This window comes from Lampetra fluviatilis, chromosome 29 (assembly GCF_964198595.1).
Source record: "Lampetra fluviatilis chromosome 29, kcLamFluv1.1, whole genome shotgun sequence".
NCBI lineage: Eukaryota > Metazoa > Chordata > Hyperoartia > Petromyzontiformes > Petromyzontidae > Lampetra > Lampetra fluviatilis.
Window position 1 is genome coordinate 2,050,449 of NC_136303.1, and position 71,780 is coordinate 2,122,228.

Sequence of the window (71,780 nt, forward strand, 5' to 3'; positions counted from 1 at the left end):
AAGACAATAAAAACAATTGTTAAGTCTCAGCCACACGGTGTTCGACAAGAACACTTCTCTGTCTGCATCTTCCCTTGCACTGTTCCACTGTGGAATTGCTTTCTATCGTCGTCTCTTTAACCCAAGTGCTTTATAACCTTGTTCAATTCAAGAAAGTGTCAACTACATTATTTGTTGATTCCAATCGCCAATAATATCTGGCAATCCAGCAGCATTCGTGAAACAAGCCATTGCTCGAAACGTCGAACATTTTATATTTTTCCTTCAAGGTAGTGAATTGTGCTCTGTGTAACCGCTGTCCAAGCAGCAACATCACCACGACCACCAACTACTACAGCACTGTGAAAAACACAGATTATATTCTTGGTTCTTTCGGTAAAGTCACGTAGAAGGGAGATAATAAAATAATATAAAAATAAAACAATAAAAATTCTCACGACGTTTCGACCTGATGATGATTGCTTGTGTTGGGAATAGGAATAATATTTACGGTATTTTGGGAATAAGAAAAAGAATCGATATTCATCGAATATTCGTTGCGTCGGAATATTTTATTGCGGGTGCGTTGGGCAGCAGAAACCGCAGGTGGAGCCACACCCCCCATCGAGCTCATTATCATATCCAGCAGCATCAGCTGCAGCTGCCACCCCACCTTCTACACCCATCATCATCATCTCGCTCTCTCTCGCAGCACGCCACCTTTAAAGGGGATACAGTACCCGGCACCCACAGCACACACAATCCCACAGCACACAGCACAGACAAGCACACACACATCTGACACACGCTACACGCAGACGCGCGTCTATTTTTAATGCCCCCCGCGTGATTTAATATCAGGACCCAACCAGACACTCACGAATACGCGTGGCTGTGAAAAGGAGAAGGCAGAAGGACACCAATACAGACACATGACACAGGATATTGGGGCAAAGTGCTGCTCGGCTTGAACACACACACACACGTACACACACACACACGTACACACACACACGTACACACACACACCTATCGCAGGTGTTAGAACCGAGGCGCTTGAACAGAGCTGCTGGGCTCGTGCGGGATTCCTCATCCTGCTGCTGCTGCTCATTCTCGCCAGCGCCATGGCTGCTTGCTGCAGCGGAGGAGGAGGACTGATTGTTGCTCTCGCCTTGTGCCTTGTAGCCGGTACGTGTGGGTTCTACATCATCAGCATCATTGCACCCTCTTTGACATCATCCCATGTCACATCGTCGTCATTAGCATCTTCATCATGGGCAAAACCAATGATCATCATCATCCCATATCACGTCACGATCATCACGACCAAACCATTGAGACCACTGATTATTTTTCATGATCTGCATTGAACTCTCTTTGATATCATCATCATCCAATTTCACATCGTTGTCATCATCATTATCCTCATCATGAACAAACCAATGAGAACCATCCTACATCACGTCATGGTTAACATTATCATCGCGACTAAACCAATGATATTCATTTTCATGATATTATCATCACCAAATTAATCATTAATGTTATGATCGTCATTGTCAAACCCTCGGTGACGTCACCCTTTTCCACGTAATATAATTATTACCAACGTTGTTGCCCGCATCATTATCATGCAAGTTTACAAACCATAATCATGAATGACTCTTTATTAAGGCAGTGATGTCGTGGTTATCATGAGCCCGTTTCGTTTAAATATCACGATCGCCACAGGACATTATCATAGTTCCCATCAACATTCTCATCATCATCATAACATTTCCCATCATCATCGTCTATCTGTTTTCCTAAACACGACCATTCCTGTAACAGAAAGTCGGGACAAGTGCTGTTAGCGAGCTTCTATGAAGGCCGCCAAGGCACACGAGGTGGTCATCCGCACTCGCGGCCGCCTTTGTCTCCCCAGTGCTGATGTTTACACAACCACACCGAGTACTCGCTGTAAGGCTGAGTCTACCTAGGGGAGGCTTAGGACCGGTCCATATATCGGTCGTGAGCGGGAATCGAACTGGGGTCGTCGAGTGGGAATCGAACTGGGGTCGTCGAGTTAGAAGCGCATTGCGCTCACCACTCCACTACCGCTCCCCAATTTAACAACACGAATGCACATCCCCCATCACCACCACCACCACCTCATCACAGCCACCATGTTACACACACGAGGCCAATCACCACCATCACGTGTCAATGTGTCACACTCGCACCACCGACTTCGCTATCGCGGCAGCTCGGGATGCAGGGAGATTGTTGGAGGCCACGGGGACATTTGCGCAGGAAGGGGTCGGGCTGCATTCTGCCGTGGGGCAGAAGGAGGGTCACGCCTTGCCTGCCTGCTGCCTTCATGCCAGCCAGGGGCTTTTGTGCGTGTGTGCGTTGTAGATGTGTGTGTTGTTGTTGTTGACGATGCGGTTGCAGTTGTTGTTCGAGGTCGTTGATGATGAATGCTTATTCCAAGATACTGAGCCGTGTGATCACACAGAGAGAGAGAGAGAAGTCGTGTGAGATCTGGGATGAGCCGGGGCGTCTCTGCAGTGGAAGATTCGAGACGGGCGCAGCTGCCACTGATGATGTCTCTGATGCGCTTCCCCGATGCTGCTCGCTTGTGGTTATGTTTGTGATGTTTCTGCTGCTGTCCACTGCTGGCGTTGTTGTTGTTATTGATTTTGTTGATACTGATACTGTACCGCATTGATTCTGACGCTGCTTCTGCTACTGCTGCTGCCCTTTCTGATATTGCTTCTGCTGCTGTTTCCCACCACGCTGTTCCCCCTGCAGTATCTGTTTCTGCTGTTTCATTTGCTGCTGTTGCTGCTGTTGATTTTGAGGTGGCTTCTGTTGCTGATGTTTCTGATGCTACTGCTGCTGTTGTTGCTGTTTCTACTGATAATGCTTTTGATTATGCTACTGCTGGTGTTGATGGATATGTTTCCACTAATTCTGCTCAAGTTACAAATGCTGTATCTGGCGCTGCTGTTGATAATGATGTTTTTGATGCCCTTTCTGATGCCGCAGCCAACTACTGTACTGCTGATGATTATGTGCCCGGGGCAGTTGATGCCACCGCTGCCGTTGAGATGCGATGTGAGAGATGGTGGGAACGACGGTCACGCATTTTCTGAAGGCGAACGGATACTCGCCATGACATGTGATGGATGCTGGGGTGAGAGGTGTCCACCAGATGACAGTACAGCAAGTGGGATCATGAGCCTAGATGTGCGGTGGGTCTTCTCCGGATACGTAGGTTCCCTCCCGTACACATGGAGCAAAGTGCTCATTGTTTATCTCAAAAGGAATTAACCAAACATCCCAGTGTATCAGGGACCTCCTGAAAAAGAGTATTGAGACTCAGTGAGGCCTTGATGGAGGAGTAATGACACCTGGGTTACTCATTTTATCCACCCTGGGGGGGATGATTATGAGCGGACTATGGTAACTCGGTGAACCCATTGATATAAATGTTTAGTATAGCCAGTTACCACGTACGGTCTTCCTCAGTGCACTGCAGTCTCTATTAGCGTTACTAAGTTAGAAAAACTGCGTCTTCATGCATCCTCGTCAAATCCATCTCGTCTTAGTCGCGCTTTGGTCTCTGGCGGGCATTCATCGCCGCCACCTTCGCGCTTGATGATGTTCGTCCACTCATAGTCATCGTTAACTATAAATGCACATTTTTGACTGTTTCCGTCGGTCATTTCGTTAACAAATCCAACAGCGGTGTCAGGACGGGCGGGATAACGTGGGCGGTGGGAGGATCAGGATGAGGAATTGACTCTATAATCGCCAGAGAATTTGCCAAATTGGCCATAGGAAAAGCTAGTGATACGATAAAGCTGCTGCTGGGATTATCCGCATCCGTGAAAATTAGCAATCAGAATCGACCCGAGTTCGATGATCGCTCACAATCAACAGCAGCTGTGAATATTTTAACCGGTACTGGGCCTCCCCTAGGTCGACTCAGCCTTAAACGAGTACCTGCCGCAGTGCGTAAACATCGGCACTGGGACGACGAGAGCGGCCGGGCGTGGTGTTGGCCACCTACTCCCCTCGCGTGCCGTGTCGGTGTTTGTCGGTGCTCGCTGACAGCCCTCGCGCCCTCGGCATTCTGCGTAAGCTACAAGAGGATTGGGGGGGGGGGGCTCTTTCTTGTCTCTGCTTGACGCAGCAAGCCCAGCGGAGGCCGTGTGCGTGGAGGTGGACTCCGTCGACAAGGTGATGGAGAACGACACGATCAAGCTGACGTGCATCTCGTGTCGCAAGCGGCAGGAGCAGGACGCCTTTGTGGACGTCACGTGGACGTTCCAGCCCGACGGGGAGAACACGACGTCCGTCAACGTGAGTCACGCCTCCTCATTCCCCTCTCTCTCCTTACTCTCCTGTCTCTCCTTTCCCGCGTCGCTCTCCTTGCTCCTCGTATCGCCGTCGGGCATCGCGGGCGACGCTGCGCCACGGTGGCTAGGAGCTGTTAGCTACCGCGCCAGGTATTGCAGGATGTCGTGGGTTCTATTACGACCCCTGATGATGCCTGTTGTCTGTGTGGAGTTTGAGTGTGTCTCTCCCTAAAGGGTCATCCAATTTTTCTGTCCACCTTTAGAATCAACATACGTTCGGATTATTTGGCTGCTATAATTGTCCACGTGATAAGCCACTTAGGTGAGCAATCATTTGTAGCCAGGTCACTTCTGTAAAAAAAGCTTAGAGCTCAGTGGGCTCTATTTTGGGAATAAAATATTTTAATTTAGCTGTGCATGTGACCCATTTGTGATGGCGATTGCTTGGGGAGGTCGTCATCTAGCAGTGGATAGAATGCGTTCTAGTTAACAGCACACCTGTCAACCCATACGTTTCACCCGTATTGTTGTACAGGGAAATTGAGTGTTCAGGTCCATACGGCGTACAGCCGTTTAAACACGGGCAGACAAACGTGTTTTTGTTGTTGTCTATTTGTTTGTGTTTCTCCCTTGTGATGGGACGTTGTAGGATGAACGTTGAGATTAATAAGGGGCACGGGGGTGACCAATAAGGCCTGAATTGGTCTAATAAGGTAGGGCACTGATTAGGGGTTGACAGGTTTGTGACAGTCATGTAGTGATGATTATGACGATGATAAATACAAACATCTTCCATACACTACGAGTAGAAGCAGTAGTTTTTTCACGTGCAGAAGTGTGGCATGGTGTTGAGTGGCGCACTGGAATGGTGTAGTCGTGTACAGAAGTGGTGTAGCGGTGCAGTGTTTGCATGTAGTGGTGTGGCGTAAGGGTGTAGTGTGGTCGTACAAAACCTTGACCTGTCCTAGGTGCGTGCGGATGTGGTGAGTCTTTCACCAGTTGACCTCGTGAGCGTGCGCCAATGACGAGGCCGGTGGCTGTGGAGACTGTCAGTGGTGGGCGAAGTCTGCCGTGTTGCAGGAGAGTCGTGTGTCCGGGGTTCGTCGGCGGTCGTGTCTGGCGAGTGTCTACCGGGTGGGTAGGTGTCGGGCGTGTTTGGCGAGGGTCGTGTGGATGACTGGTGAGTGGTGACGTGGGAGTGGCCGAGGTGTCTGGTGAGTATCTGGCGACGGTGCGAGGTGGCGAGTCGTGTCGGGTGTCCCAGTGAGTGTTGAGAATGGCGAACAGGGAAGTGGTGGGGCCAGTGGTGGAGAAACCGGTGAGGAGAGAATAGTTGGGAGAAGGGGAGTGAGCCGATGTGGAAGATAACCTCGTCTGTAGGATGGGCTGCCATTTAGTTGTTATTAGTCATTGTTCGGAGTTAAAATATAGCAGCTCATGTAAGATTGTTTTGCCAAGCAGATTAAGAAAATCATTGTTAAATATGTGAGAAACTGTGAAATTGGCAGCCTTACCTGATATCATCATTGGGTACCCCCTTCAATGTTTGTCTGTCATTGTAATCCCAAACACACGCCACTCTACGCCTCTTTTCACACTTTTCAACGTCACATTTTCTTTTGTCGATGTCCACCATGTGTTTTTCTTCACCACTGCACCGTTTTTCATTTTGTTTTGCAAAAAAGCACTTTTTTTCATAACCATCAAAAAACACAAAGCAAAGCGAAAAAACATCTCACCACCTGAGTGCAGATCCTGGTGATGAAACGAAATGGCGACGACGTTGAATTCACGAACCTGCAGTTTGGCAGCAGTCGTATGCAGTTCGTCTACAGCGAGGACTACCAGGTAGGTATGATACAAGTTCCGTGATAATCATAACCTCCGTAAGGTAAACAATATCATATCATGTCGGGTGTTGTTAGTGCATGCCTGTAATCCAGTACTGTGGAGGTAAGGGTTGTTGGATCGCACAAATGTTGCGAAACTCCTTTTCTGTAGGCGTTGAGGAGGGACCATACGTTGGCTCACCAGGAGAAGGAGGTCCAGCAAAGTGCGGACTAATTTCCATCTTTCTCTTCTGTATGGGATAGAGGGTTGTCCCCCCGTATTGGCTGAAAACATCTTAAGATGTAGAGGATTGCAGAGCTCGGGTAATTGTCGGCCCCGGCTCACCATCTGGTGGCTTGCCTTCCAGCTGTTGTGGTGACTGAGCGATTATGAAATTGAATTTGCTCGAATGAAGGTTCTATAATACAACACAAAACAGTGTTAAAGAATATTTTCTATCTACAAAATAATAAACACTGATTAAAGTTCTAGATAAATGCTGAAAATAAATTAGTACTTTTAATAATTCTCGGTGTAATTGTCCACATGGGTTTTGTACGATGTCATTATTTTCATGGTTTATTTCACGATTTAACGTATAACTGAGAGCATGTGCGTTGTAAGCGTTGTAGTTGGTAAAATGTGCTGTGATGTACAAACTGAAGGCCGATAACACTTTAATACTGTATATAGAGGACGACAGAGCTTGGGGTGAAAGATTGGCGCTGGCGTGCCACCTGGCCACCCTTCCCGCTCGTCTCTGGTTCCTCCTCGCACCTCCGAGTCGTTGTCTCTCTTCGAGAGCGAGCGGAAACTGTGCGGCGGGTTACAAAGTAGAAATTATTATTGCTAAAAAATAAAAATTATGGCTGGCTCATGAATAATAATAATATCTCGGCGAGTTTGGTGATTATTTCAGAGGCTGGCGGTGTAAGCCCGGCGAAACCCACGGTTAATCTTGCAGGGATATTAACCATCAAGATACACAATTTTCTTTAAAGATCCTGTCATGTTATTCAAAAGACAGTCGCCCATCTGTGCTGGCGTCACAGTCCAAGTGTTCCATTTTTGATAACATTTTTTCACAAATTGATTTTTAATTGGGAAGCCACGCAGAATTATGGCTTCGTCTTGCCCAACTAATGCCCACTCGCTGGCCCGGGCTGCGTTCACCACCCAGTGCTGCATAGTGACAGCTGCCAAAGGGGGTGCCCTACAGCAGGGCGCCCCGAGTTGGCCTGCGTGGCAGGCGTACATACTAAGTCACGACGATGGTAACGATGATGCTCCCCACTAACAGGAGGTGTCCCTCGAGATCAACGACACCAAATTAGCGGACAAGGGGACCTACCGTTGCCATATCCGCCGCGTCCCCGTAATTCCCTCCGTCCGCAACCCCCCTGAGTTCTTTGTGACGAAGACCATCCATCTCGAGGTGGTCCCCGAACGTGAGAAGCTGCCACACCACTCACCACTCCGTCTTTGCACATAGCGGCCGGATTAAGGCCTCGGGCTTTAGCGGGGCTGCAGCGCAAGGCATGGGACTTTGATGGTCTCCACAAAAAATAGAAGCAATTTTGAAGACACTTAATGAATTAGAATCTTTGCAACCGTGTGGATAGGAACAACGTGTTGGATTACCAAGCCGTGGTGAAGAAAGAGCGAACCATCTTGCCATGTCGTGTGGTCTGCGATGCAGGCACGTGATGGTTTAATCAGTTGAGCAGCGGTGCGAACGTGGTGCAGTTTAGAACCTGTACATGTTTTAATGATTTATCCTAAGTAAAATACATAGTTTTTTTTTATATTGGCTGCAATGCAATGCTTCAGAGATAATATCCTACAGATACATTGGTTATTCAAGTCATAGCATCGTTATGCATATTACTGCCAGTTACGTGCTGAAAATTTAAATAGTTTAGTTCATTTTTGACTTTGGTGTCCCTTTACAATTCGTATGTCACATTTAAAAACCAGAACTGAAATAATCAAGGCGAGCAACTTCTGAGTATTGGGCTTCATGCATGGGTGGTGGGTAAGCAGCCGAGGATTTTTTTTGTTTTTAGGCCAAGCGGGGCTCCCAAAATAATCACTCCGATACTGCTGACAAACTCAAACAATAGAGGGGAAAACATTCGCACACGTGCTACGCTTTCTAACGTGGGTTTGTTCTGAGAAGTTTTGACTGAGAACTACGGAAGGCGATGGGGTAGCTGTCAGGGCAAGATGTGCATATTTATAAACGCAGCCCTTTTTAAATCCTTTATATTAAGTTCGCTTGCTTGCGTGCTTGCTTGCGTGCTTGCTTACGACCGTGCAAATCTTTCGGTCGTTTTTTAACCCACTTACCGTGATCCAATCGAGCTGACATTTTCCACACAGACTCGTTGTGCGAGACAATTAATGTTCGTGAAAAAAAATTCCCAAAATGTTACACTTTTTAGGCAAAAAAAAATGATTTTACATATATTCAAATAGAACTCATTCACAGTATAAGAGCCCAAAGCATAACCCCTCCACAGGCCGTGGCGGAGTAGCGCAGTTGGTAGCGCCCTCGCTTCCCATGCCAAAGGTCGTGGGATCGATCCCCGCGTCCTCCACAGGCGAATATATTTTTAAATCCTTTATATTAAGTTCGCTTGCTTGCTTAGGACCGTGCAAATCTTTCGCTCGTTTTTTAACCCACTTCCCGTGATCCAATTGAGCTGACATTTTCCACACAGACTCGTTGTGTGTCACAATTAGTTTTCGTGAAAAAATGTTTCCAAAATTTTACACTGTTTAGGGAAAACAAATTAAATATTTAATTATCAATTGTTTAATACTGGCAGACAATCATCTGACTCATAGGTGGCAGCCATCTCAAGCCAGAGGACGAGAAGACACTAGCCGCCACGCATATAAAGGATTTATAGTGAAAAACTTTGTTTTTACGGGTTTACTTGTTACACTTGTTTTCATCTCTAAGTGTTGGCCAACGCTTTGATCACTTTGGCCCGTTTAAACTCAACTTTATTGTAAAATTTCCTTCATTTTGGATCTCCTTTACGAGCGTTATCTGCACCAGAAATCCCCCATCACATTAAATTTGGTTCCACACTTAATTTTGCTAAATGCCAGCTCTAAGAATTCAATATGCAATTGGCATAACACCGGGGGGGGGGGGGGGAAATGAAAACAACAGCAACAAGAGAGAGAGAGACCGTGTTTTTTATTCCCTGTTCGCTGTTGCGCAGCCTTCACGAACATAACGGCAAAGGTGTCGGAGGTGATGATGTACTTCATGATCGTCGCTAGCACCGTGCTGCTCATCTTCACGCTCATCACGTGCTACATGAAAGTGAAGCAGGCTGACAAAGACAAGCACAACAAAGTGTGAGTGTCACACCCAGTTTTAGCGACAAGCTGCACACTGTGCACGTTATGCATTCAGAAAATGTGGCGAGGTGTTAACTCTCTCGCCTTGTATGCAGGAGGTCGTGGGTTCGATCCCGAAACCGACGCCTGTTTATTTGGTAGTTTGCGTGTCTCTCTCCCCACGGTTGTGTTGATTTTTGTCCGGGTCCACCTGTTTTTCCCTCCACATTCAGAAATATGCGTTTAGAGTTTTTGTTTGCTAGAAATTTCCACGTGTTAAGCCACTTTGTTGAGCTATCATTTGTGGCCAGGTCGCTTCTGAAAAGAGCTATATAGCTCAGTGGGCCTTACCTGATAAAAAATAGAAAGTTGTTTTAGTTTAGTTTTAGATTGATAATGATGAGGTCCACACAGACAGGCTCGTTCGTGCTATTGATGAAGGTTGGTGAACGTTTTACCTGCACGGCTTGAGTTCACGTGCTGGAATAAAACTGGGAGCATGTCCGTTATGACACGCCACAACAACGAGGGCAGTGTCGCAAACCCCATCGTAGTACGATCCCTCTCACTCTCCCGCCTGCGCTCCCCACCCTCGCCAATCCGCTCTGACCAGCGTGCACTGGAGTACGGTCAAATACCCGCTCCCCCCGGCGAGGCGTTGGAGACGGGGCCTGTCGATGTTGTACGCGCACGCGTGAGCATTCGCTCCTCCTTTTCCCCTCTCCCGCCGCGCCGCAGCACGGACCTGTTGGTCTTCGCCCCGGTGAACAAGGAGAACTGCGCTGCGGAGCAGGCGGAGGAAGAGCTCAAGGGCAGCTCCTGAGCCGCTCGTGCAGCCGCCAGGAGCTGGGACGCCGTGAGCGCCGCTCTCTCACGGCACGGCCCAGCGGGGTGGGCGCCGCCGGCATCGCCATTCTTCGGCTTTCCAATGTTTTTATTTTTCATTTTTTTCCTTCTTCCCTCCCCCCACTCACACCCCCTCCCCCTCCCCACACTCACACCCCCTCCCCACACTCACACCCCCTCCCCCCCCCACGTATGAGATGGAACGCATCAGAAAGGATGTCCACCGAGGTAGATGGAGCGATGAGATCACGTCGTGTGCAGGCGCTGGGTGATTTACTGTATCGCATGATCGTGAGAGATGACGACGACCCGGCCTTAATCCAGCAGTGGATTAAAAATGGTTGATGATAATGAAGCACTATATATTCTATACAAAAATGTTACTTGGAAATAGTTAGAATGCGTATTCAGATGCCCTTCCAAGAAATGTATCCTAGTGACCTGGATATAAAGGTATTTCTGTTAAATATGAACGCATTTAGGGCATGGTGAATAGGAAGTATAAATAATCTCAATGTGACGAATTCCATCCAATCACAGGCAGCGCATATCAGGTTGCTGTGAAAACGGTGCGTAAATTGCAGAACATGTCACAGATTCGATCCAGTAACAGACATCTCTAATCAGAAAGCACCTGTGGGGAAAAAACTAACGATTCAAAGTACACCAACACTAGTAAACCCTTCATAAGTCAATTCTATAGTGGAAAGGAAGAAACTTACTCAACTCAAAGATATAAAAACAAAGGTGATTTAGATTTTAATCAAACGTTGATTTCTCCTGCTTATCAGAAACTCGGTGAATGTGATCGTTTTTAGTAATTTTTATTTCTATTTTGTATCCTCACATAATTTGATCTTGTATTGATTTCATAAAAGGGGTGGAATTGCTTTGCCTCTCCAAACTTGTGGTTATCTGTAACGTATACACATCAGGGGCTGGTTGATCATGCAGAGATGTGTGAAACTCGCTGGGCCTACGACGCAGTGGCCACGAAATGACAGTACGGCAAATGGGTTTGTAACCCCATCCATGTAGGCCTTTGAATGTTCGTACTCAAGATTCTTCCGATGTGCAAAACAGATTGCAGCCAAACGTCCCAATGCTGCAGGATCTTCGTTACAAAGTCTTGAGACTCGACAATGCTTGATTTATAACTGGCATTATACCATTTGTGAGTACAGGAGTGGATTGGATGGTTCACATTCACTGGGGGTAGATGGCCTTAACTCGTACAACAATCGCTGACACTATTAAGTTTGGTGTTGTGTTCTACGCCATGCGACAATTTTTTTTTATGAAATAATTTTGCGTATTCTGTTGCTTTTATATGCAGAATTGGATAAAGATATGCATTTGTTGTAATGTGCTGAACGCTCATGCATAAAACACAGTGATTAAATGATTATCAGGGTTTAATTTCTCATGGGATATTTCCTGAGGCCCCCCGCAACACCCAATTCTTGTGACCCCCCCTCCACCCCACCTCCCATCCCTGACAGCGGACAAGGGGAGGCAGGGACATTTTACAGAGCTCGGGCCCAGACAGCTCCAGTTGAAATTAAGCTCTGATTCTTGTTCTTTAATAAAGCGTTTTAATATTTGTAGCTAATCTCGGAGCGAATAATGTCTGTGCTGCTCCTGCACACAGTCCATTGACAACGCACCAATCGCAAAGCAGAGACACCGACAGGGCTGTTTAAAAACACCAAGTGTTATCGTGTTAATGCTTTGCATATTATATACATATCTTGTTGGTGTTTAAGGGCACATTATACTACTACTTTGGTTCTCCCGCGTTGTGCTGCATGGCTCTCCGATGGCTTTTCAGGTTGTTCCGCCTTGTTGTTGCTGTTGCTGCTGCTGTTGCTTACAGCACGTGAAGTGAAATATCAGACATCCTGCCGATCGACACAGAATATAAATCGAAAACACATCGGAGAGCTAAGCGCACTGAGTGTGAGTAGATGGGATCAGAGGCTAATATTGTATAATCCTTCCGAAGCTCAAGTTGTACTTAATCCCACGGAATGACGGAGTTAGTTTTTTAAGTCATGTTTAATGCATGCAGCAGCAGTACATATGTTGTACTGAGCATGACGTTTGTTTTTTGATGTAGTGTCATGTAGAGTAGTATTCGCACGAAATACGTTTCCAAAGAAAAACGGCTGCGACGTTTTCTGACCGCATGCAGGGAGAGCTTAAATATGAGTATCGATCTGAGTAAGAAGTGAGTGCAGTGCTAACCAGCGCTTACATTTCTGAAGTATTTTCCAGGTCGCCGGTAGTTTGGAGTACGTGGCACGTGCCTAGCAGATACATCCCATAGCGAGAGGGATACTGGATGTGGTGCGCCGGGCGTGGAAATATTCTCCCGGCTGAAATGAAGCCCTGGCGCTAACGGACACTCTTCGACGTTTCGTGCGGGGTGACTTCGCCCTGACTCGAGTCCTTGTGGGAAAGTGGCTGGCCTGCATGCGTGTTGCATCGGTACTTTTCATTTGCTCGTTTGATTTATTACATTTCTGCCAACAAGCCTTCAAACGTCCACGTCATTTTAAAGGGACCACGTTTGCTTGGCCAAATTAGAATTTGTAACCGTTTTACCGTTTCCACTGTCAACGTTTTACACATATCTATTAAAGATGCTGTTGAAACACATCAAGTCGCAAATGTGTGTGCTTGTGTGCGCTTTAAGCATCGTACAACACCGGCTAAAAGTGCTCTCAAACTCTGTGCGACGGAACTAGAGATCACAGCCTTTGTGCTTTTGCAAAACTATCAGCATTGCTTGAAGTGCACTGTGTTCCTTTTGTCTTAGGCCACCATCACAATAATTGTTTGAGCAATGGTGGTCAAAGACAAGGGGACAATAATGCATTTGTTCAGGAAATGCTGATGTTTTTTTGCATATGCACAAAGCCTGTGTTGATTTTTACAATATCTTCCAGCCTACGATGGATGGATATTTAGCGCCATTTACAGAGTTGATGATGAGAACTCTAGATGTCACCCCGACGGTGGGTTCTGGCATTTTTGCAAACTCGAGTTGGTCTCTGAATTTGGGTTGCAGCCAACTTTTCTTCACGGGTTTGCTTGATTTTCCTCCATCATAATTCTAGCCGAGGGGGAAATACATCACCAAATTGGTTATCGAAAATGTTGTAGGTAACAATATTATAAGTAATATTTTACTTTCTCTGCAACACAGGTTTGGTATTTTACTCTCAAGTATTTCTGGGAAAGTCTTTCTTGGAATTTTTTTTTGGGAAAGACCTGCCAAGTAACTCTACCAATTAATGTCGATATCACATGTTTACCAATGATAGTGGTCCTTGAACTCGGATTACGGGATAACTCCCGCTGACTGGAATTGGCACTCCCACGAAAACTAGTTATTAGACGCAAAGTGCACAGAAGCAATTGTTTCCTGGCGAAATGGCCACGCACACGTGCTCATTAAATATTTACGCAGGTGCAATGAAGCGTGTGCAATTTACTGAGCCTGAGGAGCGGCTGTCCGGCCTTTACAATGCCTCCAGGCAATGGCCCATATTGCAAATCAGCAATGTCAGCAGATCCGCCTACAGCCCTATCACGTGGGAAATTAAAAACGTGTCCGATTGCAGAAACATCAGACCATCGACCACACAGTAGTGATCAACATTCTACGGAGGAAATGAAGCAATCCACCCCACATCAACCTAAAACATTTTCTAGCTACTTATCTTGACCTATAAGTTGCTATCCATCCAGATGTAGGCGACGAGAGCTGCTCCTCCAGCAGGTGGCAATATGTAACGCTGGGATGATTGCTTTCATCGATTAAGCGATGAACATTGTCATCGGCTACTGTTTTTCAGTCGATTACTTGGACCCATTTTAAAATGGCAGCCACACTGACATCCTGCCCCTTGAAGACAGGAAACCCAGCGTGGCACAGCTGATGATCCCATTTATTTCAACTAGCCCTGTCTGTCACCTCCCGTCCAGTGGCACAAGGGAGAACAGAGGCGAGACTTTTTTAAATCCTTTATATTAAGTTCCCTTGCCTTGCTTGCGCGCTTACGACCATGCAAATCTTTCGGTCGTTTTTTAACCCACTTCCCGTGATCCAATCGAGCTGACATTTTGCACACAGACTCGTTGTGCGTGACAATTTATTTTCGTGAAAAAAAATGTCAAAAATGTTCCACTTTTTAGGAATTTTTTTTTCATATTTAATTTAAAATACCAATGTGATAAAAATGAAACTCTTACTCAAGAAAAACAGAAATGAATAATAAAATAAAACATATTCCACGCATATAAAGGATTTATAGTGAAAAACTTTGTTTTTACGGGTTAATTTTTTTTCCCAACAACAGCTTAATATTCATCATTTTAGTCGAGTAATCAAAGTGATAATCGCTATAGCCATAGATTACTTAAATAATCGGATAACCTGGCTCTAGCAGCATGGACCCCAGGATAACCACAGCCGTTAATGGTGTGAAACAGTTGTTAAAACTGGTCTGGCAGAAAGTTTCATTGAAAAAAAGAGACAACTGGACATTTAAACTTCATATTCAGAAATGAGTCGATTGAGACGTGATGAAGTGGGGTTTTTTTTAACGGAGATCTGGAACTGAAACAGCGAAACGCAACAAATTCAAATGTGTAACCATACTGACACACGATGTACATTGCGATGTTTTATTTGAGAACAAAAAAATAGAGTAATTTTACGCCATTAAAATTGTGGTGTGTTTGTGAGCCAGGAGTCGTTTCTGAACAATTTCCGCCAGGCATAGGCGCGAAATGTGGCACAGCGTGCCAATGAACGCAATGATTCCAGTTCAATTCCCTGCCACGCGAAACATCAGTGGCGAGCAATATCTGAACCGGTCCTGGGTCCACGCCCCCGTCATCGACCGGCACAGACCAGCAGTCACACCAGCCACGTGACTGGACGTGGCATGAGAGATCTTCATTCAGCGGTGGAGCTGTCCCTTATTGATATCATGTGCAGGGTTGGCACAGCATATTGCAAACGTATTTGTGCACAAGAACGAGCCGATGAAAGTTATGCATGCCGCCCACGATGATGCATCATTTGTATCATGCTGACATTCTATACACAAAACTAATTGTCTTGTAAGTGGAAATTGTGGAAAGCAGCTGCTGGTTAATTATTAATCGCTGAAATGTTCCTCTCACTGCCATCCATTAAGACTACCATCAATCAACCGCTTATAACGCTCTCGCACATGGACTGTGTGATATCTTTGTCAGCAATTCCCCTCCACTGCAGAAAAAAACACAGGAGTCGAGACATTCTGATTCTCTGATGTGTGTGTGTGTTGCTGTTTGTTAATGGAAACCCTGCAGCTGGTATAGATTCATCTTCTTGGTTCTTTCGGTAGTCACGTAGACTTTACCGAAAGAACCAAGAAGATGAATCCCTGCAGTCACGAAAGCTTTAAATCGAAATTTAGATTCATCTTCTTGGTTATTTCGGTAAAGTCACGTGGAAGGGAAATACAAAAATAAAAAAAATAAAGCAATATTTATTTATTTTTATTATGTTTTTTTCCCCTACTACGTGACTTTTTTTCCCTTCTACGTGATTTTATTATTTCCATTCTACGTGACTTTACCGAAAGAACCAAGAAGATGAATCCCTGCAGTCACGAAAGCTTTAAATCGAAGCTTGAAAGCATTTCGCGCGGGGCCCTTGAAAGTGCGGGGCCCGTAGCTACTACAACACGTGTAGCAGCTACTACACGTGGTGTAGCTGCTACACGTGTAGTAGCTACTACTACATATGGAGCTACTTTTGCTACTAGGAGATTCCGGCACTGGCCGTGAATTCGACCGGGCAACCCGCGCCGTTCGCCGACCGCCCGAGTCTTGCGCGCTCAGCACGCATCTCGCTCGGGGCGAGCTGGGGCTACGCTACGCATCGGCGGAGTTTTGACTTCCGATATTTGGGGGGAGGTGGTGGTTCGCTTTGGGGCCGTCCATAAATTACATCACGCGATTTTTGACCCCCCCCACCCCGTCGTCACACGGCGTCACAAAAAGTCAGACCTCCCCTCAAATATGACGTCACAAAGCTCTGCCCCCCCCAAAAAATACATGCTTCAAATCGCTTTAAACTATTGTCATTGTATTGCGTATTTAATGTGGCGCTGCACTCTGATGTTGTAGGAGGAAACATTTATTAAAAACATATTTAAGTAGAACGTGTTGCCTATATTTATTTAAAGTTGCGCATTTTGATGTGACGTCACATTTCTCAAACACCCCCCCCCTTGTCACACGTCACAAATGTCTGACCCCCCCTCCCTAGGTGCGTGACGTCATTTATGTATGGCCCCTTTGTCCCTCGCATTATCGCGGGTGCGTGTCACTAATTTATTTATAATCGTGAATTGTAAACTGCTGAAAATAAATGAATAAAGGTGTCCCGCGCTGTGCAGTGTGGGTGGCGAGACGTCAACTACGTCGCCTGGTGTGCAGGAGGTCGTGGGTTCCATCCCCACACTGACGCCTGCTGCTGCTGCTGTATATTTGGAGTTTGTGTGTTCTACTCGTGGATTTGTCTCCGCGGGGGTTTTCCCTCCTCATTTTGAATCAACATCACGCGTTTAGAGTAGAGCATTTGACTGCTATAAATGACCACGCGATAAGCCACTTCGTTGGGATATTTGTGGCCAGGTCGCTTTTGAAAAAGAGTAACGCAGCTCATTGAGCCTTACCTGGTAAAGTTACCTCCTTTAGACGCTGTCGCCTCGACAGACCTGGTCTTCACCTGAGGTCGGCTGCTTGTGTTGTGGCCGAAACGTCGTGAGAATTATTTTATTATGCTTTATTTTTATTATTTTATTACTTCCCTTCTACGTGACTTTACCGAAAGAACTAAGAAGATGAATCCCTGCAGTCACGAAAGCTTTAAATCGAAATTTACCTCCTATAATCACCCAAAAATGTCTGTCCGTCCCGCGCGTGACGTCACTCCACGAGGCCCACCCCCCCCACGTGACGTCACTTCACATGAGGCCCACCCCCCCCCTCATTAATATTCATGAGTCGGTGGATTTTTACACTAACGCAGAGAAAGGTCGAGCTGAATTAAGTAATTTATTACGCAAAGTCGCTTCAAATTACGTTTCTTGACAGAAAGTGACGGTAAAATGTTTTTCTTCGTAGCAGTGCTACATCCGTGCGTGACGTCACTGCAAAAGAGGCCCGCCCCCTCATTAATATTCATGATCGCGTGGAAATTTACACGAACGTAAGATCGCGGACTATACCGCACCCCGCCCATCATTATTAATTATGAGCGGGTGACGTCACTCCACATGCCGCACCCCTTCACAATAACCATGATGGGGTGACGTCACTCCACATGGGGCAACCCCTCCCCCCCTCATTAATAATCATGAGCTGAACAATGTTTTATTGAATATTTCAGATTTATTGCAATATACACCCGTCCTTGGATGGGCAAATAAACTCGTCTATTATAAAAGCCTGGCGTTCCGTTTGCCCTTCAACTAAAGGATAACAGCCTTTCAGAAGCCCTGAATCACAAAGTTATAGAAAGTGAACCCCCCCTTGATGTGGGGATACAAAGTTGACGTAAGAGGTTCCCAAAATTGTCGACCCCTCCCAATGTTCATTTCACTCCCCCCCAGCCAAATTTTTTGTAGACATATATACCTACACACCCTGCATACAAGTCAGTAGTAGTATCTGCACACATTGTGGGAGGAGGAAGAAGATATCAGTGGGGGCGAAACGTTGAGAAGTCCTCCGCAGGAGCTAGTTGATCAAACTTGCCAACATTGTCCACTTGGCGTGCTCCCTTTTTTTGTTAAATAACGTCAAGTTCAAGTTCATTTATTAGGTATAGCCCTGTGAGCCATTCGGCTCTTGAATCGGGTGCAACCGCAACACACAAAAACATGAACAAACAACATCTTAAAGTGAATATGTGACTAAGTGCAAACATAAAATTCAAGAAAAGACAGCAAAATATTGCAGAAAAAAATCACCGTACATCAACGCTGTGTGCAAAAATCTCAGTGGGATGCAAGTCAAACAACCAACAACAACCACAATACAACGTCTACGGCTGTGAAGGCAATCGGCGCGCTCTCCATGGCTATTACACCCGCCGCCAGTATTAACCGGAGGCTGCCGGCGAGAAAATCGAACCGCAACCCCTTGCAACAAGCGGCCAACGGGACACAATTAATGAACGAACGACGGGCATCGTTAGCACGTTGAGGGCTGCACGTGGTGGGGCCAATGGGCCCAATTATTAACCATGCAAAAAAGATTTAACTACACATCTTTGATTTCGATTTAAAGCTTTCGTGACTGCAGGGATTCATCTTCTTGGTTCTTTCGGTAAAGTCACGTAGAAGGGAAGTAATAAAATAATACAAATAAAACATATAATAATTCTCACGACGTTTCGGCCACAACGCAAGCAGCCGTCCTCAGGTGAAGACCAGGTCTGTTGGGGAGACAGTGTCGTGGCCGAAACGTCGTGAGAATTATTTTATTATGTTTTATTTTTATTATTTTATTACTTCCCTTCTACGTGACTTTACACATCTTTGGACCATCTTATTTGACAGACACTATTTTACTTTACAGAGTGTTAACATCCCCAGCGTTTAACAGTACTCTCCTTTTTGTATTTGATTGTCAACCAACACTGGGTAAAAACATGGGCATTTTCGTTCTCTTCTAGCATGTGCACCAACTGGTGCACCAACAGTTCCACATTCACTCTTTTAGCCCCGCCCCCTCCAAATACGTTCCATTCATTGGCTACCACATTCAGATAAGCCCCTCCCTCCTACCCCCTTAACTTGTATTTAAGAACTTGTATCTTTCTTAATTTTAGAACTTTCGTGACTGCAGGAATTATTATTTGGTTCTTTCGGTTAAGTCACGTCTAAAGATAAAATAATAAATTAAATTAAATAATAGAATACGACGTTTCGATTGCAACACAAGCAATCATCATCAGGTATAATGAAATAGCGACATAATATCTAACCAGAAAACTATAGACAGACATATTAGCAGACAGATATCACAGATATCACTATGTATGTATCTTGTGATATCTGTCTGCTAATATGTCTGTCTATAGTTTTCTGGTTAGATATTATGTCGCTATTTCATTATACCTGATGATGATTGCTTGTGTTGCAATCGAAACGTCGTATTCTATTATTTAATTTAATTTATTATTTTATCTTTAGACGTGACTTAACCGAAAGAACCAAATAATAACTTGTATCTTGGAATCTTTGCCTCACTTGATACAGCAAATCTAGCTGACGGTCCCACCTGATGACGGAGACTTGTGTTGCCTCCGAAACGTCGTGATTTATTATTTTATTTTAATTATTACTTTTAGTAATTTTTAATTACATTTTTTACCGACGTGACTTTACCGAAAAAACCTAAGAGCATGGGGCCCAATGAGGTTTCGCGACGCGCCACGTGGCCTCCACGTTGTGACCCCGTCACGTGGAACAGCGGTGCTCGCCGCCGATTGGATGGCTCGCCGCGCGGGTCAACCAATCGCGCGCGCGCCTTCGACCGCGAGTGCGAATCCGTTCGCAAAAACTCGCAAAGAGACGCACGGATTTGTTTTCTTTCTCTCCCTCATTCATTCACGCCTTTAGCCGCGCTCCCACCCCACCCCCGACCACCGCCTTGCTGGCAGCTGCCTCTCTCTTTGCCGGGCGTGGAGGAGACGGCGGCAGCGGCAGCAGCCGATAACGATTTTCGCAAAGGCCCCGGAAGTTTGAATTTCCCACCGCGCTTAGGCGAGCCGGGCCCAGGCCCCATGCCATGCCCGCTCGCCGCCGCGTCACGTGACGACGGTCGTGCTCGCGCGTGATTGGCCCCGAGCCGCCGATCCGCGCTACCAAATCGAACGCGTCCGTCGTTTCCCCCCGCCCCCCTCCCCCCGCGGCCGCTCGGCGTCAACGTGGCGCCCCGCCCCCCTCCTCCCGTGCGCTCTCGACATTGGGAGCAGCAGCAGAGCAGCAGCAGCCGCCGCAGCCGCAGTAGCAGCAGCGGCTACACCGCTGTGCAAGCCTCGGTGAGTGTTTTTTTTGGCGTTGCGTTATCGGTGTCTTGGGTAGACCACGCGCGTTGGTTTTTGAAGAGGGCCTCACTTGTTTTGTCGCTCGCTGTGGCTCGAAGCCGTCGCTGCCGTTGAGGCCGTCGTCGTGATCAATGGGTGGAGGAGAGCGAGAGAGGAGGATGGGGGGAGGCTTTCGTCTCGATGAGCATCGTCTGGCGGCAATGGTTTGGATGATAGCCGTCGCCACCAAAGCCGCCGCTCGCAGGCCCCGAGCTGCGCCCTTGATGCGCTCCAGCTGATTTGGCCGTTCCGTCTCTCCCCGCTTCGTGCGTGCGGATTTTTCATTCCCCCGTCACTGACACCAGCAGCGTCGTGTCGGCAACGGGCATCGTTGCGTCCAGCCGTGGGGACCGTGGCCCCTTTGGCCAAAGTCAACTTTGAGGTCCACTTTCTCGCACTTGCGTCCACTTTGCTGGCTCGCGGAACTTCAACGCGAACTTATTTCGACCCCCGGGGAGCAAAGAACGGGAACGAGACTCAACTTCGATTTATTTCACGATTCGGGTTGCCCTGGGTGGGGAGGGGGGATCTTACAGACGTGGCGGCCTCGGGTTTGCTTTGGAAGCAGCAGTGATTGTTTTTGTTAACATCCAATTGCTCGTGCTGTATGTCATCTAGAGGCGTGGAGCCTTGTGCGTTCCGACAATTGCACAGCTACACGGAGAGAGACACACTCGGGGAGAAAGGACATGAGTAATTGAGTATCCTCAAGGAAGCGTATGCAGGGAGACGTGGGGATGTGTAGAGTACTTGGAATAGGTTGGTGTGGGCATCACTGACGGTGTAGCAAACACCACATTGCCCTGTACTAAACTGCTCCCACGTCGTTGCCAGCGTGGTGACATGGTCAATTTGGTCAAATAACTCCTCAAGATCCACACGGCTTGGAGAGGACCTCGTACAGCAGAGGATTGACAAACGGAGTGCCATGTACACACACGCACACACAGGAAGACCAAGAGATTCGACGTAAAGGGATGGAGAAAATAACCTTTGTGTAAAGCAAACACGTCAGCCACTCGTCGCTGTCGGGACCAAGTACAAAACCACAAGTTCTTATTCGGACCCTGGGGTTGATTGTCAGTCTTCATTACAATACCCGATGTAGCGGCTACTCGGTGTCAGAGTTAAGAATTAATGTTGACTAAAAGTTCATGCCCTGTAATCACCAAATCCCAGCACTGGTCATGTATTCTTTTTCCCCCCCCCGCACTGCTTGTGAAAGTTATCGTTCCTGTGGCGAGAGATGCTTCGGATAAGGGAACACGTTTGACTTCTATGAACTAATTGGTTAATTGACCCCAGCGTGGCGAATGTGCCCGAGTGCATCGTGGTCGAGATTTGAACTTGTGACTTTCAAACTTGAGAGCTCCTTCGTACAAACTGAGCTGTCTTCAAATATATCCTGTACTGTACATTCAAAGAGTTTCTTTTTTGTATCATGCATTAACAACAATGACCATGCTGTACCACTAGGGACGCAAAATTGTTCGCAGACCAAGTTCCGGCATTGCTAAGCCTCGGTCTCAGAACTGAGAATTACAGTATGCTGCAATGAAAGTTTAACACAAACAAACCACTAGACCTCGGTAGAAATCAGTCAGCTGCCATTTGAACCCAGATACTCATTTAGCAGAATGTCCAGGACAAATCCGGACAGGGTGGCAACCACATTCAACAAGTAGGTCGGTACAGGAATACAGACGTGGAGGGGGCGGGCAATGCGGAGCACGGTACACATCCAGCAGTGGATTTACAAAGGATGTTATAACGCTATACCAGTGTGCATCATGGACTCACGATTATTTACAGGATCCTATGTGTCTATGCACGCATCTGACCCCTAGCCTCAGAAGTGCTTTATTTTGCTTCAATATTATAAAAAAAAATTCCAGTCTGTGGAATTAATATTGACACTTTGAAATAATCAAGTTGTGAACCATTACTGAGCCGTAACTAAAGACAAGTGGGGCCTCGGTGAGTAAAGTATACACATGTCCGGCTCCAAGGTTTGTCAGTCACAATAAGCCGTGATCAATCCACTACTGGATGGAGGCCTCCCCAATCTATCCTGATGGTCCTGAAATGTAGCAATCCATTATCACGGTTGGCTACGTACGGTGCCAAGGAAGTTCAACATAGATACACGAGCCGATTTAATTGCTCCATCTCTGTGGTAAATGTCCTTTGGCTGCTATTCCATCGTGAGTCTTTACCACTGGCTTGTATCATACACAGGCATAGTGACGTGGTGTTTCATGTTGTGTGGCAGTACTTTCACGATTCTTCATGCTAGACATGATTAACACTTAACTCGTTTTTCCTGTTTCATTTCAGGACTGGAGTATATACAGTATTGTCCCTGAAACTGCTTAAAAATGACAGCCAAACTGGGATTTCTGCGTCTCTCTTATGAGAAGCAGGACACGCTGCTCAAGCTTTTCATCCTGTCCATGGCCGCCATACTCTGTAAGTGTGCAAGCGCAAATCATTTTGTATCTTCGGATCGTTCAACAAAAAAATATGATGAAAGTTGTTCCTCTGCCAATTTGTACGGTAATGTTTGCATTGTTGCATTAGCAGTATTTGCTACAGTTGGCGATGAGAATGTTAATTATAAAAATATGTGAAGATATTGGTGTTGTCAAAAGTTTGTTTTACTTTTAAGTAATGTAACATTGAATGTTTCATTTAGGATTACATTAACTGATGTTGCATGTCTGTGCAGAGGTGGTTACTAGCCTGCCCCGGGTTTTGTGGTTTCTGAATAAAATGTATTGAAGGAATGCATTTAATGAAAACATATTTATTTACTTTCATCTTGCAGCATTTTCAACAAGACTGTTTTCAGTACTGAGGTTTGAAAGCGTCATTCACGAGTTTGATCCGTAAGTGATGCAATGTCTGTCACTTGTGCTTAATATTTAAGTTATTATTTTGTCCCTTTATTATTCTGTTTGCTTGAATACTCGTAAATCTTTCAGCAATCAACATTTACTGGTTTCCATTCAGAAATATATGCCTTAGAGGTGTCAGTGCTGAGCTAGCACTGTTTGGAACCTCGGCTTGAATTCCATTTCCATCCACCTTTTATGAACACTGGATTCTCAAGTGCAGTGAGCTCGTCTGAACCCAGTAACCAAATAACTGCGTGAAAAAAAGTCAAAATTGGTTTTGCTTGGATCAGGCTCAATGCCAGTTCTGAGAATAAAAAAAATGGGAAAATGCACCTCTAATGTGTACTAGAGAAACAAGGTGACTTTTTTCCGGAGAGGTCCCTTGAAAAAACAGTTGTGACACGGTGAGATTTCTGAATGGATTCTTCACCTCACGACATCACTCCGATAGCACAGCTGGAATACATTTATGGAAAAGGGTATTTATTTCCAAATAATTTATAATTGGCTAAATCGCTCGTATTTGAACAGAATGTCAATTTTAAACCATGTAAAGCATTTTACATCACCAATATGTATGTATGTTGAACTTCTTTTGCACTACTCCCAGAATGAATGAGTGAAACCTTTGTTTTGTCTGCAGATACTTTAACTACCGCACCACTCGCTTCCTTACTGAGGAGGGCTTCTATCAGTTTCACAACTGGTTTGATGACCGAGCATGGTACCCTTTGGGCAGGATTATTGGCGGAACAATTTACCCAGGTACAGCACTTAACTTGTACTCTTGTTTCATTTTTCAATTGACACTTTACCAATGAGAAGGAACCCGCAGCAGCAGCATCAGAAATTTTACCGGTTTGTTTGATGGTTGTGCGCAGGTCTTATGGTGACATCAGCCATGCTTTACCACGCGCTGCATTTTATGAACGTCACCATCGACATCCGTAATGTCTGCGTCTTCCTGGCGCCGCTTTTCGCATCGTTCACCACGCTTCTCACCTACCACCTTACCAAGGAGCTCAAGGTGAGCAAAAAATAATGGCATTTAATTTGTAATAGCACCTTTCAAGATCGGGACTCGACGAAATTCTCAACAATAAAACCGTAATCTTGTGTTGCTGTAACATACAACAATTAAGCCATTTAAACACAATTTACAGGTTGTAAAAAAGCCTTTTTGAACAAATCTCTTGAGGCATACAAAGTAAATGGATGTTGAAATATGGAAGGGTTTGATTACCCTTAAAGCACATTTTTAAGTGATGGAGCATGACTTGAAAGGAAACTTGTTTATTCCGCATTTGTAAACACTGCTTGCAGGAAATACTCTGCATATTTACAAGTATTTTAATATTTTACGTTCAGTGTTTGCGTTGGTCGTTACCATGACCAAATATATAAACATTCATAATGATCATCCCAGAGGGGAACTCTGTTTTATTGACCACACTTTTCAAACTCTGAAAACAAAATAGTTATTCAAATGGACAAGCCACTTATAACCCTCTGGGATGTAAACCTGTTACTGGTAGCTATGATAACTACTTTTCCATAAGTGGCTCATGCAGCACAATGGAAAGCCGTGATGTCGAAGATAATCAGTATAAATATTCACGGTAGCAGGAGCTGCAATTGGGAGAGTTGAGGGCTGTGAGTGTTGGAAGAAGTCCTAATACCAGTGTGGATTGTGTGTTTGTATAGGATGCTGGAGCTGGGCTGGTGGCTGCTGCCATGATCGCCATTGTGCCTGGCTACATATCGCGCTCTGTGGCAGGCTCGTACGATAACGAAGGTGCGCATTGAAATTAACATTAAGAGAGATAAATGGGTAAGCGTTGTGTAGGAAGGTCGCCAGGTGGCTTGGGTCAGAGTGCGAGTTTACACCGCTGAGTTCCAATTTGTGTTTAAGCCACCCGGGATTCAACTGAGTTTTGAAGTGTGGCGAGTTGATGGCCTCAGTTTGGTCACCAATTTTTTTACGAAGTTTCATGCGTAATTATTGTTTAAAAATCACTTCATTTTTAAACTTTTCAAACCCCCTGGGACTACTGTGCGACAAACATATCTTTAGCTAGGCACATGTGAAAAGAAACACTTGACATTTCAAGTAATTCGTGATATCCCTTTTCAGAGGCCATTGTCGAATACAGCGCTGTCTGCAAGAATTGCGAAGGAAAATGTCTCTAGTAATAGGTTTTTACCCTTTCAACTAGTACAAAAACTGACACCTTTATACAAGGCATCATGTTTGCAATAACCACAACACAAGCAGTCAAAATGCGAACAAAAAGAAACAACTCTGATGATGATAATGATATGCACTGTCCTTGAAGTTGATTGGTCCACACCCGAAATACTTACCCCGAGCTCTCAATACTCTGATAGTGCGCTGTCTTTGAGTTGTACGCCTTTTGGCGTCATCTGGTCGAACACCAATAGAGACTAGGCTCTAAGAAAAGCTGTCTCGGGTGTGGACCAATCAACTTCAAGGACAGTGCATATCATTATCATCATCAGAGTTGTTTATTTTTGTTTGCATTTTGACTGCTTGTGTTGTGGTTATTGCAAACATGATGTCTTGTATAAAGGTGTCAGTTTTTGTTCCAGTTGAAAGGGTACAAACCTATTACTATATTTTGCCACTGGTAAAGGAGATGTCTCAAGGTGAAAATGTCTCTCTCATCTCCTAACGCCAATGATCACAATTGTAATGTTTGTGAAAAAAGTGGTTGTGGAGTCAAGTTGCGGGCAGTCTCGAGCACTTGTGGTAAAATAATTTTTGATTACCTTGGTGCGCCACTTACAAGTGTTTTTTGTGGGAATGGCTTTGCTGCTATTCTGCTTGCAGGGATCGCCATATTCTGCATGCTCTTCACCTACTACATGTGGATCAAGGCTGTGAAGACTGGCCTGCTCTACTGGTCCGCTATGTGTGCGCTGGCCTACTTCTACATGGTAAGCTGGGCAGTTGGCCCATAATGTGTTAATGCTCATTAACACTTTCCAACTAATTTTTAAAACGTTTGTATATTATCCCCGTCAGTCCATCCATTTGTACTGGAGGGACACAATAGCTTGTTTAAAGATGATCGCATATGAAGCACACGCTTGTGTAATGTTGTGTTGCTGTTCAAGATTTAGACTCCTGAAAACTGGAGCAAATGCTTACCCAATACGTGGATACAATAAACCAGCGCTAAAAGGGCCTATCTTTCCATCCTGGCCCTGCCAGCCAAGTTTCACCCTCCCCCGGGCAGTGCTGCCATCTGAGCCCCGTGGTCTCATTACAACCTGCAAACCGACTGCTTCCTGCGTGACCGTTATTGCTATTGAATACTTCTGAGGACTAATGCACGTTGGAAAGCATTGTTTAACCATGCGCGTGAATGATTTGTTCTTGCATTTGAATTAAACTGGCCAATGCACTATATGTACGTATGTTGAACTTCTTTCACACAGTATGCGAGCCAAACTAAGATGTGTTCACTCTTTAAAAGATCATCATCTTACGTCAACTTGCGATTGTGTTTATTAAAGTTGCTTGTGAGTTGTTGAAGATGCTTGTGTGTGGCGAGGCAAAGAATCTTAATATTTTTATAATTGCTGTGAATGTAGTGCCTCTTGTGGCTATATGATTCTTGCGAACCCATCATATACAACATATATGAATCGAACCGAACCACATTATTTCATGTGTTCACCACCAACGTAACAATCGCTTTACATTCCTTTGAGATGACGCATCATCACGTGCCTGGCGGCAACCATTGTCGGTTCGCGGTTCATCACGACCCGCGCGCGCTGCGTCTGGCCTCGCAGGTGTCGTCGTGGGGAGGCTACGTGTTCCTCATCAACTTGATCCCCCTGCACGTGCTCGCCCTGATGATCACGGGCCGCTTCTCGCACCGCATCTACGTGGCCTACAGCACCGTGTACTGCCTGGGCACCATCCTCTCCATGCAGATTTCCTTCGTAGGCTTCCAGGTAAACGTGCAATTCTTAGGTCTGATAACGGTTTTATTTTCTTTGGTGGACGACGACTGAACAAACTAGCTTTGCTGACTTCTGGGTTCAGGGTTTGTCTTGTTAACTCGGTCAAATGATTTTCTGCAGAAACATTGCGCCATTTCCTCGATTGTGGGAAATGTTCATTAATGTTACAATTTTATGAGTTTCCGAGCTAAATGTGAAAGCGTTTTAATGATTTACTTGAGTATTTCTGTTCTTCTGCTCGAGTTGGGCACTCCCTTGTTGTTCATCTTAGTTGGGCAAGTGGCTCAGAGGTCAAGGGTGCTGAGCTGGCACTGCGGAGATCCTGGGTTCGAATCCAAGAAACCTCATCTCATTAAAACCAGATTCTGCATTAATAAAAACATCATTAAATTTGATTCTGCACTTAATTTGTGTAAAACCCATCTCTTTCGTTCTCTAACACGAATGGTTGCATGCTCTGCGAGAGATCCGAATGGATACTTTGTCTCCTGACATGATTACAATCGCACGTTCGGTATACAAGTTGGGGATTTGTTTGTTTTACTTATTCAGTTGAAGTCCTTTTTTTTGTACGCTTGCGAGGCTTGACGATGTTGTGAATTAAATTTCCCCCTTTTTTGCAGCCGGTACAGTCTTCGGAGCACATGGCGGCTCTGGGGGTGTTTGGCCTGTGCCAGGTCTACTCCTTTGTGGACTACCTGCGGAGCAAGCTGAGCCCGCAGAACTTTGAGATTCTCTTCAAGAGCATGATCTCGCTCGTGGGGGCCGTGGTTGGCGTTGCCGGCACCCTTCTCATGCTGACTGGTAAGAGCGGCCACGCTTTCGGATTTCTCAGAGAGCGGTCACGGTGGCAAAAGCTAGGAATGTACGCAGCCATGATAGAGGTACGGAAACGCAAACCGTTTTGAACGTGTAGGTAGGCGTGACGGGGGGGGGAAACGTGGAGGATCCCGTTGACGTTGGGCAAAGCGGAAGGAAAAAAGAAGGCAGGCAAATGTTGACGAATCGTATTGTAAATGTGAGGGCACACCAAGGAAAAGCATTGAGGTTGTGATTACTCACTATACAGTAAAATGGTGAAGAGAAGCGAGTTGAAGTGGAAGTTGAGGAGTCTCTGTTATGAGTTGTAAGAGGAGGTCACTTGGTGTCCATGTTGAAGCCCAATTGCCAATCGGAAAATGATTTAAAGTTGGTAAAGCAAATCACTGCATTTATCCAGGTGTGGGATTTTATATTTAATTAAACATATCCCAGGTCTGAGAGTTTAACATGTTGGTTTGATTGCCATATGGCAATCTAGTTCATAGCAGGAAAATGTGCGGTGTGCTTCATCTTAATAAGAGGCAAGTGAAGCTTTCTCAGAAGTAGTTCTATAGTATCACTTTATACAGGCTGCTTTCTTTGAGTTCAAGTTCATTAATTTCAAGTTCATTTATTAGGTATAGCCCTGTGAGCCATTCGGCTCTTGAATCGGGTGCAACCGCAACAAACAAAAAACATGAACAAAAAACATATTAAAGTGAATATGTGACAGTGCAAACAGAAAATCCAAGAAAAGACAGCAAAATATTGCAGAAAAATACACTGTACACCAACGCTGTGTGCAAAAATCCCAGTGGGATGCAAGTCAAACAACAACAACCATAAGTGTTCCGGCTAGAAATTTATAATTGGGAAAAATACAACCGTGCACAGCAGTGACACATGGCCGTCTTCGGTGGCGCAGGTAAGATCTCTCCGTGGACTGGGCGTTTCTACTCCCTGCTCGACCCGTCCTACGCCAAGAACAACATCCCCATCATCGCCTCCGTGTCGGAGCACCAGCCCACCACGTGGTCCTCGTACTACTTCGACCTGCAGCTCCTCGTTTTCATGTTTCCTGGTACCCGTTTTTTTTCTCTCTCTTAAGCTCTATCGTATCAAACATTCAAATTCACAAATTGTGTCGTCGGTGTGAATGCGAGGGAAGAACGGAGATGGGTGGTGTTCCTAGCGCAGATGAAAGAGCTTGTATGAGCGCGACTGACACCTTGGTATTTTATGACTGTTCCTCATCAAGAGAGATGGACAGAGTATTTATATCTGAATTACAGCCCTAATTGGTTAACATACAATGCGTAAGTAAAATCCCACTTAATATTTAAATGATTGTCCATGACTAAAAAGTGTTTAAGGTGTACATCCCAAGTCCTAGAACTGGCCACGTCATCTCTGAACAAGTTTGGTCCCCCCCCCCGCCCCTCGTGGTTGCTTTATTATTCATTCGTTTTTTTATTTTCCTCCACTGCTCTCCCCAGTCGGGCTTTACTACTGCTTCTGCAACCTGAATGACGCTCGCATCTTCATCATCCTCTACGGCGTCACCAGCATGTACTTCTCAGCGGTCATGGTGAGTTGGGGAAGGCTCCCGTCAGTAACAGACCACATTTCGCCCCCACCACCATGGTGACACCAGCCATGCACGGTGGCAACAAAAATCACCGTCGTCACCACCATGGTCCATTTGTCTCTGTCCTGGGTTTTGTGTGCACTTGATGCTGCATCGTGCCCTGTAGAGATGGTGAAATGCGTGCCTGTAATCGCATCACCCTGAATGCGTCGTGTGTCGTCAAATCTTGGAAGCTACTGGAAGTTGAATGCTTGACCTGTCAGGTGGCCAGAAATACATTCTTCCATTTGTCTGTGGCACTTACTCCAGTTTCCTCCCACATTGCTTTCTTCCACTCACGATATGATCCACCATTTTTCAGGTGACGGTATGCTTCATAAATCATGCTCCTTTAAATCATGAGCTGAAGGTTAATAGACTTGTTTTCTGCCCAACATGAATAGACTTCTCTCTCAATCACCACTGAGGTAACAGAAGCCCAATCAGTCTGGGTGCACCCCTTCATATCTGAGGTGGGCCACCCAGTTCCTACCTCAAAGGAGTCTGGTTTATTGAACCAGAGCTCGCCGATTCACTCTTATTGTGCACTTATTGGTAGAGAGTGTTGGCCTGTATATATGGTGGCTCAACACAGTATGGATGAGTCGATAGTCGAGTGGACCCGATTCTTCAAGGTGGGTGGAGGAATCCTTGAGTAAATTTCGTGGGAACAGTAACCAGGGCAGGAGAGATAGAAGGGTGATAATAAGGCAAATGGAAAGATGGGGGAGAGAAGTGTTATGAAGTAAAACTAAGAAAATCTGTATGCTCGTGACGAATGCTACATTCGATGCGTATGGAATGAAAGGAGTGCTTAAATGTGAACTAATTTATCGCTGTTGCTGTGTATGGCTTTGTGCCACAGGTGCGTCTTATGCTGGTGCTGGCGCCCGTCATGTGCATCTTGTCGGGGATTGGCGTGTCTCACGTGCTCACCACCTACATGCGCAACCTGGACATCTCGCGGCCTGACAAGAAGAGCAAGAAGACCCACGATGCCTCCTACCCCATCAAGAACGAGGTGATTTGGCGTGGCCCCGGGGGCCTCGTGAGTTGATGTTTGTGTTGGGAATTGAGCCAGCACTGCCGAAATCCTACTTGAATTTTAGATTGTTATACGTATAACACTGGTGAAAAATGTGGTGCAGTTGATTTCCCTTGGTACTATTAACCCAGAAACATGGATTTGATTCCTGGTCATGGTTAACATCCGTGCCCTCCCTCCAACACCTTCACAAACCTACACTGACCAGAATGGTTAGATATGGTCGTACAAACCGCCATGATCAACACGGCATGGGGAGGCCTTCATCCAGCAGTGGATTGACAAAGGGCTGCAAGTGCAAAGCCAAATTTAGTGGAAAAGTATTTTTTAGTAATTCGTAATGCTATGTATGTTCAACTTCTTTCGCACTGTACATAGCCAACCGTGCTTATCGGAGGTGTGGGGGAAGGACAACAATTAGGCTGATACCAACTAATTCAATATGCCCTCACTATTTAAAATCCTTTAAGCATCCTACTTCTTCCCTTGGACTCGGCCTTAAATGAGTACCTGATGCCGTGTGTAAACGTCGGCACTGGAGAACGGCCGTGATGCTTGCCACACCACTCCCTCACGCTCTGCGTCGGCCTCTCAATAGCTGCTCGCTAACGGCTCTGGCCCCAGCAGTCCGTTAAAGGTTACACCGTAGATCTTTGTCTCTTGTCGCCCACACCGCAGGTGGCTAGTGGCATGGTGCTGCTGATGTCGTTCTTCCTCATCACGTACACGTTCCACTCGACGTGGGTGACGAGCGAGGCGTACTCCTCGCCCTCCATCGTTCTGTCGGCTCGCGGCGGCGACGGCAGCCGCATCATTTTCGACGACTTCCGCGAGGCGTACTACTGGCTGAGACACAACACGCCCGAGGTGTGTGACCCCCTTCTCCCCACGACTTTATTTCTCGCTGAATGTTTTCCGGGTCTTTGGTGACGCGTAATTTAAGTAGCCACAGCCGTAGCGGGAGATATTTCTGTATGTGGTGTGCTGGGTATGGACATTTTTATGGGCCGGATGAACCCAGTTGAACTAAATCCCAGCTTATCCCTCAACCTGAGTTACAGATATTGTTGAAATACCGCTGATGTTAAGCCATTAAAATGTAAAATTTTTAGAGGTGACCGGGTGTTTCAGGACTTCTTGAGCAACTAGGTTCAGTCGAGTTCGTTGTTTGTCTCACTCTGGTCACCAGTGACTGCACAAAACAACCTCATCACATTCTGGTTGAGTTGTTGTGTAATTTAATTTGACTAAATTCCCAGCTCTGAGAATGAAAAAAAAAGAATGTGTGGTTTTGGGTGCCACTACAACAAAATGTTCTGTGTAGCAGGGTGTGTACGTGAAAGTGTAAAATGTCACTTGCATGGGTTTAAGGAGTAGTTCTGTAAGATCTTCTGTGGCAGGGCATTCTCTTCACACGTTAAACTGCCTTTTAGGAGTTTATAACTTCATGGATGCGTAATCACATGACTTGATGCCGACGGGGTGAAGCAATAAAATAACGAGTTTGTTGTTTGATTTATTTTTTGGGCCTTGGGACCATCCAGGATGCGAAGGTGATGTCATGGTGGGATTACGGCTATCAGATAACAGCCATGGCCAATCGAACAATATTGGTGGACAACAACACATGGAACAACACGCACATCTCCCGCGTCGGGCAGGTAAACACCCGATCGATGGTCCTTGTGTGCTTGCATTACACGCAGATACGTACGCATGTGTGTGTGTATGTTGAACTTCCTTCGCCGCACCCGTATGTAGCCAACCGTACTCATCGGAGTGTGCGGGGTTAGGACTACAAACGAAACACAAAAATCAGTTCTAAAGAAATGAGTTTCAATTGAGAAAATTAGTTTTCAATTTAGAATACATGACAAGCATCCCTAGATATAATTTACAGCGATGTAATTGTTATTGGCTCTAAACATCCTTTATAATGTTGCAATTTGACCTACTCCTCCACACAGCCAGATGTCTTTGAAGAGGTCTGAGTGCCCACTCTTTACCCCACCACATGTGACCTGCCGCACCACTAACTGCAGTGTACCCTTTTATACCGCTGGGGAAGATTTAAGAAACTTGCCTAAATGCCACATCGGAAGATGGAACTGTGGCCACCTTTGAATTTCAAGTCCGTTGCGCTGACCATCACACCACGGCAGCGTCCCTTCATATCATTTACAGTGCTTTGGCATGTCTAGGAGCACGGCTACTCAAAATACAATGGGATCAGTCGCTTTCTTGCCGATTGCGGTATAATCTAAGACCATGCAAGTCTGTGGTTGGCAATGCTAAACGAGGCCGAGCACTGACACACTGGTGTCATTTTAACTTAACACGCCAATCTGCTTTAGCATTTTGAAACGTTTGGCTGTGCCCGTGTTTTCGGTTAGGCCATGTCATCGACGGAGGAAAAGGCCTATGAGATCATGCGGGAGTTGGACGTGGGCTACGTGCTGGTGATATTCGGAGGGCTGACCGGTTACTCTTCTGACGGTATGAACTTGCATTACTCTCAACTTCATAGGTTCACGTGACAAAAGCTGATTGTTGCGCTCACTCTTTCTTCCGTCCACGTTTAACTTGTAATAAAACACAAACGCGTAACGTTTTGAAATGGCACACCCTCCCAGTACTAATCAACATTGGCAGTGTAATAAGTGTGATAATACTCTTCAGTTTGAGGGGTTGCTTGACTCTATTTCACTTTAGTGAAGGGGACATACATGTAACTGGTTCAGATATCACTTGCCTATAATGTTAGCCAAAGACGGGATTCAAGTTCTGGAGCACATTCCCATAACCACCCACTGCTTAACCCCCAAGGAATATTTATATTGTCAGTTTTGTAAAATGTTGGAAAGGGAACGTTTTTGGAATGATCAATGCTGATTAATGATGGTGGCTGTCTATATCAGTGGTGGGCAAACTTCCTGATCCCCAAGCCACAGACAAAAATATTTATTTAGCCACGAAACCACCAGACACACATGTCAAAGTGGGGTAGCTACACAGCCGACTTGCGCGCACTGGGTGGTTGAGCATTGTATTGAGAATTCTGAGTGTACGCCCCGGGAGTCCTCATGTCTGGTTCCACTAGCCAGGAGCAAGTACAGATTTTTCATCTTATAATTAAATATTTTTGTTGAAGAGACACCAATTAATTCTAGATTTGAAGCTTTCGTGACTGCAAGGATTCATACTCTTATGTTTTTTTGGTAAAGTCACGTAGGAAAAAATTAAAATAATAAATGAAAATAAATCAATTAAATCACGAAAGGCACAGCAAAATAACTGTAAATAACACTACAGTTATTTTGCTGTGCCTTTTTACACCTGATGAAGGAAGCTTGTGTTGCCTCCGAAACGTTGTGATTTAATTGATTTATTTTCATTTATTTTATTTTTTATTTTTACCTACGTGACTTACCGAAGACACAAATTAGTTGCACCTCCAGTGAGCCACCGTTAAAATGCCTCGGCAGCCTCGTGCTGCCGGTGAGCTGCAAGTCCACCACCCCTGCACGGTAATATAAACACTCACCCACTGTTTGTGCACAGCGTCTTGAGACGCCGCCGTTAATCCACGTCGTGTCGTTTTTTTACCTCCGGCGGGCCACAGACATCAACAAGTTCCTGTGGATGGTTCGCATTGGCGGCAGCACGGACACGGGGAAACACATCAAGGAGCACGACTACTACACGCCGGCCGGAGAGTTCCGCGTCGATCGCGAGGGATCCCCCGTGCTGCTCAACTGCCTCATGTACAAGATGTGCTACTACCGCTTCGGGCAGGTCTACACCGAAGCCAGTAAGTGGCCTTCCGGGGGGCGAGCGGATTCTCTCTGTTGACTTGACGGTGGATGGCAATGTCATAGGGACAGTACTGTACAATAATACCCCAAAAAATTGCTCTTTATATTTTGTAGCCACACACCAAGGTCGTGTATCGTGGGCAAATGAGAATTTTGAGCTTTGGTAATATGAAAAAAAACTTAAGTGGCTTACAAGAGTGCTCAAGAATGTCTGTGGCTTTTGTGCCGTTCAATGTTACTGCAGCGCTATGGTGATGCTTCTGGAGGACGTTCAAGTGTTTATCTGTCGAATGAAGATTCAAACTCGTATTGGATGCTCAGCCTGGCATGTGTAGTCTAGTTTCATATCTACAAGACGTGAGCTGAATACCAATGTTAAGCATGGCAGTCATTGTACTGAGCAGAAAGCGTGTAAAAAATCTTACCATCTGAGAAGGCTCCTACTGTTTATGGAAGCAGCTGTTTAATCGTAAACAATAATGTTAACCCTGAATTTAATCCCTGAAACAAGGATGCCTGTGATCCATTTGCATAATAATCTGTCCCACCAATGCTGGCAAGAAGGGACTTCATTAGTGCGAACTCTAGTGAGTTATATGTCTACTCTTCCACATTGACAAGATGTGTCGGGAGAGGTGGGCGTACCCACGCTTTACCCCACCACACCTGTCGATCGACTAACTGCGGTGGTGTATACCCATTGATACCGCTGCTGGGTAGACGGAGTCACTGAAAGATTGAATCGGACAGGCCACCTCTGGATTGCAAGTTCAGTGCACTTTGTAGTAGGTATAGGGAGCTATATAGCTGGTCAACAGTGCTAAGATTCACGTAGGCATTTGAAAGATGGGGGTTGGGGGTGAGAGGTGGAATTATAATTTGCCACTCGTATTTGCGATGGAAAATAATTTAACCCGGTAAGCCAGTTTCTCAGCGCAGTCCTCTCTAACGTATGTTAAACACGTAGGCTTTTGCGACCAATATTATCCATAATACAGGTTTTTACTATTTGGCTGTGTCAGGTAGTGGCGGATTTAATGACACATTTACGCGATTTTAACCCAACAAAAAATACACCCTGTTATGTATGTAACTTCTTTCGCATCGTACGTAACCGAAACCGTGCTGATCAGAGGTGCGGGTGAAGTACAACAAATTAAACACTCTTCTTGGTTCTTTCGGTAAAGTCACGTAGAATGGAAATAATAAAATAATAAAAATAAAACATAATAAAATAATTCTCACGACGTTTCGGCCACAACGCAAGCAGCCGTCCTCAGGTGACTTTACCGAAAGAACCAAGAAGATGAATCCCTGCAGTCACGAAAGCTTTAAATCGAAAATTAAACACAGCGTGTCAGCCGGAGCCGTGAAAGTGTTAACGAGCGCATTGTCTGTGTCGTGGTGGCGGTGGCAGAGCGCCCGCCCGGCTACGACCGCGTGCGCAACGTGGAGATCGGCAACAAGGACTTTGAACTGGACGTGCTGGAGGAGGCGTACACGACGGAGCACTGGCTCGTGCGCATCTACAAGGTGACGGACACATGCGCCGCTGGTCATCACTCCCCACCCCCCGGCCACCGCCTCGCCAAATCGTTTCTTCTGTGCAATTTTTAAATGGATGCGGCTACATTCGCATGTCGCCTTCAATGTTGGGATGGTTCCGTGGTGGCAAGTGTTAAGGTGGTCAAATATGGGCGGTGCTCGGCGTTTGTTGGCTTTTCTGATGCATCGACTCGTCAATTAAAATCAGTTGTTAAACTCTGGCCTTAGTTTTCAGCCAGGTCAGTCTGCAGCGGTGTGGCCTGTAAAGATATTTCTGCACCCAAAACACCACAATCTAGTGTGTGTACCTCTCTTCATCACTGTGGCTTGGAATCACTTATCCCACCTGATTTTGCCAGTGATCCACTGATACATGCAATGAATTGTGCGTGTAAGAATCTATTATGATATATTCAGATTCAATGCTCATGTTATATATATGCCAATGGCATGAATGAAGCTACAAAAGAAGCAGAAGAAAAATTAATAACACTCAATTGGATGCTAAAAATATAACTACATTTTATAGTATATTGTGACCCCAAATTGATGGCATTGTGAATTATTTCGTGCATACTCTTTGGTTTTTTCGGTAAAGTCACGTGAAAAAAAAAAAACTGAATTATTTTATTACTTTAATTTATGAATTGTTTCACCTACGTGACTTTACCAGAAAAAACCTGAGTGAATCCTGCAGTCACGAAAGCTTCAAATCTAGAATTTCGTGCATATTTGTCAGGTGACACTTAATAATCTGACCGTGAAAAGTTTGTGGATTAAATAGGCCCGGGACCGGATGTAAAATTAGTCTGATAACCGTGGCACTGACTGCTTCACATAGTAAGCTATTCCAGCCGTCGTTAAAAGAATGACACCTTGTGAATTTGTGAGCAATTCATTAAATTTTGGCATGACACAGCTTACATTGACCTATTTTATGGGATACTTTACATGCACATGCACGAAGTAAGTGTTGAACATAATGTTTCAAAATTAATTATCAGGAGTGGGGTCAAACATGGATTCAGTCCAGCATGCTGATGAATTGAGCCTCAAGCAGATTATAAAAGCAGTGCATTGTTTACGTCTCTCCCCCTGTCCTGCCCGTATCCCGCCCCCCCTCCCCCAATTAAATCTTGCAATCAATGATGCAGGCAATCGCTTAATAAACCAGCTGGGCTTGCATGAATAAGGTCTCCTTATTGGATGTCTAAATACTCGCCAACTTATGAATCTGTGTGGTATATATACACGGGTGTGATCGTTTCTCTACACCCGTTAAAATATTTGCCAGTAACCAAACCGCCCCAGAATGTGCCCGATCTCACCAGAAGCTTAGCAGGGCTTTTAAGCCTGGAGAGAGTGCTGAAGGCGGCGACTGCCAATGCACAAACAAATTGTCGTAGGCAGCAAGCGCCGTTGTTGCTACGTTGTGGGGAGCAGAGGGTGACGCAGAAAAATCTGTTGTCATACCGTCCTCTTACTCTTCCACATCTATGCTCAGCCTACCTTGACTAGCGTGATGAAGTGTAGATGAATGAAACTCTGCCTACTCGCACAGCATGGCGAGTCCCTCATCCAGTTGTGGATTGACAAAATTATCAGTGTTTTCGGGCTTGTACCGCCGTGTTGGCTGGTGTACAAAACTGGAGTTTGACAGCGCAACTGTGAACTTTTATGCGATCCAACCTAAAAAAACCTGGATAATACTGGTTCGCGAAAGCCTACGTGTTAAACTGGCGAAACCTATGCAGTAGTAGGGGGATGTACCTGTACATATTGAATTCATGTGTTAGGTCATGTTTTAAATTCGCACGCGCACAGACTTTATCATTGTTTGTTGTGGTAATCGCTGACTTGCCGTATCTTTACAAGTGCTTCCCTTGCCTCCTGTTATTGCTACCTACAGTAACATGTCGTTTACATTTCACTGGGGGATGTCACGCCCTGGTTTTACTCGCACCTGAACGCGAAAGCCTCTCTTTGTTTGCCAAACCCACTTAAAACGCCTACTGACAGCCTGATAAGAACGTCGAAAGGTTCCATTTCGTGTTATTGCACCAAAACATTGTAATTCGTGGTTACGTTCATGCACCACGGCCCTGATGTCCATCTACTGCTGGTCAGTGCAGGTTGGTGAAAGTCGGGGCATAGAAGTACAGTACAACAAATTGATTGTGCTGCACTGCAGACTATAACGTGTTTTTTTTGCATGGCGTTGGGGCTTAACGGTCTACCAATATCTATAGAAATGCATAAAATCTCAATCAAGTTGTTTAAGTAAAATTTCGATTTAAAGCTTTCGTGACTGCAGGGATTCATATTGTTGGATCTTTCGGTGTGACTTTCTTTCTACGTGACTTTACCGAAAGATCCAAGAATATGTTTAGGTCAAGTTTCTTTGTTCAACCACACATGGCAAAAGTCTGTCCATTCAGCAGAGGTCGTAAACGGGTTTTGATTCCTTACCCATACCCGGCCGGGTACCCGGCCGGGTATGGGTACCCGTACGCTACCCGTACCCTACCCGAAATGAATGACAAACGGTTACTCACCGGTGACTCACGGCCTACCCGTACCCGTACCCGGCCGCACCAGGGTCGCAAACGGGTACCCGTACCCGGCCGGGTACGGGTAGCCGGGTATCGGGTAGGGTACGGGTATCGGGTACCCGGTTGCGACCTCTGCCATTCAGACACCGCGAATCAGGCCTCTGAAAACTTGCTTAACTAACAGCAGCATTTTTTTTTAAACGTGGGAGGTTGATCAACTGACGAATATAAACAGGATAATTTTATAATATTGTGATATCTGTCGTTTTCAATGGAAACTTTTAAAAAATGTTTCTTTTTCCCTTTTCAGGTCAAAGATCTTGAAAATCGAGGACAGTCAAGAACATAGGGGGGGGGGGCACCTTGGTTGAGTTTAACCTGCTGCAGTCTGTGGCAGCTTTTCATTCAGCCCCTTTTATAAATATACACTGGCCAAAAGATCGTTAGGCAAGTTGTGAACTGAGTAGAAAATTTGTTTCGCTTTTATTGGTAATTTGCCCCGCAAGGAAATGTGTAATTAAGATGTCTGAAGGTATTACGAAATGAATTAAACAAAAACCAAAAATTCTAAACCAAGGCAAAAAAATAACACCATAACAATTACAATTTACTCGCAAGGTTCACTGTGTTTGATGTTTGTGTTGATCGTAATATCATTTGATGAAAATAATAATTTGAGTAACATGTTGAGCCATGTGTGTGAAGCTAAGAATTTACTGTCAGGGTGTCTGCATAAAACTGTTGCTTTGCGCTGTTTAAAGCACTTGCGGTGTGTCCCTGTCCTTAATTTGTTCTTTGATTTGTAATGAATTTGTAACTGATTTACGTGTAAGGCACTGGCACCAAAATGGAATTTTAAGTTTTGCAGGATATTCAGGGGTGCCAAAAGCGTAATAAAACAACTTTTCAGTTTAAAGTGTGCAGCTATTCTGTGATTGTGGTCAAAGATCTTGCGGGCACAAAGACAATATTTCATAAATGAAACATTGAGGTCATGTTTATGTAAAATATTATTGTCCGGTTGAACAACATTAACGTTCTAGGAATGGACAATTCTTTCCGTACAATTTCTACTTTCCCATGCTGCCCGTTGCAGCCCTGAATCTTAGCCCCTAAGTTTTCGAACATATCTTTTGGGGGGATCATTCAGGCTGTATAGGTTGTAAAGAAAGTCGATAGTTAATTTAATGTTTTGTAAATGTTATTAAAGCGAAATCTGTAAATCAGATATCGCTTGAATAACATTTTGCTATTGGGGGAACTGAGATTTGATGGCAATATTTTTGCTTTAAATATTGACTGGAATTGATGCTCAAATGTCTCTTGAATATAATAGAGCATTAAATGTGTTTATCTTCAAATAATGAACCAATATTGTAAAAGTAGCACCAGAATTTTTTACAGGATAACACATTCCTGCGGAGGGAGCTGGTAGGAACGTTGGGTTGCTTGGTCAATAGCCAGGGTCAACGGCGGGTTGGTGTATTCCGCAAATATGGCCGACTGTGAGGGCGGGCACAAGCCGGCGTGAGTAGGTTTAACGTTGAGTTTTATAAGAGCACCACGGGGTGACCAGCCCCTCCCCACCCAGCCCCTCCCTGCATGACGGATGGACACAATAATCCCCTGTGGGCTGGTGTAACCAGGAGGTTCCTACCAGTATAGTTCCAACTAGATTCGAAGCTTTCGTAACTGCAGACATAGTTCCTCTTAATAGGACTAGCATTAATTACTGTTGTATTTGAAGACATGCACAACCAAATTGCAGAGGTGGGACAAAGTCATTGTTATGCAAGTCCAAGTCGAGTCGCAAGTCATCAAATTCATGACTCGAGTCTGACTCGAGTCCAAGTCACATGACTCGAGTCCACATCTCATAGGTGGGACAAAGTCATTGTTATGCAAGTCCAAGTCGAGTCGCAAGTCATCAAATTCATGACTCGAGTCTGACTCGAGTCCAAGTCACATGACTCGAGTCCACACCTCTGCCAAATTGTAACAACTCATATTGCCTTTTACTGGTTTTTATTTAGAAACAGACCTAAATCAACACGGACACAGAATACATTCACATAATGTCAAATGTCAGTGACTGGATTGCCACATTCAGGAACATTTCTGTTCTTAGACAGTATTACAATTCTAGGAGTGCACAAGAACAACGTGTGTTCTCGACAGTACAGGGTGTTCTTTGTTTTCTGTGTTTTGGCAATATTGGACTTAAAGGGAAAGCCCACCACTTTATTTCAATTGGAAGTTGGTAATGCAACGGTGATAAGGAACACATTAACGCAACTCTCACCATGGCAGGGCAGACACGCACGCTCTCATGAGGGCATGAGTGAAATAGCTCGTCATTCCGCACTAACCTTTGGAAGGAAGCATCGTGTGAGGAGGCATGCCCCTCTAGCCCATGGTAGTTTAACCACAACCTGTCTTATCGCTCGGCATTTAGAACGCGCGTGTGACCTTGCATAGCATTAGCAGATGTTGGCGAGGCTTCGAGTGTTATGATACAATTTCACAAAAGCCCTCCACCATCTGGGGTAGTGTCGTGCATTATGGGAAATGAACAGAAGACAATAGGCATGTAACGATGTATCATTCATCAATTGCATTCAATGGTGTGTTTGATAATTATAATTTAGGAAAATAACATCCAGATGTTGAAATAAGCCATACAAGGGAATAGAGCGGACAGAACTGTTCAAATCGGGCACACACACGAAACGGTACACAGTGAAAACGACTGATTCTGTTGAATGATATCGCAACCACTAATTGTGACGTTTAATTATTCGGGGGTTTAGGGGGCTGATTCTTTTCAAGACTTGCAGCCGACAATAATATACTATGCAATACTTTGATTACAACCTCGAAGCATGCTATGTACCCATAATCAATGATCAGTTTCTATACGAAGTGTTCGATATTAATAAAGCCGTTATCGGTAGCATTATGGAAAGGGGCCGTAGAGCCAAGGATAGAATGTATGTGTAATGAGTTTAACCGAGTCGTAGACGTAGACTTGGAGGCAACACATTTATTCAGTTCCAACACACGGGGTAACTTTCCCCCACCAGGCTAACTACACTAGTTACCACGTGACTGGTGTAGTTAGCCGGATGGTGACCACCAGGCGAGCTCCACTAGTTACTATTTTACTGCTGCTTCGGACTGGGACCAAGGACTTCGACCCAGGTCCACGTGTTGGAGACTCGTTGAACGGAGAACATAGATGAAGGGTTTCTTCCAGGATGAACAACAAACCCGGTCCCTCTCGGGACCCGGCTTCTATTCTCTGTGGCGTGGCCGGCTCCACCCTTGGCTACGTCCACCTTCCAGAATCCTCGGGAAGGATCTGGGTCCCAATCACGTGACCACCCCTAGCCCCCTCTTGGTGCCCCTTTGTCAACTTAACTGGTCACGTGTCCTCCCGGGTCAACCAGAGTGCCATGGCCTCACATGACCTCATCCTTCGGCCGGCACCCACACACACTGTCCTGTAGGGTCGGCGCTGCACGTAAAGCGTGGTGCCATCCAGCGCTATTATTCAGCGCTCACCGGGCCCCTCTAGGGCCGGTACTACACCCAGCATGTTGACATCCAGCGATGTCACGATATATGGCTAAAGAAAGAGGATTCTGGGACTGAAGTGCCCAAGACGGACACACGGCACGGGTCAAGGAGGAAGGAACCCTGGGCAGGAATGGGAGTGGGGATAAGGACCGGGCCAAGATGTCGGGCATGAGAGGCGTGATGATGAGAGGGGAGGGAAGAGCGAGAAAGAAGAAGCGATCTTCACTGAACGGCGTCTGTTTTCACAGGGGGTGGGGAGAAGGGGAGGGATTCAGAGTGGATGGTGGTCACTCAAGAACTTAGGGATGGCTCCAGCTGATTTAGATATATAGTTGGTCATTGTGGAGAGTGCACATTACACCTTGGTAAATATTCCGGTGAGGTTAGAGAATTATATTAATAAGTCGGTAATCGTGATCAATATCGCCACCATTAATGTAGCTTCGTTGGTAACCAGTGCACTACTTAATCCCATTTGAAACTTCAGTTTTGTCATCTGGCGAATTTGTATTTAACCGTATATATTTTCCTCTTAACTGAGATAGAGTGGTCATGCAACCTTCACTGTTCATCACTGAAAGACCGCATCCTCGCCATAAGCCAAAATTCAAGCACAGTACTAATTAACAACACAAAACAGTAAATTTATAGGTTCATTGTTTTGATTTGCTCCGACAAAGAAATGGGCCTGCATGTCATGAGCCTTTTTTTGCACACGTGTCAGTGTGTGTTTTCACTCTGCTAATGCGTACACACACACGAATAGCTCAAGGGTTTAATTGACCAGGAATACCTGTGTGGCCGTGCTTGTGACCTGTTGACGTCAGCCCCTTTATTTTAACAGCCAAGGTTTAGCCAGCATTGACTGTTGCAGCAGAGGCTGAGCTGCGAGTTGGTAGCTGGAACACTTAATATCCCGTGCAGCTCGTTCAATCTCATTTATTTGTGCGATTCCTGAGTCCAAAAGCTAAAGGTGCGCCTAACGTGGTAATTGTTCTCACCGGAAAGATACACTTCCAAACAGAGGCTTCTCTTTTCGTATCTTTGCGGGGTGTATGTCTTGACACGCGTGGGACCTTGTTCAGCCCGGTGCTGCGTAAAAAAAAACAACGCACGCCTCGCGAATAGCGTCAATCTCGCCCGAAGCAACGCGACTCGAGACAACCCCGAGCACTCGCCAGTCCGAGACGCCCTTCTCGGAGCATGCAGCGATGGCGTTCGACGACATCGTGGCCGTGAACTGCAACGGGAGTGGAGGGGACGACGTACGCGACCCGAACGCCACCTTCTCGGTGTTCCTGTACTTCAGGGCGGACACGGATGCGAGCGGCGTGGCCATGTACATCTACTGCGCGTCGTGCTTCGTGCTCTCGCTCGTCCTCAACTGCCTGCTCATCGCCACCGTGGCTCTGAGCCCGAAGCTGCACAGCCCCATGTACATCCACTTCCTCTACCTCTCCGTGCTCAATCTCCTGGCGTCCGTCTCGGGTCTCGTGTTCGTCCTCAGCGCCAGCGCAGGGCGGATGCGCAGGATCGGCGTCGCCAGCTGCCTCGCCCAGTCGTTCTTCGTCTACTTCACCACCTTCAGCGAGGTGCTCGCCCTGGGTCTCATGGCCCTCGACCGCTACATCGCCGTTTGCCTGCCCCTGCGCTACCCGGCACTCGTCACGAACCGTCTCACAGAGAAGGCGACGTGCGGTGCCCTGGTCGTGTGCCTCGCCTCGGCCCTCCTCGTTACGCTGCTGTCGTCGAGAGAGAACCTCTGCGCCGACACGCTCATGGGCGGCGTCTACTGCGACGTGGTGGCGCTCTCTAGGTTCACGTGCCCTCGCACCATGGCCATCGAGATCGGTGTGGCCGTTGTCTCCTCCGCGCTGCTCCTGCCGGCCATCGGGTGCATGGTCTTCTCGTACGTGCAGATCCTGCGCGTGCTTTGCACGCCCGGGTACGGGGAGAGTCGCTCCAAAGCCATACGTACGTGCACCACCCAGGTAACGGCGGATGGAACTTAAAAAAAATACAAGTTGCGCTCGATTCTATCGTCTTCACTGCCCGTCACGTGTAGTGGGATGGGGGTGGTGCCAGTGCTGGATTGAGCCAGTGCGGGGCCTGTAGCATATGGTGTTATAAAGGGGCACTAAATAAAAAATAAAACATTCAAACACAATTTTTTTTACTTGCATAGTAAAGTAATTGTATTTTTACATTTGTGATACAGCCAGATAATACGACAAATCGCTAACCTTAAACACCCAGTCGTACATAAAAGTTGCAGGCGATATAGTACTATGGTAATAGAGCAAGTGCGGAATCACTGAACCGGAATTGATATCTTGAAAGCATTTAGCGCGGGGCCCTTGAAAGTGCGGGGGCCCGTAGCTACTACACATGTAGCTACTTTTGTTACTAGGATAATCCGGCACTGGGTGGTGCCCCGCTTGTGTGCGTGTGTCTGTTGCTTATCTTGAGAGAGTGGTGGGATTCATCTTCTTGGTTCTTTCGGTAAAGTCACGTAGAAGGGAAATAATAAAATAATAAAAATAAAACATAATAAAATAATTCTCACGACGTTTCGGCCACAACGCAAGCAGCCGTCCTCAGGTGAAGACCAGGTCTGTCGGGGAGACGCTGTCTGATGAATCCCTGCAGTCACGAAAGCTTTAAATCGAAGAGTGGTGGGAATTTTGACGTTTCCCATGACCAAGGGGGCGATCAGCCGGGCGTGGAGCGACGCCTGCAATCTACCGTTGCGGAGGCGCGGGGTAGGTGGCGTTTGTCGCTTAAAATGGGAAAGTCGCCAAATGAACCTCGGGACAGTTTCTAGACAGCCCCAATGTGACCCTACAATTGACCAAGTGTAGCACACACTAAACTGATACAGGATCTTTAATGTATACCTGGAATCGCTGGTATATATCTGCCCAATGTCATCATTCAACATATATACATGGCAGTCGCCACTCTTTTGACGTAGATTTGTCTTGATCACTGGTGCATGGTTTGGGCGTGTTGCCTGCTACTGGGTGGCTTTATTCAATTAAAAAGGCTTAAGCTTTTCCATTCAACAGTGAATGTTGATAGATGTGTCACGAGTCTCTCGTGCGACATTTTGTTGCTAGGGAAACCCAAAACATCGACAAGGGGTTGTGTAACAATAGCTCGGTTGGATTATACAAACCGTGAGTCACACTGGGTGGACCATGATGATGCACATTGGCAGGAGAATTGAATCTGCGAGCTTTGAGCATTTTTTTCCCCTTATGTGTGGGAGGTTTTACTACGAGTCCCCTATATTCATCCCACTGATGAATATACACACAGAGGCACAATGAGGGAGGGAGGGGATAGTGCTCAGGAGTTGGCAGTCCAGCAATACATTGTGGACGTATCTGTATCAAGCGTTGAACATTAGACACCTCGTATCTGTGCGCTTTCTCCAGCTACTCCTAGATGACAACCCACATGCCAAACGCTCTGTCAATGGAAATGACCAAACATCCTCAATTGCAAGAATATCGGAGCGAGTTTGTGCGTCATGATGAAGGGCCGTTGCTCAAAATATTTTGCCCAAGGGCCGCAGTGTTATTGACAAATTTATTGAGTTTTTGTTGTTATTTGTTCGACACTGCCAACGCAGCATCAACGATTAATTCGTGTTAATTTTGAGACTTGAATGAGGAGGCTTTTCAGCATAAACACATTCCTGCGGAGGGAGCTGGTAGGAACGTTGGGTTGCTCGGTCAATGGCCAGGGTCAACGGCGGCGTGGTGTATTCCGCAAATATGCCCAACTGTGAGGGCGGGCACAAGCCGGCGTGAGTAGGTTAAACGTTGAGTTTTATAAGGGCACCACGGGGTGACCAGTCCCTCCCCACCCAGCCCTTCCCCACCCAGTCCCACCCCTCCCACCCCCACCCAGCCCCTCCCCACCCTCCCCACCCAGCCCCTTCCCACCCAGCTCCACCCCTCCCCACCCTCCCCACCCAGCCCCTCCCTCCCCACCCAGCCCCTCCCTGCACGACGGACACAATAATCCCCTGTGGGCTGGTGCAACCAGGAGGTTCCTACCAGTATAACTTTTAACTCTCAACAATGTTTTCAACTTTCACCACCTCCAATAATATTTTTTTTAAAAACTTCTCCCGGTGTCAACTGTTCACATGGGATGTTCATGAAACAGTCGCTGCAGCCTGAATGTGCTCTGAACTTGGCTGAGATGAGCGCGATGACATTTTCGGCTGATGGGGTTGTTGAACCTTTGCCCGGTGCAGGTGATGGTGTTTCTGCTCTTCTACTGCACGTGGAGTTTGGCAGGAATCGCTCCGTTTCTTGACCCGTGCTTTGACCCCCCGTTCGTCCACAAACTTCAGGTGGGGGGACATCCTCGTGGCCCGTTTGTTGCACAGCTTCGCGGTTTTTAAGCAAGCGACCACCACTGATAATATAATTATCAGTTTTTTTTATTTATCATTATTATTGCTCGTGAACTGTCGATCTTGCAGGCAAAAGTGGCGGTGGGGGAGGGGGGTCCCTCTCTTTCTTTACGATATGGGCCCCGGTTCAAGGCGAGAAATGCCCCGTTATATTTGTGTTGTGTTTTGTAAGAGACGAACCAAGACTGACGGCTTATTTGCGCGGGATACACGGTTGGGACGGATGGTGGGGGCGGAGGGGGCGTGACGTCATGACGTACAAATCCGGCTCAACGTTGTGGGATGCGGGCGACGTCATCACGCAGATGTGCGCGGTGACGTCACCACTGCGCACTCGCTCGCCCGTGCTCCAGCCAGCCAGCCAGTAAAACTTTTTTAAATAAGATGACATATTTTTAACTAAACTGTATGTGGAGAGATTGCTATATCAAGGGGACATGTCTGTTTATTTATATATATTTGTTTTCGACAGCAACGCTAACGATGATTAATTTGAGTGGAATGTTAATTGTGCTTTGTGCACAACTCACTACCAAAACGGCATCACCAATATTTGTTTACTAAGAAATGCAGCAGGTGGCGATGTCTGCCCCTTGTAAGGGGAGTCGCAGTTTGTTGACAACGGCGAAGATGATTGATGATGCCATTGTGCTGTTTAGCATACTCATGGAAACCAATGAAAACCAAACAATCCCATTAAAGAAAATTAAGACATTTATTTTACAAACGTACGTGTGTTCCTGACACACGCGAACGCATTGTGACATATATATGTAACGAAATATTCAAGAGCGTCGTTGTGGAGAACATAAATAACAAGATGCATGAGTCGACGATATGATCTCCTTCATGTAGCAGTCCTTCCACATAAAAAAATAAAAGTATATTTACACTACCCGACCTATGCTTTACGATATTTTAAAATATTGTTCGTCTTTCGCTCAAACGAACACGGCAATGATGCCTCCTGTTTTACAGTCCAGAGCCAGCGTTTAAATGTCCACATTCCTCTGCCAAGGGATGAGTCCACCAATCGGTTAAGCTCAATTGACTACTCACAAAGCCCTGCGCGTTTAATGAACCCCATAGAGATGAAAAGCTGTGTAAGCCTCCGAGCATGGTTTGAACCTTCAACGTGTCGATTGGAAGCTAGGTTGTATACATAAATAGATAACCCTACATTTGAATTCTAGAATTGAAGTTTTCGTGACTGCAAGGATTCATACTCTTTAGTTTTTGTCGGTAAAGTCACGTAGGTAAAAAAATAAATAAATGAAAAACAACTACATAAATAACCGTTGCGCCACCCAACAGGATGTATCCCTACTCTTTGATTCTTTCGGTAAAGTCACGTAGGTATACAATAAAATAAATCACGACGTTTCGATCGCAACACAATAGCGGTCGTCATCACGTGGAAAAAAATATAATCCAGCAGTGGAACTGCTGAACTAGCGAGAGAGCTGTTACAACAAGGCTAGATACGTGACTTTACCGAAAGAACCAAAGAGTATGGATTCCTGCAGTCACGAAAGCTTCAAATCAAGATAGGATGTATCCCTTGACAGTGTACGGCAAATACATCCATAATTTATATCCGATGATCACCTGGACCAAATCACCTTGTAATGCGCTCGATCTCGTCTGATCTTAGAAGCTAAGTCGGTGTTGAGTCTGCACGGTGCTTGGATGGCCGACCACCAATGCATACAGCTGATGTGACATGCTGCTGCTTCAGCTGTTGTGACAGGCTGCTGCTTCAGCTGATGTGACAGGCTGCTGCTGCAAGCTGCTGCTGCTGGGCTGTGTCGTCAGCGGGAGAGGAAGCCAGTTCAAATCTTTATTGGTGGTTGACTCAGCCCATCGTAACTCCGAGGTTAGTTAAAATTAAAATAAATCACGACGTTTCGGCCGCAACACAAGCGTCCATCATCAGGTGGGAAAGCCATGATGATAGACGCTTGTGTTGCGCCCGAAACGTCGTGATTTATTTTATTTTATACCTACGTGACTTTACCGAAAGAAGCAACGAGTATGGATTTCCTGCAGTCACGAAAGCTTCAAATCAGGATAGTTAGAATTAGTACCACTTTGCGGGGAAGTCAACAGTGTTTTTTTTTTCTTCCAATGGAGAGATTCGCCCCAGCAATGGTAACGATAAATTTCCACCCAACGGCTCAGATGATGAGCACTGCTTCAATCACTCTGACTGTACAGGTATTATGCCCCAACATCTACACACTCTGCCGCAGAACCGGCCCTAGACCTTTGGGGGCCCTAAGCAAAATTTGGTTGGAGGCACCTTTGATGTATGATTGTTTTCACCCACTCGCTAGCAGTGACTCTAGGGGGCCCTCTGCTGGCCACGGGGCCCTTTACAATTGCAAGGGTCGCTTAGTGGCTGGGCCGGCTCTGCTCTGCCGTCTCCAACTTGTACTGACCAGCATGCTGAAGTATGGTCACATAAACCCCGTGACCCACACGGCTTGGGGTTGCCTTCATCCAGCAGTGGGTTTGGCAATGAACGTGCTGTGCATGTACATTACATACACAGTAGGTGTACAGCATATGAATACAGAAGGCTATTAGTTTAGCCAATGTGTTCCTTGACGTTTCAATGGATGACAATGCCACAATGCTGCGTGTATAGGTAGTGTAGCGGTTAGCACGCTGCGCTACGAACCTGGTCACCCGGGTTCGATTCCCGCTCACGGCCAACACCAGTGACAATTATCTGAACCGGTCCTGGGCCTCTTCTCCGAGGTAGACTCAGCCTCAAATGAGCAGCTGGTGCGTTAGGTAAAAACATCACCACTGGAGAGACAAAGGCGGTCGGGTGTGGTGCTGGCCACCCACCCCCTCGTGTACTGTGCTGGCCTTCATAGGCGCGACTTGCTAACAGCACTTGCCCCAACTGTCTGTTAAGGCTATACGGGGGATATTTGTCTTTGTCTCCCGCAGGTAACGGCTCAGATCCTGTTCGTCACGCTGCCCCCAGTCTTGGACCCTCTCGTATACGGACTCAGGACCAAAGAGGTGCGGGTTGCGGTGTCCAAACTTATCGTACGCTCTGGGCAGTACCTCTTCCCGCCGAACAGGATGCTGCCCCGAGTAGCCACCGTCACTTTGTCAAACCCGCCATAATGGAGTCTTGGCGGGCCCCCTCTGGAATCCACGACTGGGTTGTCTGTGTCGGTGCAGGGGGGAGACGCAGCTACTTTGCGATGCGACATTGTCACTCCAAGGACCCACTTAGAAAAACTGCACGTCCAGTGCGGATGACTCGTTGAAGGAAGGATACTTCGTCGTCTTTTGGATGCGATGTCGGAGCTTGGAGCACTGGAGATGTGAAGCAGGGGGTGTCTAAATGAGCCTGGAGCCCTGGAGATGTGAAGCAGGGGGTGTTTAAATGAGCTGCCTTTTTCTGTCGGGAACATGGTGGCGAGATGTTAACTACCTCGCCTGGTATACATGAGTTTGTGGCTTAGATCCCGACCCTGACGTCTGCTGTATATTTGGAGTTTTAATGTTTTCCCCGTGGTCACGTGGATTTTTCTCCGGGTCCTCCGGTTTGTCCCTCCACATATACAATGCGCCTTTAGAGTATTTGGCCGCATTGACTTTCCACGCGATACGCCACTTAGTTGAGCTATCAATTGTGGCCAGGTCGCTTCTAAAATAAGCTAGATTGCTCAGTGGGCCTTACCTGGTTAAATAAGCAGTAAGTTCTACCAAGGCTGTAGTCAGAGAGTCAACATTGGGGGGACTAAATCTTCCAGGGGGTCTGGAGTCCCCCCCCCAGAAAGAAAATCTGAATTTGAAAATAAATTTCCTGCCATTTCCTGCCTTAAATATTACAAAATTCACGAACACATGGGATGGACTTTTGATTTATTTTTTACAATAATGTCTAATAGTGTATTGTATTACATTGCTGTTTTTTTCTTTTTTTTACCTTTTCTTGTTTCATTGTATGTAATGTCAGAGATTCGGGATTCATAAAGTACAACCATAACCACAATCATATGAACAGAAATCTATGCTTTATAATTACTGTCTTGAGTTCTACATAGTTTAGTTTAACATGTTTTGAAGGTTCATAGAGTTTGTGAGCACATATACGTACCATACATGCGCAGCCCTGGATGAAGGCTTCCCCATGCTTTGCGGGTATTGGGAGGTTATTTTACCATGATTTCGCCACAGTTGATGATTATTGATGTGCCTCAATGTAGTCATGTTAAGGTAGTTTGTCGTGCAATTCGGACCGAGTTTTCCTTGAGGTGGGTAACAATTGAATCTAAAATCTTTTATATGTGAAAATGAACGTGGAAAATTACATCTAAATGTCATTTAAATGTTTGCAGATGTCACTACGGTTTGTTTAGAATGAATAAAGAAGCACGTTTAACTGTGAAGTGGGATGTTTAGAATGCTGTGACTACATTCACAAGAGAAGTATTTCGTTTCAGTGTCTGCCAAAATCCAAATTTGACTCGCAACTAGATTACAAATAAGAAAAAAATGACAGGCCATCTTTAGCCACTGTCACCAAAGTGTTATTTATTAAATATATAATGCATCATATGTGAGAAATCACTTGTGTAAAATAAAGATAATACAATGGTTATGCCTGGAACATAAATGCGTGATAATTGTCATTGAGGATCGTGCACAATTGGGGTCTGGAACGGTTGTGCACTGGTTAGCACACTGGTTAGCACACTGGTTAGCACACTGGTTAGCACACTGGTTAGCACACTGGTTAGCACACTGGTTAGCACACTGCACCTATGAGATCGATTTCTGACCACGGCTGATATCAGTGGCGAGTGATATCTGAACGGGTCCTGGGGCACCCCCCCCCCCACCTCCTCCTTCGAGTCAGACAAACCCGCACTGACCAAGTACTGTATAGTCAAACAGCCCACGCGACCGAGAGGCGTTGGAAACCCTCATCGAGCATTGCATAGAGCTCGAGTCGCCAACCAAGTCAAGTTGTGGCGTTTCTAGGATGGTGCCTGGTTACAGGTTCGCGCTGTTGCGCAAAGATTCGCACGCCTCCGCTGCCCATGCCGGCCGGCGCGCTCTCAGTGAACGCCGATGCCACACCCCCCCCCCCCAGACCTTCTCCTTTGCTGTTGTGAAACGTGGGTGTGGAAAGTCGCGATGGCAATGGTGTTGTGGGTGGGAGGGTGAGTGCAAATAAGTGATACATCTCAGAGGCAACTCTTTATCACACGTGCAATAGAGCAAGGTTCTTTGAGAGTAAGTCTCAATCGCCTCTGAATGTGCACGTGACCGCAGAAGAGAACGGCGACCTCCAAGAACCGGCGGTTGTGCAACGTGAGCTGCTGTTTGCTGTTGTGGTTCTGCGTGCCGAGCCCCTTTTCCGAGTGTCGCGTGCGTTGCCATAGCGCGGTGTATAATAGCGACACGTTCACGAGTGGAGAGCACTCGAGGCTCGAAGCTGTCAGCGACTCGCCACGCTCCCGTCTGCTCGAGGTATGGCAGCGACAGCTCTCATGCCCTCACCCCTACTGCGAACACAGCAGTGGCCGGCAATCATGGACGGTCAATTTTTATTTTTTAAGATTGAAGGATATAAATACACGTTTCTGTCTGTTTACATATATTTTTTTGAAGGCCATTACATTTGCACATAGAGTAGAATTGTGCCGTAATACATGAATGGTGGGATGGACAATTAGTGTCAGTGTATATTGTGTGCTTATGTTTTAAGCCTCATTATCAAAGTCTTGTGGCTGCTCTCATGATGTGTACACAGCATTGCTAGTAGCTGATTACCAGCAGTAACACATTATGGTGGAGCAGTGGTAGTTCTTGTGGTGGTTAGCTGACTATCATCCGCACCCAGAGACCTGAGTTTCATTGCCGAGTGATATTTTGTCACGGATGTCCTGGGCTCCCCCCTTCAACCCACAGTGACCAGCGTGGTGAAGTATGGTTAAACACGCCCCATAAATTATCTGGTGCAGCCCATTATCAATTCACTTATAGCCTTCACCTATAAGTGAATTGATAATGGGCTGTAAAAAACACTTGTCACACTTAAAAGAAGACAAGTTAAGTTACTTTGCTCTCTGATGACGGAATTGTATATTATCACGTGTTTATTACAAGACTTTAAAGGAATGAATAATCTTAGGTGGATTCTGCTAAACTATTCAACAACTTGGCAGTAATCCTTGGGAACCCAAATTAAAAATTTCGGTTTATTTTATTTGTAGTTAGAAACATGGGACTTAATTATATATGTGCCAAATGTTATCTTTCTAGCCCTTCTAGAACATCGCTAAAATTAAAACCACTCACAATTATTTAATATGTCCAGGATTTAAAAAACAGGTGTGGTGTTGGATATCTTATTAAAGTATGTTTATTACATGTGTACTGGCTATTTGTGCATGCAAATTATTCTAATAAATTTACGTTTAATATTTAAACCGACAAAAAGCGTGTTCTATGTAAATGCATGGTTGTGTCAATACTGTATGAGCAGAATGATATGCTGCCCACATCGCAATACTGTTTTCAGAATTATCGTTCCTTGAACTCAGGAGCATGCCCATGAAAGATTGAACTGCAAATGCCTTCCTCTCGAAGTGAATGTCAATCCCAATAAAGGGCACGGCATGTTATGGTTTTGTGGACCCACTGCCTTCATAAGAGGCTGCCCTGCGTGACTGCGTCCTTTCTATTCGACTGTCCTTTCTGGGGGGGGGGGGTATAGAAGGGTCATTGAGCATCAAGCTAGCGGAGGTGTGGGCTGAATTGTGCCATTTGTAATGTCACAGGGTGAGGAGGATGCCACAATATGCGAATGTCGTTGGTCGAAAACTCACTCACAAACCCGAACCTGTATTGAAGAGTAGAGGACACCATGTCGTAAATGAGAGGATCATTGCGTTTAAGATCTGCAGTTCACCGGCATTGATTTAACCAAGCCAGACTGCTGATGAGACGCTGCGTGTTGAATCTGCTGGAATGACGCACTCCTCGAAGGCTGCGCGGCCGATGGGCTTGTCAAAGTAATGCTCGCACGTAACTGTTTCTGTGGATGGACGGATTTGTGAAGGAGACGGACAACATTGTCAGCGAAGGAGACAAATTGCCGTGAAGCCTGCGCACTGCGGCACGAGGCATTGTTCTGTGGGGGCATCCCGGGGATTTTCCACAACGCGTGACGTAGGGGGTTCAGGTGACGGGGGGAAAAAACAACAACCCTTAATTGTTTGCATTAATTGATCTCGATGAAGTGATCTAAATATAACCCGGTGAAAATTGTAAACAACACAGGCCTCACGGAGCAATACTCGTGATACTCGTATTAATGTTGATTTACTCTAGGGGATTTTACAGACAATGGTTTGTAGAACACGTGTAATACCGGGGTGCATTGCCAGAGTTCTTTGGAGGAGGAATTGGTGCAGTGCCAAACCGACCTGCTGTGGTCGCATGAGCCGTCATCCCCGCTGTTGAACGCGATGTCGCCTTGTTGCCTGAGATGTGCTGGTTTGGTCGTTCCAGGAGAAATAATTAGGGAACAGGAAAACACGTCTGGGCTGCCGTATGATCATACAACAGTGGTTCATGTGGCAGCCAAACGTGTTACATACTCCAGCCATAATGCACATCAGCAGTTCGTTTTTTTATTTTCAATTAGAGAAAATGGGTGTTTGTGTGAGAGTGGGCAAACAAGGACATCCTGTATTCTTAAACAAAGGTTTTGGCTTCAAATTGTTTTTTTATCTGGTTCACAAACCTCACGTAACGGAGGTAAGGAGGAGCTCTTGTGGAATGGTTAAGCCTCTTGTGAATAATAGCCGTAGACATTCCATCTCAGCTGGAACAATCTGATGAGCTATGAAGCTTTCTTCCACTCGTGTCAGCACCAGCTGGGGTCAAGCAAAATGCATGTCCACTGTGGTGGACTGACATGATTTGTTGGCATTTCGGTCACAGTGCCACGTGTTATTCAGTTTTACAACCCAGCGGTGGACGTTATGACTAAGGCAGCGAAACGTAAAACAGAGTTTGACCTTCAAGACGATGGCAATTGGTGGAGGCCTGGTGTCCACTCTATGGCAGATTATCCGAATGTTATTAAAGCTATTTTTGTTTGGGTTCGTTTGACTAAAATCACACGGTCTTAATCTAGATTTGAAGTGATCCATACTCTTTGGTTCTTTCGGTAAAGTCACGTAGGTATAAAATGAAATTAATTTAATTAAATCACGACGTTTCGATCGCAACACAAGTGACTGTCATCAGCTGCAGTTGTCCTCCTGCTGTTGCGGTTCCGCCTGGTGACGGTCGCTTGTATTGCTTTTAATAAATCATTAATAATGCATGTGTGCATCTCACTCATTAAGCTTCCAACAATCGGTGTGGTTCCAAGAGGGGATTTCAAAGTCCAATGTAAGAAGACCGGATACGTCACTTGCTGGTACCATTTGAGATGGATTTTTTTTTTTTACAAAATGTAAAAATGACACTACCGTTCTAACCCACTCATTTAACAAAATCCTAACAGAATTCACTTTCACTCGCCATCTTGCCAACGACCAAATCAATAACCTAAATGTCAGATCACAGAAGCTGCTTCGTAATTGGATGGGTAATAATGAGAGAAGTCTAACCATCTGGGATAATTTACAAAGCTGAGTTAATATTTTTTATTTCTGCAAAGGAAACCCTGCAGCATTGGGTCAAGTTGTGTTGCTAGCTCAGGGACACCTGTAGAGTGACTCACGAAATTCAGGTGAATATACCAAAGGCGTACAGTAGCACAATGACACAGGGCTCCCATGTGGTGCCTTTATCAGGCTGTTAGCGAGCGCTTATAAAGGTCGGCATGGCAATCGTGTGGTTGGTGATTGCCAACACCACGCTAGGCTGCATTTGTCTCCCTCTGTGCCGGTGTTTACACACTGCATCAGGTACTCACTGGGAATTCAACTCGGGTGGCCCAGTTCGCAGCGCAGCAGTGTGTTTTGATTTAGTGTGCTGATCTTAAAGGTGCATTAAAAAATGTTGATACTCCGACTGATGCTCCTACTGTTGTGGAGTGACTCATGCAGCCAGCTATGGCTGCAGAGTTTGCTAGTACATGTTGTTTACGTCGTTTATTGTGAAAATTCGGTCACAGTTCCTATGACCACTGTTTCATTGCTTTTATGGCTTTATTTAAGTGATTTTCGATACGTTTTTTGGTTTGGCCATGTTTGTTTGTTGTAGTACAGAGTTAGACTGATGGCATTAATCTAAGTGGTCTTGTGGTTGTTGTTGTTTGACTGGCATCCCACTTGGATTTTTGCACACAGTGTTGGTGTACGGTGCTTTTTCTGAAATATGTTGCTGTCTTTTCTTGGATTTTCTGTTTGCATATAGTCACTATAAGATGTATTCTTGTTCATGTTTTTGTTTTTTGTTTGTTGCGGTTGCACCCGATTCAAGAGCCGAATGGCTCACAGGGCTACACCAAATAAATGAACTTGAAATGAACTTGAACTTGAGTGTGCAAACCACTGTGCCGCCACTCCCTTTACGCCATACACAAAGGCAAATATCCCCCATGTCGTCTTTAATTGACTGTTGGGGCAAGTGCTGTCAGAAAATACCTATTCAGGCCCGCATGGAACTCGAGATGCTGGGCGGTCAACACCACGCCTGGCCACCTTTGTCTCCCAAATGCTGCTGATGTTTACACACCAATTGTTTACTCGCTTAAGGCTGAGTTGACCTAGGGGAGGCCCAGGACCGGTTCATATTTTCGACACGAGCACACGCACACGCACACTCGTGTCACCGGAGACCGAGTGACCGCTTACGAACATGATCAGAGCAACAGCTCCTCGTGATGAAAGTGGCTCATCTTTCAGCATCTGACTCATTGCTCTGTTGAATGTAGCTAAACAGGCGCATTGCCAGACTTACGAGGAGATTGGCACCCGGCACGCATCCGATATGGACAATATCTCAGAAGCTAAGCAAGTATTGAGCCTGGACATTTCTGAGATGGGAAACCACCGCGCACGAATAGGTGCTAGAGGCTGCTGCTTTGGGGCTACCATCCGTGCAGCAGATTCCAGTGCGGAAAAACGAATCCATTGTTGTACCGCACCTCTTTGCTCTCGTGTCTACGCTGCCCACCTTTACCAACCAGCTCTGACCAGCTTGGCGAAGTGTGGTCGAATAACCCACATGGTGTATGTAGGCCTTCATCCAGCAGCAGATGCAACGGGCACATATTGATGACCATAGGTATATTAAGACACAGTACTGATGCTGAGACAGACAAACATATGATGAATAACTAATAAGTATAGAAATGGTTGTATTTCACTGTGTAAACTTCAAAAGCAATACATTTTTGTCTGGCTGCCCCTGAGGCTTAAAAAAAACAAATGGTTTCCAACAGCATTTATTTCAACAGGCAAACCGGACCAGTTTCAATTTCCATCAGAGCGTGGACTTGTTAAACACATGCTGCACTACTCCTAATAATACGCTGCATAGAGCGATGGGAAAATTCATATGCAGGGCCCATGTACGGAGATGTACGTTAGATTGAAAGTGTGACCTTTTGTTCGGCAAGAGGGAAGGGATTATAGGGGGGGGGTCTTATGTGCACTGAGCAATGCTGGTTAACATTTTCATTGACTCGTGTACTGGGCATTGAGCTGGGGGAAGTTGGCGTCCTTGAGTTCAGTTGCAATGTTAGAGGCAGTCAGATTCTAAAGATGTCTGTTTGCCACTGTGTTTGCCTAAAAACTCACTGAAAACAAACCATTATTATTCTTATCATCGGATCACTATTAACTTATTAAACGACGTTTGTTTGTCGGTTTGCGAAAACTCCAGAAACAAAAGTCGTAGAAAGATATTACCAAATAACTAAATGATTCCCGTTATCACAAATGAAACTTTGTCACGTAAAAGGGCGTGGATCTGACCTGGGGAGTGAACCCAAACGCGTCTAGTGAAGAGAACTGCTCACCGATCACCACCTCACTGTCCCCTGTCAGTGACAAAACAACATAGATTGATATTATTGGTTCTTTCGGTAAAGTCACGTAGAAGGGAAATAATAAAATAATAAAAATAAAACAATAAAAAGCTCACCACGTTTCGATTGCAACACAAGCAATCATCATCAGGTGCAATTTCAAACGTCGTGATAATTTTATTGTTAAATTTTTATTATTTTATTATTTCCCTTCTACGTGACTTTACCGAAAGAACCAATAATATGAATCCCTGCAGTCACGAAAGCTTTAAATCGAAACATAGATTGAGCTAATACTACAGAGTGCAACAGTGCGTGTTTGGATAATGGTGAAGAGAGATAGAGAGTGGGGATTGGATGCTCAATTCATAATTCACTCTCCCGGTTCCACAAAATAATCCTGAAACTTGACCCCCCCCCTCTACTAAAGACAAGTTTACAGAACAAATAAAAAAACGCACGCAAACCCTTATCGCAGTTGTGGTCTGCCGCCGATGTCTGTCCGGCTGTCCTTCCAGGCTTGAGTTGACGAATGGACACGGCCAGGGTCTCTCCGATAAACCCGGAGCCACACGAAGTTCAAAAACGCTCCTCGGTGGACGATCAAAATGTAGCCGCTGTGACTGAGCGCATGGAGGCGTCGGGAGGTAAGAGGCTTGGAGCTGCCGTCCATTCAACCGACACGCACACGCCTGTAATCCGGCACTTCGTAATCATGGAATAGGTTTCACTGTGTGGTGTATGGGGGTGGCTGGTGTTAAAAGCCATTTAAACTAAATTTCGATTTAAAGCTTTCGTGACTGCAGGGATTCATCTGCTTGGTTCTTTCGGTAAAGTCAAGTATGAAGGAAAATAATAAAATAATGAAAATAAAACATAATAAAATAATTCTCACGACGTTTCGGCCACAACGCAAGCAGCCGTCTTCAGGTGGAGAACAGGTCTGTCAAAAATTATTTTATTATGTTTTATTTTTATTATTTTATTATTTTCCTTCTATTTAAACTATTTATGTTTTATTTTACCAGGTAAGGCCCACTGAGATAGATGTACAGCTCTTTTTTAGAAGCGACCCAGCCACAAATGATAGCGCAATGAAGTGGCTTATCATGTGGAAATGTATAGAAGTCAATTACTCTAAACGCATGCTTATAAATAGTGGAGGGGAAATCCGGAGGACCCGGAGAAAAATCCACGCAGCCACGGGGAGAGCACAACAACTCCAAATATACAGCAGGTGTCATATTCGGAACCCACAACCTCCTGTATACCAGACGAGGTAGTTAGAAAGTAGCCACCGCAGCGCAGTACAGCAAGTAGGTTATTTGTCTGCCTTTTGAGGGGTGTTAGTGGTATCTCCCAGCATATGTGGATTTTATGCCGAGATGCCATGGGTTCACACGTCATGTAAAATACTGCTTAAGCCTGCAAGGTGTTAGGCACATTGCTATGCAGAACCCTTGAGACTCGTTCTCAGCTAACAGGTTGTACAAGTCTTCTTGGTTCTTTCGGTAAAGTCACGTAGAAGGGAAGTAATAAAATCACCTGAGGACGGCTGCTTGCGTTGTGGCCGAAACGTCGTGAGAGTTGTTTTATTATGTTTTATTTTTATTATTTTATTACTTCCCTTCTACGTGACTTTACCGAAAGAACCAATAAGATGAATCCCTGCAGTCACGAAAGCTTTAAATCGAGATTGTACAAGCTCGCTACTGCTGCACTCTCCAGCCAGTATTTTTCACAGCAGTGCATGAATGCTAGGTTGGCTTTCATATACAAGTGCGTTTAAGTATCAACATCAATAGACAATTCGTCTCTCTCAACATAAAAAATATTTATTTAAGTTGTTTTTTCTTTCACACCCTATTGGCCACAAAGGCTTCCGGAAGTGTTTTTTTCAGCACCATTGGTTTAGAACAAGCACACTCTGGACCGGTTTCAACATCTAGTATCTCAGCAGAGTTAGGCTCGCTTAAACCAATGCTGGCGAAAAGTCAGATATGTTTATAGGCAAGACCCTTTCTCTGTTAGATATGCGTCCAAGTGCTTAAGTGTCAGTCGTGCTCAGTTATTACTTAACCATAACAACCTACTTACTCCTGCAATTCATAAATACTGCAGCGAAGTGGGTCAGAAACACTGTTCGTTGTAAAACTCTCCTTCATGTTTAACATGTATAAAATTGATGATTTATTAAGCTACGAGAGTCTCACCACGTCTTAAGACCTTTATTGTTCAGGCGCGTACTGCTATAGCGGGATGTTTCGCTGATTTAATTCATCTTGATTTGAAGCTTTCGTGACTGCAGGAATCCATACTCCTTGGTTCTTTCGGTAAAGCCACGTACCTACCGAAGAGTAGGATGTAATTAATGTTTGACGTATGGGAGGAAACCAGAGATCTGTGTGAAAACCCCCACGCAAGCGAGGAGGATAACACTCCAAGCTGTACACACACGCGGAGAAATTGAAGAAATCCGTTTTGATGCCTCTAAAAACCCTCCTGGCCACCTCACAGCTTTTTCAGTGGCTTCAGGAGTTTCGCAAACATGTACGAGCCACCAACCCCTCGCCTCCAGAGTGTTCGATTGCAGGTGTGTGCGACCACACCCGCTCCTCCTCCTACTCGATGAGTGTTCTTCAGACGATACCTCTCGGGCCACGTGAAGTGTTCATACGCCCAGTTTGCACAGAATTCCGTCATACTGCGACTGAACCGCAAACACTTTGCTTGTGTCAGCAAGTCAGGCACTCGGTCGCTGAGTGGAATCGCGGCTCGTGGCGCCAGTTGGAGGGTGCTACAAACTTTGACCCGGCTGTTCCAGTCTGAGGCAGGGCTGTCACTCATAGTGTAATCGGTTTGGATAGTACACATTGCAGATGGGTTTCCTCCACGATTTTACTCTTTAGATAGCTTCATTGAGACGAGAATGTTGCCCTAATTTTTTTTTGCCACGTGGCCCAACCCAAGCACACACGTGGACGATTGTTTTGGCGATGAAAAACCTCCATGTTAATTTAAATGAACACCGTTTAGTTTGCACAGGATATCGTGGGGGATTCCATGATACCATACCAGTCAACACGGCTGCGATGTCCGCCGCTCATTCGAGGTTTACCTACTGGAGCTAATCTGTTCAGATTACGATTCGTCTGGGCGGTTGCAAGTGGCTCGCTGCAGCAACATGAGTGAAGAGGCGACGTGGGGTTCATCACCCTCCTGTTGGCAGCGATGATGCTCCGACGGACGTCGCGCTCCGGGAGACTCGAGTGTGCTCAAGACGCTCTCTCGGCTGAAGCGTTCCGTGAAGGGGCACAGGATTACCTGTCCGATCGAGGGGCCTTGCAAACGCTGCCGCTCCCTCGATGGAGGGCGGTTTGCAACGTTGGTTTTTGTGGCACGTGACCAAAAAATATTGCCCACGTGTGCGTGTGTCTGTTTGACATATACTATAGTGCAGTGGTTTGCAATATTTTGTTTGTCATGCACGCTTCATCCAGAACTATCAATTGTCTGCACATAATCTTTATATTTAATACAAATGCATAGATATATTTGATTAGATTTACATGTAACTAACACATAATATATTTAGTTTATGTCTAATAACAATCAACTAAATACTTACAATGTAATTTTTACCCGTTAATAAAACTTAACAACAATCACTGCTCTATAATTTACACTGCTGATGTCACCTGGATGTGAATCTGATCGAGCTGACACAATTCATTTGCATTGAATGGAATATATCTTTCGAGCCTTATGAATGCTAAAAAAAAACTTTAAACACGAGTTACGTGTAAGCTCCTCTGCAAGCAGTCGGCTAACGGATTCCAATTCCAATTTTAAATGACTGCAAAAAGATTCAATTAAATTCGTGTTCATAGCAGCCACATTGGGGGAGGGGGGGGAGTGTGGAAATGCCTGCGTTGGAAATTGTCCGTCGGTGGTCGCGTTGTGAACTTACTGAGCGCGCGTCGTTATCAACCCACGTGGTTGTGAACACACATCGCCTGTAAATGTTCCCCGTGGCATCGTCGATCTGACCCCAGACTCGCAGAGGGAAGATGGCTATGGTGCCTGTGGGATTCTGCTGCTCGTCTTTTCAGCAATACTGCTGGTCGTCACCTTCCCCATCTCTGTTTGGCTCTGCATCAAGGTGGGTGTATTGTTGTGTGTGTCACGCTGTCCGAGGTTGCTAATGCTCTACGTAAATGTGCATGGTACACGGTGGGTAAGGCGATATTACGGACGTGTTCCCGATTTTCATGTTCATACAAAAAGATTGAACATGTATGTATGTTCATCTTCTTGGTTCTTTCGGTATGTATGTTTTAATTGAATGCTTTCGAGACTGCAGGGATTCATATTCTTGGTTCTTTCGGTAAAGTCACGTAGAAGGGATACAATAAAATAATAAAAATATACGTGACTTTACAGAAAGAACCAAGAATATGAATACCTGCAGTCACGAAAGCTTTACATCAATAAAAATATAAAAAGAATACAATTTGATTAAAAACAATACAATTTTAAAAACAATACAAATGTATTGTTTTTATATTTTTATTATTTTATTGTTTACCTTCTACGTGACTTTACCGAAAGAACCAAGAAAATGTATGTATGTATGTTGAGCTTCTTTCACACCGTTAGAAGTCAACCGTGCGAATCGAACACCGTGCATAGATATGACATTTCGCATGATACCAATATGTTTTTGTTTATTCAGAATTTATATATATTTAAAAATGTTACACGTTAGCGCAGTGGTAATGCTTGTGGCTCAGAGCAAGAAGCGACCGGGGTTGGATTCCCGACTGGGTGCCTGTGTGGAGTTTGCACGTTCTCCCCCTGTTGTGCATGCGGGTTCATCCGAGTTATTTGGTTTCCTTTCTAAGGAAAAAAAAGAAAAAACGATGCAATTGTTGTCAGCCAAAAACATGTCAATGCTGAAAAATGACCCTGAAAATTGCTCAATTGAGATTACACGCAGACGCAACATCGCCCCCTGTTGCATCAACTTGACAAAATCCTCCTAAAAAAAGGGTCCCTAGAACTCGGTGAGGCTTTCCTGGGTGAACAAGCGTATATATAATAATACTACTACGGGCGGTATCCGGTTTATGACGGTCCGATTTATGAGGATCTACATTTACGACGTTTATATAATGCCACTATAGTTCGCTTAACGAAACTTGATTCACGACGCATCTTCTGACATGACCCCGAACACACAGAGTCAGTCTGGTTTTACGATGTGACTTTGGCGTGGTGCTTTTTTCTTTTCTCAAATTTTTGTGTGTGGCTTTTTACTTTTTAAACCCTGTTAAATATGGATGATGAAAGTAAAAACACACCGTCAGGTAATGTTTCCACTGTTCCTACTGTCTATGGGAGAATAGGGTCCCGATTTACGATGGGGGATTCCAATAACGTGATATGTCGTAAATGTGGGGACCCCCTGTAATTGCAAACCAAATACATCTTGAGAGCAAATGTAAGAGAGAAGGCTGGCATTCAGTGTGGTGGGGGAATTAGTTCATAACAATCAATGTAATTTAAGGTTAAACTACAATTAGTGCGAACCTATACGATAATTCAGAGGTAACATTTAAACAAAACACAAACCTCAATTCAATGACACAGTTACGGACATCTGTTTTGCTCCACGAATTGTAATTCTATCCCGCAACCAACTGGCCCGAAGCTGCTTGTGTTTACGCAGGTGGACAGAGAGCAAATCGAAAGGTTATTTTCGTAGCATCCCTTGCATTCACAACGGCTCACAAAGGGCGACGCAATTGTAGCTACGTACAACACCACAGGACTTTTATCTGCCATTATATTTGTCGCTTGAACGGCACTGCTTTAAGGGTAGGGATTTCAAGCTGACTGGAGCAAAGTCCAGTTGGTTTAGGTCTCTCAATGGAAACCAAAGATGGGGTCGCGCAGTGGCCCTTTAACTGTGATAATCTCACCCGGGGCATCACTTAGTGTGGCTCAGAGTCCATTCTCAGCGTTTAAATGGTGATGCTTTCCCCTTGCAAACTGGTGTTAAAGATCAGTAGATTTAAGTGTCTTGGTGGTGCAAGGGGTCTAACGATGTGTCAGATGACCGAGTTTCCACCGCCGAGATCCTCGGTTGCAATTCTATTCAGCCACTCGTGATCACACTGGTTTCTCAAATCTAAGGAGTTTGATGACCGGAGTCAAATCGCATAGTACTGCGAAAAATTATGTGTCAGCATTTTTAACACCTCTGATTATGACGGTTGACTACGTACGGCCTTGCACATGCTGGTTTGTCTTTTATCTTATTCCCCACCCACCTCAAAATGTATTCCATTGCTAGATGTGTCATGTTATGTGATTACAAAATCTATTTGTAGATATTACAGAGCAGCACACTGATTTCTCGCAGGACGCTCCCCCCACAAAAACGTCTTCAAGTGCCCTGTTTTTAGCATCACACAGGAGGGTACACACACTTTCCTATTTACTCGCCTACGATAACAACAATAACCCCCTCCCCCGACCCCACGCTCAACAAATTCGTCAATAACACTGCCTTAAAAAATGAAACATTCTATTCATTTATATAATATTATTTTATTATATTATTTTATTATATTATTTTATTATTTTTATTATTATTTTATTACTTCCCTTCTACGTGACTTTACCGAAAGAACCAAGAAGATGAATCCCTGCAGTCACGAAAGCTTTAAATCGAAATTCTATTCATAGTGAACGTTTCGGTCCATGGCCCTTCTTCACAGCACATTGATAGGCCTGCGATGAGATTGTCGCCGGGTTTCACGTTCCACAGGGCATAACATCTCGGTCCTGATTTTGTGTCTGCAGGTCGTGCAGGAATACGAACGTGCGGTGATTTTCCGACTCGGACGAATCGCGAAGGGAGGAGCCAAGGGCCCAGGTAATGTTACCTAAGCACTGTGAGATAGCCCCGTTGTATCCGTTTTCAGTTTCATTTATTTGGTATAGCCCTGTGAGCCATTCGGCTCTTGAATCGGGTGCAACCGCAACAAACAAAAACATGAACAAGAAACATCTTAAAGTGACTACACGCAAACAGAAAAATCCAGGAAAAAACTGCAAAGTCTTCCAGAAAAGGCACCGCACATCAACGCTGTGTGCAAACATCCCAGTGGTATGCAAGTAAAATAATAACAGCCATAAGACAATTTAGATTAAAGTAATCAGTCTAACTCTGTACTGCAACAAACAAATAATGCTAACCAAAACGTTTTCGAAATCACCAAAATAAAGCTATAAAAGCAATGTAACAGTGATCATAGGAACTGTGATTCAAATTTTACAATAAACGATATACACAACATGTACTGCCAAACTTTGCAGCCATAGCTGGCTGCATGAGTCACTCCATAACAGGAGTATCAGTAGGAGTATCATAATTTGTCGTTGTGGTCACATGACGCGCCGATTTCTGTTCATCTTTAGCAAAGAAAATAATCAAGTCATTCAATGCCTAGGTCATTGGCCACCTTTCACGATGATACGTGTGGCCATCTTTGATGATGATGCTCTGTTTGTTTGTTCATTTATTTTGAAATTGCGATCATTTTTAACTGGCCATCATCATCAACTGGTGCTGCTGCTTAGTGGAATTCCATTTCAATTTGAGCCACGAATTAGTTCACCTTAAAACAATTAGAGTTTTATCTGCCACTTTCAATCAATTGAGTTTTAAGTTCAGATAAAAAAAAAACATCTTACTTATAAACACATAAAATGCGTGATTAAATGATACGCACGTACACAAAAAAACAACCACGTGAAGGAATCATTTATATTGTTATACAGCTTTGGGCTAATCAAGTTTCAGGGTTGTACAGCTGTAGTAAGTATTCAGGAGGCTTTGACGACGGGGTCGGAGGCACACTTATTTATTAACACCAACTTGTGCACAGTAACGGGTACACACAGTACTTAAGGGGTTATCGTTCCCTTTACCCGGCTAACAGGGAGACGCAACATCTAACCCCGCTAACCTAAGTCCTCCACTACGGAGCTAGGGGAGGCTACCTATCCCAGCCCTGGTCAAGCTGGGATCCCGGCACCCTGAGTCTCCAGACCGGCTCGTCAGTCTGGGCTCTCGGGGCCACGCCACCGGCTTGCCCTGGTCGGCCCTGACAAGGACAGCGAGCCAGGGGAGCTCCGGGGCCTATTCTAGCTGGTCTTCAGTCTTCGCTGGTTTAAGCTGATACTCGACCTCGAGCCCTCCGGCTCACCACCTTTTATAGTACTCGGCCCCCGGGAGGGGCCCGTGGGGGATGCAGGTGCGGACGTCGGTGTGAGCACCTCCTCTGTGTACGGCCCTAACCACGCCCCTTGTGTTTGTTAGCCATCCGCGCCCATACACAATTACACCTCTACACAGCTAAGGGCCATTGAATGCTCATGAATATATGTATGCCTCTGAGGTTAAAGTTGAGCGAATCATGCAACGGAAGCTGTTTCATATATCTCGTGTATAAATACTCAATCATTGGCTGAAGACGTCTTAGTCTATGGGCCTCCGTGCGTTGCGAATTGTGTGATGCAGTCGCAACAATGATGCTGCTGTATTAAAAAAAAAAACCTCATTATCGTGGTAGCATATTAAAACGTGTACGTAGTCGTGCTGTTTCCAACCTCGCGGCGCACCAATGTTCGCATCGACATGTATTGTTATTATGTATTTGCGCAAGTTTGTTTATCAAGAAAATACGCAAACACGCGAGGACACAGTCATGTGCACTGCAAATAACCCTGTAAAATGAGAAAATAATTAGGAGGTTCGCTAAACATTGTCTCGAGTCATGTTTGTTTCTCCATCACAGCCTAAAAATACTTGAATACATACAACGATGGTCAACACTGAGGTGTTGTCTTTCGTCAATTAGGGGTAATCGCTTCGTAAGAAGTCGTTCATGTAATCGGTTTGGACGAGTGTAAGAAGGGTAGTGGAGGGTTACGGCTCATTTATACTTACGCGATCTAACCAAGAAACATGCATTATGAGTACATACATTCATTGAGATATAGAAAGAAGAGACCATATGGATCAGCTTTTTGCTCTATAATGCACGTTACAAATATTTTACGATAGATTAATTGAAAACTGTTCAGTAAAGTAAATCGGCTTGAGCAGGACACTTCCCTATCAGGCAGTAGTGGCCAACTGGCGTCTCCCAAGCCGCATGCGGCTCCTTAATCCACTACACGCGCCTCTATCGAAGGGGCACAACGCAGAGGATCCTGTCACAGTAGCAAAGAATAATGAATGTCTCCCATGCTGGGCCAAAAAACTGTCAATATACACACACAGACTTGGCTCTTCGCAGAGCTCGCGGGTATTTGAAGGCTCTTTGTCTGTTAGGGATTGGTCACCCCTGCTGTGAGGGATAATGACCGATGGTCAAGACATAGCGGAGGCCAAAGCATGGGCCGTAGAGGTGGTGGAGCGATGTAAGTCAGCTTGCTCGGCGGACTGTCACGTCGTAGAACCAGGAGAGATGGTGACGGCTTCGGGAGGCCTTCATCCAGCAGTGGATAGATTATGGCTGCTGCTACTGCTGCTGCTGATGATGATGATAGATGAAGCCGAGTTATTTATCCTACGTCACCATGGTTACTGAGCAAAATCCCGCTCATGAAAACGCCCCCGTCGTTTCCTCAACTGCCACCAACTCTCCCGCTTAAAAAAAAAACCACACACACACATTTGAAAATAAATCACAAGGTAATGATATTTTGAGCAGGTTGGCACTGCTGTTAATAACGCAACATTTTACAACCGGGCGAATACACGTGGTTTGGCGGCACTGATTACAATCTTGCTAAATTGGTCCATCCAAGAGCCATTGTGCTCCGTGGTGGTTTTAGGAGAAAGGTCATTCCCAAGTGACCTTTCTCCGGGCTGCTGATTGAGTTGATCGCCCGGCGGTTTTTCATTTTTTTTTACATCAGTAATTTTCACGCTTGATTGACGTCACATTTGTTTGTGCTCACGAACAAAACGCTGCCTTCGTTAAAACACCAAAAAAATCACCTCTCTTGATATTACCGTCTTCAGTTTTTTTTCCCACGCGAAATAATCTCCGTTTTAATTAAGCATATGATGGAGTTTGCGTCATGTAATGCTGTAAGTGTACATGCACAGTTCTTATGGCAATCCATCGTGGGGGTTGTTTGATCATACTTCACCTAGCTTCTGAAATCTGACAACATTGGGTTGGTTTGGTCACAGGCAACGCTGGATGTAAATGACCCGCTCCAAATCAGTCCAGCAACGCTGAACAAACACATTTCGCATTCTATGTTTTATTGCTCCTGCAACATTTTACGGGATGCATGTCCCTGGTTGGCTGGCCTTCTTATAGGAACGTCGAGGTGATGGCGGTGGCTGCACCTTGTATTAATTCGAGGTGGCATAGTGTTGACAAGACACCCACCTCGCTCACCTGGTCGTGTGACCCCCTTCCGCACCCTTGAGGTTTCCTTCATTCGCACCGAACAACGGCGCGCATCACAACCGAAGACACCGGCCCCAACGCATCAGTGCCGGATTCTCCTAGTAGCAAAAGTAGCTACATATGTACAGTAGCAGCTACGGGAACCGCACTTTCAAGTGCCCCGCGCTAAATGCTTTCAAGCTATCAATTCCGGTTCAGTGATTCTGCACTTGCTGTATTACTATAGTACTATACCGCCTTCAATTTTATAAACGACTGGGTGTTTAAGGTTAGCGAGTTGCCATAATATTTGTCTGTATAGAAAATGAAAACATTTAATTACTTTACTATGCAAGATAAAAATGTATGTTTTCATATGTATGTGTTTTTTTAAAAGTAAAATTAAGGCCCCTTTATAACATATGCACTCGCTTAATCCGGGACTGCAACGCATGTGACATGGTGCGCTCGTTAAACCCGGCGGCTATGGGTCATTGTGCGACAGCCTCATGACAGGCCTATCTATGCGTTCGTCACATTGCACGGCGCACGCGGAGACCAACACTGCCAATTATGTAATTGAATACTGTGCCGCGATGATTAATGGCATGGCTCGCTTTCATAATTTAGGTGGTGAAATGTTGAAGTGCCTGTTTGCGATGGGGCCACATTTTGGCAGCTCGACTTTGAAGCCAACATTTTCCCTGGGTTTGAAAGGAACCAATTGGCTACTTAGTACCGTGGTAAATATTATCTCTGTCCAAGGACACTTAACTTGTTTGCTTTCAGTGAAAAAAATACAACCACCCCCTCCCACATTTATAAAAGAAAACACCCACCACACAGCTGACGAGCAATATTAATTCTCAGATCTGTATAAATATGTATTTTGTGTGTGGGGTGGTGGTGGGGGGGAACGAAATGCGGTAATTTCAGAAAGAGCTTTGTGTATAAGGAAACAAAGCATCAAGCTGTGATTAATTATTATTGGTGTGACTATTACATTATTATTCGTGACGAACGAGCGAATACGCGCAGTGCCCTAACGCGCCAGAGAGGGCAATGTCGCTCCAGATAAGCTCCGTACCGGACACGAGTGCACGCAAAATAATAAACAGATCCCTGCGGGGTGGGCTGGTAGGAACGAACAAATGAATGGCTATAATAAAATTAAATGGCGGGGGTACGATACGAAGGGAGAGTTTGAGGCCTAGTTCTAGGCTTTAGGCCTAGCTGTAGGCTTTTAGGCCGCTGTGAGTTAATTTTGAATTTAAATGTTTTAATAAAAAACTATCTCAGGGAATTATAAGGGAATGTTACACTTGTTTAGCCAGGAAAGCCTCACTGAGTCTAAAGGTTTTTGTAGGGTCCTGCCAAGTGTTTGCAGTAGGGGGCGATGTTGCTACACCTAATCGGACATCGGACGGACGGACGATATAATCTATTGTAGGCTGGTTCACTTCGTTCCTACCAGTATAATACAAATTTGCACTTATTAGGCGCCCTTCGAGAAAACACATCAGGAGCCGGGCGTAAGAATAAAGGCCTCGGAGGAAAGAAAGCCGCTTGGAAGAAAGCATTTTTTTTAAAGATATGTCTTTTTAGAGGACTTCAAAGATATCAACACTGTCCGAGAGCTGGCGCGAATACTGCATGCGTGTGATATTTCATTTTTGAACGCTGAATAATAAGCATATTCACGTTGCTGCCCAGCTTGAGTTCGTATGAAAGACACCGACGCATTGCACGGTTATCATGGCCAATGCGGTAATGAGGGGGTGCCGTGGTGGCTAGGAGATGTTAACTACCTCGCCTGGTATACAGGCTGTCGTGGGTTCGATCCCGACCCTGACGCCTGCTGCTGTATATGTGGAGTTTGCGTGTCTCTATCTCTCATCATCATCACGGTGGCTAGGAGATGTTAACTACCTCGCCTGGTATACAGGCTGTCGTGGGTTCGATCCCGACCCTGACGCCTGCTGTATATGTGGAGTTTGCGTGTATCAATCTATGTCTCTCTCCCTGCGGTCGTGTGGATATTTTTGTCCTGGTTCTCTGGAGTTTCTCTCCACATTTCGAAACATACGTTTAGAGTATTTGGCTGCTATAAATTTCCACATGTGGCCCGGTCGCTTCTGACAAAGAGCTGTCCAGCTTCAGTGGGCCTTACCTGGTAAAATAGTAAATAATTAAGTTTAGTGTACAAGGGATTCTAAGAGATGTCAATTATGTAACATCAATTAGTCCACGAGCCCACCAGTTCACATATTAACTTTGTCGCTACCATCGGATTTGGCATAACTTGAGTGGTTACAATTTTTTGTGTGGCCATTACATTAATTATGGGCTTTCAAGTAATTCACTAATATTCACCATTTTAATAAATATGTCCCACTAAAGTTGCTGCTACCTTAGGAGGTACCAAGTCTCTGCTCCGATCCATGGACTAAACCTTTCATTTCATGCATTGCACGCAGATGGTTAATTTCCGTGTCTGTTGCAGGTATTTTTATGGTCATACCATGCACGGACAACTTCATACGCGTGGACTTGAGGACCATCTCCTTCCAGATTCCGCCCCAAGAGGTTCGTGGTGCAATTGGAAATATTTAGAAAATCTATGCCGGGGAGAGGCCTGTTGGTCATTCCATCTTTTGGTCATGATCCCTGTACTTTTCACACCAACCTCCACTTTTCCTCTCCGCCCCCACCCCCCCATTATACATCATTCCCACGTCCCTTCCGTGTCTTACTGAAGCACAACATCTAATACAACGTCTCCCTCTCGCCTGACCTTTCTGCAGATCCTGACTCGGGACTCGGTGACAATCCAGGTGGATGCCGTGGTTTACTACCGCAAGGTCAACCCCACCATGTCGGTGGCCAACATTGAGAACGCGAATGACTCCACGCGGTTGCTAGCCATGACCACCCTGCGCAACGTCCTGGGCACCAAGAACCTGTCGGAGATCCTCACCGACCGCGAGGAGATGGCTGACCGCATGGAGGTACAAATCCTCTAGTCCAGGGTTGCGGAAGCCACGGTCCGGCAGCCACATCCGACCTGTGACCTCGTTTCATACACGAGGCCTACCACTTTGAAACGGCACCAAAAGCAACGTCCAATCAATGCAGGCATTATATGTCACTGTGCAGGTACTAGCGGGGTATATTTTAGAGCTGGCAACACTGTTTTTTTAGCTGTATCGTGCTGACTCATTGCAAGGACCTCACTCACACATGTGTCTGAGGTCAGTGTGTTGACGTGTGGTTACCCGCCAAAGATATTTGAAAGTCCGAATTGGCTGCGAGTAAGGGAAAGGTTCTCCAACACAGATCCACATGAATCATATATATATATAAAATGCACGTAGCATCTAAACATCTGAAGCGTCGCAAGATGCCGCACGCGGCAAGCGCGTGGGCACAGACGGCACATTCGAGACACAGCT

General features: G+C 45.5%; 4 protein-coding genes across 4 annotated transcripts in view; all 4 read left to right on the top strand.

The window, feature by feature from the left end:
• Positions 1-422: 422 nt before the first annotated feature.
• Positions 423-13,010, top strand: LOC144942943 (sodium channel regulatory subunit beta-3-like). The gene is made up of 6 exons (XM_078869990.1): positions 423-1,167; positions 4,160-4,329; positions 6,078-6,173; positions 7,456-7,603; positions 9,392-9,530; positions 10,251-13,010. The coding sequence occupies exons 1-6, from the start codon at positions 1,104-1,106 to the stop codon at positions 10,333-10,335; spliced, it is 702 nt and encodes a 233-aa protein (XP_078726116.1). The 5' UTR covers positions 423-1,103; the 3' UTR covers positions 10,336-13,010.
• A 7,328-nt stretch (positions 13,011-20,338) lies between these two features.
• Positions 20,339-39,409, top strand: STT3A (STT3 oligosaccharyltransferase complex catalytic subunit A). Its single transcript, XM_078869991.1, has 18 exons — positions 20,339-20,478; positions 22,861-22,992; positions 23,351-23,411; positions 24,064-24,185; positions 24,302-24,447; positions 25,125-25,215; positions 26,272-26,378; positions 27,243-27,407; positions 28,040-28,220; positions 29,143-29,298; positions 29,714-29,805; positions 30,710-30,865; positions 31,568-31,756; positions 32,434-32,550; positions 33,283-33,385; positions 34,512-34,700; positions 36,122-36,237; positions 39,112-39,409. The coding sequence occupies exons 2-18, from the start codon at positions 22,902-22,904 to the stop codon at positions 39,148-39,150; spliced, it is 2,121 nt and encodes a 706-aa protein (XP_078726117.1). The 5' UTR covers positions 20,339-20,478; positions 22,861-22,901; the 3' UTR covers positions 39,151-39,409.
• A 4,182-nt stretch (positions 39,410-43,591) lies between these two features.
• Positions 43,592-49,956, top strand: LOC144943045 (putative olfactory receptor 1F2). Its single transcript, XM_078870213.1, has 3 exons — positions 43,592-44,371; positions 46,651-46,749; positions 49,774-49,956. The coding sequence occupies exons 1-3, from the start codon at positions 43,592-43,594 to the stop codon at positions 49,954-49,956; spliced, it is 1,062 nt and encodes a 353-aa protein (XP_078726339.1).
• An 8,420-nt stretch (positions 49,957-58,376) lies between these two features.
• The window catches only part of LOC144943046 (stomatin-like), a 16,778-nt gene continuing 3,374 nt past the window's right edge, over positions 58,377-71,780 (top strand). Inside the window, exons 1-5 of the mRNA XM_078870214.1 lie at positions 58,377-58,491; positions 61,900-62,006; positions 64,715-64,787; positions 70,832-70,914; positions 71,133-71,336. Of these exons, the coding sequence (XP_078726340.1) occupies positions 58,377-58,491; positions 61,900-62,006; positions 64,715-64,787; positions 70,832-70,914; positions 71,133-71,336 (582 nt within the window). The remainder of the gene's footprint in view (positions 58,492-61,899; positions 62,007-64,714; positions 64,788-70,831; positions 70,915-71,132; positions 71,337-71,780) is intronic.

Bases quoted from the DNA above. Each gene is read 5' to 3' on its own strand.
- LOC144942943 (XM_078869990.1), top strand. From the start codon at position 1,104: ATGGCTGCTTGCTGCAGCGGAGGAGGAGGACTGATTGTTGCTCTCGCC. The intron at 4,330-6,077 runs GTGAGTCACGCC...ACCTGAGTGCAG, and splicing joins AGAACACGACGTCCGTCAAC to ATCCTGGTGATGAAACGAAA. The intron at 6,174-7,455 runs GTAGGTATGATA...CCCCACTAACAG, and splicing joins TCTACAGCGAGGACTACCAG to GAGGTGTCCCTCGAGATCAA.
- LOC144943045 (XM_078870213.1), top strand. From the start codon at position 43,592: ATGGCGTTCGACGACATCGTGGCCGTGAACTGCAACGGGAGTGGAGGG. The intron at 44,372-46,650 runs GTAACGGCGGAT...TGCCCGGTGCAG, and splicing joins TACGTACGTGCACCACCCAG to GTGATGGTGTTTCTGCTCTT. The intron at 46,750-49,773 runs GTGGGGGGACAT...TGTCTCCCGCAG, and splicing joins CGTTCGTCCACAAACTTCAG to GTAACGGCTCAGATCCTGTT.
- STT3A (XM_078869991.1), top strand. From the start codon at position 22,902: ATGACAGCCAAACTGGGATTTCTGCGTCTCTCTTATGAGAAGCAGGAC. The intron at 27,408-28,039 runs GTAAACGTGCAA...CCTTTTTTGCAG, and splicing joins TTTCCTTCGTAGGCTTCCAG to CCGGTACAGTCTTCGGAGCA. The intron at 29,299-29,713 runs GTACCCGTTTTT...TGCTCTCCCCAG, and splicing joins CCTCGTTTTCATGTTTCCTG to TCGGGCTTTACTACTGCTTC.